Below are 64,528 nucleotides of genomic sequence, written 5' to 3' on the forward strand. Positions count from 1 at the left end.
TATATATATAAGGAAAATCATACTAAATTTATCCTCTCGATTTGACCATTCAACTATTTTATTTTTAATTATTTTTATTTAATATTTAAGAAAATAACTATTAATGTATTGATATATTTTTAAAAAATATTTAAAAAAAAGTAAAAATAAAATATAATTTACACTAGGACACCAAGTAAACAAACTTAAATGGTATAGAAACACTTATATCCATCTATTTTATTTTTAATAATTTTTATTTAATAGATAAAGAAGAGAGTATTAATGTATTGGTATTTTTTATTTCTTAAAAATGTTTAAAAATATTTTTTTAAAGAAAACTTAAATAGCATAGGAGCACTACCCATCTATACCGTAGATGTATGTAAAAAGACGGAAATGACACAAAAAAAAATATATAAAAAAGATGGAAATGAAATGAAAGGAAAGATTAGAAAGCTAAAAGCGAAGTCGTTTGCACAAGAGACAAGCTAGACAGTTAAACAAGTGTTTCCAACGCCAAAGACTGGGCATCGATTTGCAGTCAGTCCCAAGAGCCAAGAGGGATAGGACGCTACTTTCCGAGGACTACTGCTAGGTGTCAATATAACTGCCCTAATTTCCGCAACGTGTCGGACTCCCATGGGTCATCATGTACAGTACCAGGTGACGCGAAGCTACATTGATGGTTAAACCTTATCCCCTTGTCCGTACATTAACAACGGCGTCTAACTGCACGGTGACCTGCCCTAGGCATACAGGTGTCGCGAGAACACGGTGGAAGCACAGGCGCCAGTCGATCTAATTTGCTGGTTGACGTCTGTGTCGGACGCGTGCTGTGACAAAAGCTAAGCAGCTGTAAGCAAGCACTGTGCAATAATTAGGCTGGGAAATTGCTCATTTACTTGTTTACCCTCAGTTGCATATCGTACAACCATCTGATTTTATTACGTTATCAACAATTTTAAAATAAAACTCATTATCTCAATTTTTATTATGTTTTTATTATTTTATAATGTATTATTAGATAATTAAAAATTATTTATTATATTTTATTTATGAATCTATCATATAATATCATATTATAAAATGATGATAAGAAAATAAATGATGAATATATTTTTTCTTTTAAAATAAAATGTTTTCAATTTTCTTCAATTTTTTTTAAATAAGTTTTTTTTATTGTTTGTGAATGTGTCCGATGGTGCCTTTGTATAGTGAGTTAAGATGAGATGATTTGATATGAAAATTGAATAAAATATTACTAAAATATTCTTTTTTAATATTATTATTATTTTAAAATTTGAAAAAGTTGAATTGTTTATTATATTTTATGTAAAAATTTAAAAAAAATTGTAATGATGAGATGAGATCATAAAATACTTATTGTATCCAAACCGGGTCTAGATATTAGCTTTACCTCCTAAAGAATATAAATTAATGATATAATACTCCATTCATCTCGTAATAGAATGTTATATTACAAATCTAATAAAGATAGAACTGTAAGTCTAAGAAGATGAGGAGAAAAAAAATCACAAATTTGAGTTGAGAGAAAAAAAAAAAAACAAAAAAACTAAAGAACAAAATAGAAGAGATAAGAAAGCAGACCCAAAATAAAATGAAATGAAAGAACAAGGTAATACATTTTGAAATTACAAAAATACTATTGAATTAAGAACATTACGAAAATGCCACTTTGTAAATTTTTTAATAGGCTGTGTTTGGGCACTTTATTACTATTTATTATTTTATTATTACTTTTTACTATTTTTTATTATAATCATAAATTACTATTCAATATTTTATTATTATTTTTTCACTACTATTTATAGAATATCTAAGATCACCTCACTATCTAAACACAACCTAAATCGATCAATGTTCTCCCTCTGCCTAGGTCCTACTCCTTTACATTTCGAGCATGCTTGCCTCTTCAGATTGCCGCATCTCTTGCACATATCCAAAAAGCAGAATGTCCAAAGGCTGAATGTGCATTATGCAGCATACACACATCACAAGTGCGTTTTGCACAAACCTAATCATATACAAACGCATACGAGTGGAAAATGTGTTACAACGATAGCATAGTGTCATCAGTTTCTTGATAAAGTTGCAGACTTTGATTAGGAAAGTTGCAATGAAAGATGACCCCTGCTTCTCAAGTCAAAACAATAATGCAGTTCTTGGGTTTACATTGACCCAGCTAGCACTAGTTTCTTGCAATATATTCCCACTTTTTAAGTGGCATATATTTTCTTTGAGAACAATTCTACTTATCATCCCTTACACCATACACTAATATAGGATTTATTATTTTTTCTCTTTTATTTAATATACACATATTTATGTGTAAATATATATGTTTAAATAGAAAAACAAAAATGACAAATCACATATCGGTGTGTGGTGAGGGGATGATAAGTAGAATTTCCCAAACCATGCTCAAGAAGATGATTTGGAAAGTTCCACACTAATTGGAATGCAGAACTTCTAGCCAAACTTTTAGAGTGCAGTAATTCGTAAAATGATTCAGCCATGGTCAATTTACATATCGTTTGGTAAACTAAGAAAATCAAGGATCCAATAAAAAGAAGAAAGAAGAAGTAAGCAGCAAAGCAACATAACCACCAAGTAATTTCCAAGCTTAAGAACAATCATCACTAGACAATTAATTAAAGAGTAACAATCAAAAAAAAAAAAAAAGAGAAACAGAAAAAATAAAATGTATTGGAGATATAAAGGTTGGCCCAAACTGTTAGGGAAATCAACACAGCGGAAGGAATAAAAGTGGTAATAAAATAGCACACTCACGCACTTAGCGACACCAAGAATTTAACGTGGTTCGGCAACTACCTACATCCACAGAAAAGAGCTTCACTAATAAATAGTGGAATACAAGAAAATATTATAGAGGATGAGGATCACACTCCACTCAACTCAACTCTCTTCTTTTCTCTAAGAGCTCTCCAGGCTCTCTCTCTTTTCTCTTATTCCTTGGGTGTATTTGAACCTCTCACATGGAGCTTCAATTTATAGGTGAACATCGCCTCACGTATGAATGCATTAAATTGTTGCATTCAATAGATAGCTGCTTGGCGTTGGGCGCGGAGCGCTAAGCGCTGAAGGTTGACCAACAAGCAGTCATTGTTGACTGCTTGCTTGGGCAGGGACTTCAACAATTCTCCTCCTTCATGCCCATTTACTTAGATGCTACCTATCCTAGCTATGTCTCTGCATAGCTCAAGCTTCTCACTTGTAACCATCTTCATTAGCATGTCCGCTGGATTCTCTTTCGTATGGATCGTTACAAGCTTCAACAATGGTTGTTCCATCGCTTCGCATATCCAATAATAGAGGATGTCAATATGCTTGGTGCGGGAATGATACATTGAATTCTTACTCAAGTCTAGAGCATTTTGACAATCACAATGTACCTTGTAGTCTTCTTGACTAACCCCTAGTTCTTGAAGAAAATGCTTCATCCACAACATCTCTTTCCCAGCTTGCGTTGTAGCAATGTATTCTGCCTCTATTGTAGATAAAAAAACACACTTATGCAATTTAGACTGCCAAGAGACAGCTCCTCCTACAAAGGTGAAGAGAAATCCAAGTAGATTTCCTGCTATCCAGATTTCCTGTCATATCTAAATCTGTATAGCCTTCCAAAACTGGTTTAACTATCCCAATATACAAGCACATCTTCGATGTACCTTTTAGGTACCTCATAATCCACTTGACTGTTTCCCAATGATCATTTCCTGAATTTAAAAGGAATTTGCTCACTATGCCTACAATATGAGCAATATCTTGTTTGGTACAAACCATTGCATACATTAGGCTTCCTACTGCTGAAGAGTAGGGGATTGCTTCCATTTCTTCAATCTCTCTTTTTGAAGAAGGACATGAGCTCTTGCTCAACTTAAAGTGGTTAGCAAGTAGAGTATTGATTGGCTTAGCATCTCCCATGTTGAAACGTCTGATGACCCGTTCAACATATTTTTGTTGTGATAGCCATACCATTTTGGATTTTCTATCACGAACAATCTTCATGGCCAAAATTTGCTGGGTTGGACCTAAGTCCTTCATGTCAAAGGACTTGGATAGTTTTTTCTTTAGTTTGTTAACCGTGGATCTATCCTTACCAACGATTAACATATCATCAACGTAAAGAAGGAGTATGACAAACTTGTCATCCTGGAACCTTCGAATATAGACACACTGATCTGCAACAAGTCTCTTGTAACCATGACTCATCATGAATGAGTCGAACTTCTTGTACCATTGCCTCGGCACTTGCTTGAGACCATAAAGACTCTTCTTTAACTTGCAAACTAAGTGATATTTACTTGGAGCTTCAAACCTTCTGGTTGCTCCATATATATTTTCTCCACCAAATCTTCATGGAGAAAGACTGTCTTCACATCCATCTGTTCGAGTTCCAAATTCAAGCTGGCTACCAATCCAAGTATGACTCGGATTGACATCATTTTCACCACCAGAGAAAATATGTCGTCAAAGTCGATTCCCTTCTTTTGTTGGAATCCTTTGACAACCAATTTGACCTTGTGTTTTATCAGCTTTCCTTGGCCATCTTTCTTCAACTTGAACACACATTTGTTCTTTAAGGCTTTCTTTCCTTCAGAAAGTTTCACCAACTCATAGGTCTGATTTTTCTACAAAGAACTCATCTCTTCTTGCATTGCCTGCATCCATAGGCTTCTATCAGCATGAAGTTGAACTTCCTGGAAGCTCTCTACCTCCCTCTCATCAGTAAGTAGAATATAGTTTGATTCTAAATATCTCCTCGACGAAATCAATAGGCGGCCTCTTGCTGATCTTCTTGGTTGAGCTTTATCAACCAAATGAGGTTCATCACCATCTAACCCTTGTGGTGGTACACCAGCTAGTGGTGGAGAGGGTTCTTACTCCCCATTCTCGACACCATGAGCTTTTTCTTCTGCTTCTGGATCTCGATTCTGTATTTCCTCATTATCTGTGGCAAACTGTAATGGTGCAAGATTTGGAGTATAGGAACTAAGCTCTACTGACGTTGAGGAAGCTTCAGTTCCTATGTTCCTATTTTCATGGAACACAACGTCTCTACTTCTGACAATTCTCTTTGTCATTGGATTCTATAACTTGTATCCAAATTCTTCATCTCCATATCCAATAAAGATACATGGAGTTGACTTGACATAGAACTTTTGTTTCAGCTTCTTGGATACGTGTGCAAAGCCTTTGCACCCAAACACTCTAAAGTGAGAGTAAGAGACATCTTTTTCAGACCAAACCTTCTCAGGAACTTCAAATTTCAGTGGTGCAGAAGGTGATCTATTGATCAGGTAACAGACAACAAGAACAGCTTCACCCTAGAATGGCTTTGGTAACTTGGTCATATTGAGCATACATCTTGTTCTTTCAATGATGGTCCGATTCATTCTTTCGGCTACACCATTGTGCTGAGGGGTATATGAGATCGTCTTCTTATGTTGAATAACGCGATCAACGCAGTATGCAGCGAACCTTTTAGAAATATATTCTCTTCCATTGTCCATTCGTAGGCACTTCAACTTCTTTCTCGTCTCTCTTTCCACTAGGGTGTGGAAATTCTTGAAGTGCTCGAAGACCTGATCATTTGATTTCAAAACATATACACAGACATTTCGTGAAGCATCATCAATGAATGTCACGAAATATATGTTACCTCTCAATGACTCTTCTTCCATGGGACCACATACATCAGAGTGTACCAGATTCAACTACTCTGATTTTCTCTTCGTAGAGGAATTAAACGAGACTCTGCGTTGTTTGCCAAACAAATAGTACTCACGAGGGTTTAACTATGTTCCTTTGGCAACTTTGATGAGTGCCTTCTTCACAAGCTTATCCAACTATTTCTCACCCATGTGTCCAAGTCTCTTGTGCCACAGATTCGGTGATGCCTCATCTTCCACTGCATTGAGGCTATCAGAACTAATCTTCACATGGGTCTTGTACAATGTACCGTAAATATGTCCTCGGGCGACAACCATGGCACCTTGTGACAGCTTCCAAGTGTCATTACTAAAGTAGCTGTCATAGCCTTGTCGATCAAGGGTTGTTCACGAAATCAGGTTGAGCCGAAGGTTAGGATTGTGTCGAACATCCTTCAACACCATAGTGTAACCAATGTTGGTTTTTATCTGCACTTCGCCAACTCCCACGATCTTCGAGGAACTGGCGTTCCTCATCCTTACCGTACCAAAGTCTCCTGCTTTGTACGTAGTGAAAAATTCACTATGGGAAGTGGCATGGTATGATGCTATTGTGTCTACCACCCACTCAAAATCGTGGCTTGCAACGTGCAAACATGTCTCGTCACTGGTGGAGAGTATTGCCACATCTCTCGAAAGAGTGACAAGAGTTTCACCATCTTCTTTCTTCAGCTTACTGCTTTGATCTTGCTCCCTTAAAAACTTGCGGCAGTATTTCCTCTTGTGGCTTTCTTTGCCACAATGGTAACACTTCATGTTACCCGTCTACTGGTTCATGCTACTGTTGGACCTTCCACGTGGCGGAAACTTCCCTCTGTTTCTACCTTCACTTCTCCCTCTATCATTACCTTGAGGCCTTCCTCTACTCTCGGTGACAAGGACATGAGTTTGATTCATACTCGTCTCTTTTTGTTTGGTCTCCTCATTGAACAAGGCATCATTAACCATCGTCATGGTAAGTTTACCATCTGGAGTAGAGTTGCTTAGGAGATCACCAGCGTCTCCCAACTGTCTAGTAATGAACTAAGAAGTAGCAGGGCTTATTCTTCATCACCAAGATTTAATTTAACGGACCCGAACTGGTTAACTAGGTTTTGAAACTCGCTAGTGTGCTCGGCAATAGAGGTGTCGCTCTTTAACTTCAAGTTAACAAGCTGTCTCATCAAGAGGGCATTGTTTCGAGCAGTCTTAGCTTGATACATATCCTCCAACTTTTTTCAGAGATTATATGCATCTGTCTACTAGGCCACATGGTGAAAGACACTATGGTCGATCCATTGCCAGATCTGACCGATAGTCTTTTTGTGCATCTTTTTTCACACTTGATCCGTAACTTCATCTGACTTATTCTCTTCATCTTCCAAGGGGTCAGACAGGTATTTACAGTTCAAGAGATCCTCCATCCAAGGTCTCCAAAGACTGTAGTTTGAGGTAGTCAACTTTATCATGGTGCTTGATGCTGAATCATCCATGGATTTAGACTGATTCTAAATACAAAATGCAAGTACAAGATCTTCGAGGTGGAATATCGGAAAACGACAATACCTTTGTGTTCGGAACGCCTGATTTTGTTGGAAACGAGCCTTGTTTGGTCAAAATCAGACTTAAATAGCCCAATGATTTAGCAAAAGAACCAAAACAGAAATTCTGTCGCGCGTGCATCGTGTGCAACACGAAAAACGCCTAGGCGCGTGTGACTCACACGCCTTCTAAAGTCAGGAACACGTGAGGCGAGTGGACTTCACGCGCAAGGACTTCTCTTTAGCGCTTGCGGCTCGTGGTTCGCATGTGTTTCACGTGCTCTGTCCTCTCCAGGGCGCGTGTCGAGAGTGGGCTTCACTCTCCGACCTTCAGGTGGCGCGTGTGGGTGCGTTTAGCATCCTTTCAGCCTTTAGTTTTCACCGATTTTCTTGTCTCAATGAGACGAACACAATGTTATGCTCAAATCTTTAAATTGATCATTGCACTAAAAACGAGTTTTCTGTAAAAAAAAACTCCTCCCAACAATCGCTCTGATATCACTTGTTGGGAAAATCAACATAGTGGAAGGAATAAAAGCAGTAATAAAAGAGCACACTCACGCACTCAGTGACACCAAGAATTTAACGTAGTTCGGCAACTGCCTTCATCCACATAAAAAAACTTCACTAATAAACAGTGAAACATAAGAAAATATTACAGAGGATGAGGATCACACTCCACTCAAGTCAACTCTCTTCTTTTCTCTCAGAGCCCTCCGGGCTCTCTCTCTTTTCTCTTCTTCCTTGGTGTGTATCTGAAACTCTTGCATGAAGCTTCAATTTATAGGCGAACGCCTTATGTATGAATGCATTAAATTGTTGCATTCAATAGGCAACTGTTGGGCGCTGAGGGTTGAGCATCAATTAATGACTGCTTGGGCAGGGACTTCAACACAAACCACATGGAAACACCCATATTTGCTAGCGTTGGGTGGCGGGCGTAAAACCCTCCCCCTCCCCCCTCCCCCCTCCCCCCTCGCGTCTCAGTCTCTTTCCTCTGTTTTAAAGTCTCATCTGATTGCCATCACAATCTCCCTCTCCCTAGCTCTTGCAATCACCCTAGCCCGGCCAGGTATTTGTCTCTTGTGGTTGGCGGTGGGCCAATTCACCCCTTGGCATCAGTCGTGTATTTCAGATGAAAGTACTAGAAATAGTGTCTATGGAGGCTTGGACACATTTTTTGGGATATGATTTAAATAATTAAATTTTTATTCTTTTCCATCAAGTTAAACTTTTGAGATAAATAGTAATTTAACATGATATTAAAACAGAAGTCCTATGTTTAATCTGACTTTATACTCCATAGGACTCTCGAGGCACAGTTCCATCAAGGCGTCCAAAAGGAGAAAAGGAAGACCGTGAGCTGGCAAAGCAAATAAGCAAAACATATATTGCTTTTGATTTATAAAGAGAATAACATATCTGAGTAGCGACCAAGAACCAAGAATTTATTGAAATTTAGTAATGCAAGTATCATTAGAGTGTGGACGACACTGTCGTTCTAAAATAACTAATTAAAGACAAGATACAAATATGTAAATCATTATAAGGGGTGTAACCGGTCCGGTTTGATTCGGTTTTAGACAAAATTTGGGACCAAATCGGTACACACCGGTTTTGCATTTTCAAGAACCGATTCCGCACCGGTTACTTCCCTAAACCGATACTTCCGGTTTTACCGGTTCCGGTCCAGTTCGGTCCGGTTTTTCGCTTTTAATATACTATATATATTATATATGATATACTATATAATAGTATATAATACTATAGTGATATATTATAATATATAATATAATGATATAATATTAGTATAACTATTAATACAATAGACTATTGTGATATAAGATTTTAAAACTTAATATTATATTAGTTAGTAATTTATAATATAATACAAAACTATTTTATATATAATTATATATTATATATAAAAATTATATATAATATAAAATATTATAATATATAAACCGGTTCAGTTCGGTCCGATCTGATTTTAGAAAAAGAAAAATAGGAACCAGATCGATTTTGACTCTGTTTTAAAAAAAATAAAACCGGTAGGGGTGTAACCGGTCCGGTCCGGTCCGGTTTTGGATAAAATCTAGGACCGAACCGGTATGTACCGGTTTTATATTTTTCAAAACCGATTACGCACCGGTTACCCTCCTAAACCGGTACTTCCGGTTTTACCGGTTTCCGGTCCGGTCCGGTCCGGTTTTCCGGTTTTTTAAAAATATAAATTTCACAATTTGTCATTAAAAATTTGTTTATAAAAAAAAAAAATTTGATTTAAAAAAAACTGTTTTATACTTTTATTAATATATTAGACTATATAATAGTATTAATATTAGACTATTGGTATAGTTATAAGTTATATATTAGTATTAGTTATAAACTTTTAGTGATTTAGTATTAACATTTTATGTAATAATTTATAAATTATAATAAGAAATTATTTCATATATGAATATATATGTTATATATAAAATTTCACATAAAAATTTATAATTATACATTATATATAAAACTTATATATATTAATATTTAATATATATAAAATATTTTGTATAAAACTTATATATAAAAATATTATTTTTTATTTTTTTTAATCAACCGGTCCGGTCCGGTCCGGTCCAAAAAATTCCGGAACCGGAACCGGACCGGAACCGGCCGGTTTTTACGTTTTAAAAACCGGTTCCGGACCGGACCGGTTCAAAACCGGTAAAACCGGTCCGGTTCGGTCCGGTCCGGTCCGGTTTTCCGGTTTGAGTTTACACCCCTAAAAACCGGTACCAAATTGAACCAAACTTGGTATCGATTTGGTCTTGTCCTGTCTAGTTTACCAGTTTTTTTTTACACCCTTGAATACTACCAATATCAAGTCAAAGCATTCCTCCAATCGACAAGCACAATAAGGTTGTGTTTGGATGTTGAAGTGAGTTGAGTTGAGTTGAGTTGAGATGATAAAATATTGGTAGAATATTATTTTTTAATATTATTATTATTTTAAAATTTGAAAAAATTGAATTGTTTATTATATTTTGTATTGAGATTTGAAAAAGTTGTAATGATGAGTTGAGATGAGTTGAGAGTAGTTAAGGAACCAAACGAAGTAAAACAGAAGGGGAAAACGATTTCAATCACAAGTGCTAGATATGAAAAAAAGTTAAAATATTGTTAATTAAATATTGAAATAATAAAATTTAATCTTTTTATTAAAGGAGATAATTGGTGATTTCGTATAATATCAAAATCTATAATATTATGCCGATTCACAATTCATACTCTCTCGTGTTAGTAATCTTGAGGATATAAGGTATGTTACAGCCACAGGGTTTCAAACAAGAACTGAACAGAAAATCAAGGGAAAAATGCCAGAGAATTACCTACGCTGGAAGGCAGAGACAAAGGCAACAACTCTTGAAGCACCAATGGTGACGCATGAGAGCAACACCAAAACCAGCTACTTTGCTCGCCGTTATCAAATAAAATATTAAAGACAAATTTCTCTCGTGGCCTATTAGCTCAGTTGGTTAGAGCGTCGTGCTAATAACGCGAAGGTCGCAGGTTCGAGACCTGCATGGGCCACAGTTTAAGTCTTTTAGTCCTTTTTTTTGTTCTTTCTTTTATTGATGGGTTCACATAAAAGAAGGAAGGCCCTTTGCTTCATTCATCCGTTCATCAATCCTGTTTTCACATGGTATCAACCTTTTCATGTCCTCCTAGATGACAACCATCTTGCATTTATGTGATCTTTATTCCATGAGCATTTTGCAGGAACTGCCTGCTGACGTTCCTGATCATCTACTTCCGAGCGGCCTCCACAAGTACTTCTCTGCTACAGTACTTAAACGCACCACTCCATCAGCAGTAATATTCTGTTCGGCTGTGATCAATGCTGCAGCATATCGTAATTCCGGAACAACTTATGCGAATCCTGATATAATCAGTTGTGTCTTTTAGATTTTTATTTTGAATGAAAGCTCTGTTCTTTAAATTAGATGGTTTTATATATAGCTATGATCTTATAATTTTTACTGTGGAATTACATTTATAATTTTTTTATTTTTATTTTACATTAAATTAGCCCCGGGTTCCGCCTAACTTTTGGCATTTGCCTCTCATGGGACTGTTGAGAGAGAAGTCAATATAGCAAAGGAATTCAGGCCAGGAAGACATTAATGGTAAATCAAGTACTGGAGTATTTTATTGCTCTAGCATGAAGTTAATATAAAACTACACCCACCATGCATACACCAAATCTTCAAATCCAAGTGGGTCAGAGAGAGGATAAATTAAAAACATCACAATGACTCAACTACTGATAGTTCAAATAAACTCTTAATGATAAAATAGTGGCATTCGCTATCAATCAAAATTTTATATTAAGCATTCCCATTGGGTAGTTTAGCTGAATTAGCTCCATCCGGGTTTAGTTCATCCCAAGCTTCAATCCATGTAACCATGGCGTCTGCCAGCTTGTCAAAGTAAGGATCTACCTGACTAAGCTTTTCCTTAACCTGCTTGGACAATTCAAGGTAGCACTTCTGAACAGAGGTGCAGTCTTTTGGGAGAACCGCTGATTGGAAGAATGGGATGATCTCCTCCTGCCAGAATATGCCTTTGTACTCCTTCTTCAGATTCACGAATGGATTGCTGGCTTTGCTGTGCCATATATAAGGCAGACCAGTCTTGACTCCCAATCCCAAATGGTCGCATATCACCTACACAATCATCATTCAGATATCATCCATTAATTTTGAAGGAAGAATAGCTAGATAGTACTGGCCTTTACCAACACTTCACCATTACCCCCTGCTGTGGGGAGAAAAGAAAATGACAAATAGAAGGTAAAACTGCGAGTAATATGGAGAGAACAAAAAAAGAATTATGAGAGCAGACCTTGGTGCACCAGCCTGCCCACATATCATCGTAACGTCCAATAGGCTGACCATCTCCCATGAGACCAAAGTACATTGCAGGGCCGATGAGTTCACGGTCAAATGCTAAATTCATACCACACATGGGGAACAAGGTACCCTTTGGGATTGTCAGAACTGCATCCACATACCTATAAAAACAAAATCAGTTATAATACTTGGGATTTTGCCACAAAGGTGATCAAAAACTGAAAATTTTCAGGTCAATGAATGAACTGCATGCCAACCTAGTGTTCCTCTCAAGAGGCTTCACAAGCTGTGTAGGAGCATCATAATCTGGGATGTTGAGCCAGAGGCCATGAGAAACAGCAGTTTTGACTCCCTCACGGAGACTAAAAGGATATCCACGAACAAAATCTGCACCGTCGCGGTATGGATCATATAGGGTATTGAAAAAATGAGGGGTGGATGGGGAGAGAATGTTCTTGATGTGCTGCTCAAGTGCGTTGATTAGTTTTCCAGATGGATCTTTAGCGACCTACATGTCAGTAAATTTCCACAACATCGCATTTCCTAATAGCCGTTAATATATGGGGCACGGAAGAAACCCAATTAAAAATTAAACAAACAATGAGTTGGGAAAATGCATGCCATAGGTATTAAAACATGTAGGGGTACTGTAAATAATTTGAACTAGAGCACATTGGACATAATAATTTATCAAACAGCAATCCTAGCATTATCAGGAACCAGGTCAAGGACCACAATAGAAAAATTAGTCTAGTTTCAAAATACAGTCATGGAGTCGTCTCTTGATGTTGGAATGCAACAAAAGTCCATGAGATCAGTTTCAAAATAATAGTCAAATGATTAAATCTAAACTAATAGATTTTAAAAAATGTCAAAGAAACTTGAGAAACACAATCATACCATAACAACTTTCCAGGAGTACGCAATAACACAAACAGGTATAATCATTCAAGAAAGATAAAAAGAAAAGAAAAGAAAGAACTGGTAGATCAAAGAAAAAAAAATTTATCATAAAAACACTCATGACAGCTACATCTCACTGATATTCCAAAAGTATTATAATCCACTCCGTTTATGAGATTCTTGACAACTGTCTGATAGTTCAGAGCCAAAACCAAGAGAGATCCATGAACAGAAGTACTTCCCAATCTCACATGGCAGTGATAAAAATACAAGATCTGTCTAATGAGTTTATAGCTTCTTTAATTTAGATTGGTAGAAAACCTTAAATACTTAAGACTAACACGAACCACTAAGGCTCGTTTGAAAAAAGTTTTCATTCTAAAATTCTCATCTCATCTTCTTCTCAAACTTCACTCAAACACAAATACTTTCAAACTAATCATCAACTTTTGCAAACTATTCGTAATATAATTTTCCCAAATTTTCAAAAAAAAAAAAATCAATTTTTTCAAATCTCCAAATAAAAATAATATTAAAAAACTATATTTTAACAATATTTAAATTTTATATATTTTTCTTTTACAATTTTTTCTCTCTCCTTTCCCAAAATCCCATAAAACATTAACTCAAATTATCTCACTATTATTCACAAACTATCTTACTACTATTCACAACATTTTCATCTCATCTAAGTGTCCAAACATGCCTAGTCACATGTATCACTCTCACACTGAGAAGACAAGCAAATCAATTCAAACCGCATAGCATGAAATATCAGGCAGTGGTGCTCAGTCAACACAGAACTAAACTATTTTGAATTCAAATTCTTTCAAAATAAAAGACTTGCATATCACGGTATCAATGTTTTGATGAATTGCACCGCACCACCAAACGTATGTGCGTTTGTATTGTATTTAAAATCTCTTTATGTACAAAGAGATAGCTACAGATTTGCATATTGATATCCTAGATTACAAGAAGGACTATTGTTATGGATCCATATTTATTCAGTTATAAATGCAAATATCCTCTCTTTCCGTCCGTTAGTGAAGCTCAAAACAAAAATTGCAGATCAAAAGCATAAATTTCGAGCTAAATTGATATTAACGCGGATCAGATCCATGCTAACGCTACACAAACAGAATAGTATCACATCAAAATGCGAATGAATAAAAATGCAACAAGCAGATTCAAAAAGTTAACACCACCCAGAAATCAAACCAGACAAATTTTCTACAAAAGCGAAACAAACAACACCGTAAAATCACAACCCAAAACCGTGCAAGATGTGCACCTTCATACCAGAAAACCAAACCCAGTTAATTAGTACCATAAATCAAAGAACTTACAAAGCAGTCGTCGTCAATTGTGAAAATATACTTCTTCTTAGACACCATGTAGCCAAAGCAGCGGCAAGCAGAGTCCTTGAAGGAAATGCAGGAGGCTTTGGGACCCAGAATCCTGTTGATGTCGTTGCGGTTATAGAGCTCGTAATCGAAGCCATCAGGGACGTTGATGGTCTTGGAAGGATCACCATCTTGGACGATGATGAGGTGGTAAGGCTCAAAGAATGGCCTCCACATCTCAAGGAAGTCCAAGTTCCTGATGGTGGGGATCACAATGTCAAGCTCATCTTTCAGCAACGGCGTTGGGGCATGCGAAGAAGCTTCAACGGTAGCCATGGCAGAGAAACAGAGAGCGTGATGGGGTGGGTTTGAAGGTTGAGATCGGAGCGTTTGTGAGGGAATATAAGTTAAGGAGTACGTGGTGGCACGTTCGAGGCCGGCGATATCGGCACGAATGGAGGGTTGGGGGGAGACGTGTCTGGATTTGGAAGGTTTTGGGACTTTTTCAAAGGCTGCCGGTGTCGGTGCAAAGACCCAAAGGCGCCGGAGAGGGACAGGTCCAGAGTTTGTGTCTAACTGAAGTTGATGTTTCCAATCACAACATGTCTTCCATTCATGTATGGATTCTTCAGCTCCATCACTTCATTCCTAATCACTGGGGAAGTCTTGCAAAGAAAGGACTTTATACAAATTATTGACTTATGGGATTGTAACTCATATCTTTCCTTTCATAGTTAAAAGATGAAAAATTTCCCCTTTTTTTCGTGCTTGTAATCGTTACGGGTTACTAACATTTGCCTGCTTGCTCATGAAATGAGATTTTCTCTCTAGTGATCCAAATCCTAATCAGAAGGGCAAAACGTTCAATATTTCTGTCTTTATAATTAAAAAAAGAAATGATATTTACAATGCGTAAGCGCCTCTCAATCATTTTGAAAAAAATAAAAAAAATACGATATCATATAAAAAAATTAATTTTTTAATAATAGATCTTATTGTTTTTAAAAATAATTGTACATTATTTACGCACTCCATTACTAAATGTAGTATTTTTTTATTAAAAAAATAAAAAATAATGAAAGAGGAATAAAAGCGACACATTTTTATATAGTGAAATAATTATAGTGTAAATGTAATTTCTAACATTATTCTTTTATAATTAGATGGTCCAATTCAACTAACTAATTGGACAAGATCACCATCCAATCAAGAAAGATCACCAATTAATAAAAAAGAATAACTCTTAATCCAATAATGTATATGCATGTTAGACTCAAATGCTAAACATATCAATAATTATTAAAGTAAAAAGCTTGGCATTTTCTTATGCAAGATTTGGGTAATAACACACTGCACACAGTCAATTCAAGGTCAAGTTGTACATAGTCAATTTCAAATTCAACATATTTATAGCTCTGCTACTGCTAGCATAATCAATTCAAGTTTCTTTATACACTTATTTCAGGGGTATTTCTTACTCAATTATGCAAAATAGAAACTGAAAATAAAGTCGTAAGATTTCTAAAAAATACATAGGTAAGTTTAATTGGTTTATTCACAAAAGAAATGACATGATACTCTACACAAGGGCTTGTTGCTCCCATGTCAGAGTTGGAACGGGACCTACACAAAAGATCAGTCAAATGGGAATTGAAGCTCAGAGAGAATTGTAGGAAGAAACAAGTTGCTTTCGAATATGCTTTAAATAATTATTAACAAAATAATAATATTACTATGCCGTCTCATTTTATCTTCTCATTTTAACCGTTCATACATTAATTTTTTTTAAATTTTTTTTCTTTTACTTACTGATCAAAGAAGTGTCTATTAATGTATTAGTGTATTTTTTTTATTTTTAAAAAATATTTAAATATGTTAAAAAAATACAAAGAAAAAAAATTTTGTGCTAGTGGGCAAACTTAGCGGTCAAAATTAGGCAGTACACTAGCATTACCCTTAACAAAATGTATTTTTCAATCGTGTAATGCAAAAGGAGAACTGTAGGGTTAAAAGAAACAAAAAATTATATTTGTAATTTTAAAATGTGCAAATCTCGTACATTATTTTTTTTTAAAAAAAAGTAGTTAAATTTAGAATATATATGAAAAAATTATTTTTTTAATAATAGATTTTTTTTTTTTTCAAATAAGGTATCTGTACATTCCAAGATTGTATTTAGAATTACTAAAGGAAAGCACGTCATGTCGGAACTAGAAGGAACAACCCAACCCAACCAATTAAACTTCTTGCATTATGGGTTAGTGGAATTGACAAAAGGGCCAAAACATTTGCAGCCACGATCTTTCATGTATGAGACATCAACATGTGCAACTCTTTGAGAGCATTAGAATTTGACATTTTCCATGACATTTTTCAGTGCGTAATCAAGGGCAAAGCAAATGAATCTCACCAAATACAATCAATTTAGAATCCAAATGAACCTCATTCATGAACTGTAAACTCCATCACATCGTGTATGATTCGTATCATTAACACAAGGCAGACGAGTTGAGTTTATGGCCTGAAACTAGGAGCCTCTCCTCATTCTGCTTTTGGGTTTCCTATCCAGCCCCATCAACCCAGCTTCATATACAGGAATGGAATCCGAAATTCTTAATTGGGGCGTATAATTGACAATCTTATATATTTTCAGTCTAAAAGTAGAAGAATAGGACATAATGGTTTATCTTTTTTAGTAGAAATACTTTATCTTTTAAGAAGAAATTATTATCTAATTTCTCAATTTCCCACAATGTAAATACATTCTTTAACAACTTCTTTTTATCTTTTTGGGAATCCTTGATCCTGCCAATTACCAACGTTGGGGCTTCCTCTTTGGAAGAACCATCGTGCTGCTTTTTTAGCTACTCTGAATGGTCATAGTCGCAGCTTTAAATTACTCAGCACGAATTTGGAAACATGCTAGCTTGTTTATAGGAGCTTGAATATTACAGAACCTTTTTCTCCCTCAATAGCTACACCAGCACACTGCAGAAGTAGCAGGTACGTACCCCAATCTCGATGGGCTCATTCCTCCTAGTTTCACCCCTATACCTTGTGCGTTTTGCTCTTTGGTTAATGAAATTCTCACCTATATATCCTAGAAAGCAAAAAAGACTCATCGATTGACGTGCATTGTTGCCATCCCTTTGTAATTTCTGTTAGCTTAAAACCAGCCTTTTGATTCCAAGTCATAAAAGGGGAATAAAAATCGTAGTTGGGCCAGAACGAAGCGATGCATATAACAAGTTGTTGAGTAAAGATGACTACAGTTATAAAAATAGTTAAAAAGTTCAAATATTTCTTTATGCCAGTTGAAGACTTTGGTTGCTTCAGTTGATGGTAAACATAGAAAAATTTCTCATCATCTACTATTTACCATCACACACCCCAACACTCTATAAAAAATACCCCCATACCCTATGAAAAACACCTCACACTTTATGAAAAAATTTTAAGTGTAGGGTGTGAAAATAAATAATGGCTGATGCATAATAAATCTCATTTATTAATTATAATTTACATATTTGATGGCAATATTAAGTTTTAAATCAGCCAAGAAATGGGGACCCTCAAGTCTTAGTTTCATTTAATTTCTAACCTGTTAGAACATTATTGTACAATCATATCCTTCTATATACTGTCTTCCTTCTGTACATACATATGTGAAGTTAGTAAGATGAGACCCTAATGTGTAGTCCATTGGGTGCTTCCACTCTTGGAAATTTCATTAGTCTATCTCCTCCTATCTCTTCCCATCTGCAAAAAGAAGGGGAAATCTACATTAGGTTAAGTTTTTCACTTTCTTACTGCCGTTTTCATCTGACCAAAATAAGGGAATGACTAAGTTTGTAGGCAACTATTTACCTGTATCTAGTTACCAAGTAGTGTAGGAAAGTTGAAATTTCTGCTATTCCTAGTTCTTTTCCAGGACACTGCCTGCTGCCCCCTCCAAATATAAAAAAGTAGCTTTGAGAATCCAAGCTCTTATCCTGCTTTTTGCAACCATAGGTAGTTTAGTCATTCAGGAATCAGAACATAATTTCCAATCCCTCGTACAATAGCTGCCTTAAACTTCTACATTCATAAGGTAGACAATGAAAAGTGTAAACATTAAACAGTAGCTTACCATCCATCTCCATGGATTAAAGGTGAATGGATCAGGATATAAAAAAGGGTCATAGTTAATTTCTCTTGTATAAACATATATTCTCCATCCTTCTGGAATCACAAACCCTGAATAAACGGAGAGAAAATATGGTATTAGCTCTCTCTTACAGGACACATGCCTTTGTGAAAAAGTGATAAAATACCCTTTTGTGGTTTGAAAAATTGACACTTCACCTATCAATGGTTTACTAAGGTGACACTTTCTCATAGCTATTATTTGTGAATGTTATTTGCATCATGATGCTTAACTGTAGATATGATAGACACTTATAGGTGAATCTGAGATGGATAATCCATCACTTTCTAAATCACATGTTGACTAATCGAACTCACCCCATGCATGCACTTTACATGGTTAAAATTTGTGGTTGAAGGGATCGATCTGGCTAGATTGCCATGTAATGCTATGTTTCAGACTTATTAATTGCTAAAGTACCAATAAAGAGATGGTAGCTGCAAAGAACTGTTTCTTGAGCCCATAAAAAGACCGCAGAAGCTATCACAAAAGGAGATCTTATTAAACTTGCTTTGACTTTGGTTTTTTCAGTTCATTTAAGTTGCTTTTAACTTAATTTCCACTCACCGTTCAGTTCCATATCTTTTGTGGTTTTTCTCAAAACTCCATTAACAATTGTTGCTAATCTTGAGGTCTCATAGATGACCTGCATGAGAAAGAGAAGACCTAATGAAATTTTATTCTTCATATTTTACTCAGAAACCGGATAATGTACTGGAAGCCACGAGTTTTCTTACCGCACGCGTAAACTTCATCGACTTGATGTCATTCCATCCAATTGGATCCTCCGGCCTTTTCCTTGCTCGAATGTCCAAATGTTCTTTCTGCAGATTTTAAAGATTATTTCATCACCACAAGCACGACATCTGTACTAGAATATTAACCTTTGAAAGTAGATGTTATCACTTACTCTGAGTTCTTGAAGAACTCTAGGATGATCATGGAGATACTTGACTGCCATCATGGAAGTAGTTGAAACAGTTTCATAACCGGAATACAGAAGTGTAATTATTTGATCTATTATTTCTTCATCGGTAAGTTGGTATCTGTTTTCATCACTTCTCATGAGGCAACCAAGCATATCTTGGTGGGTTTCCTGTGAAGCTTTTCTTGCGTCTATTAGCTGCCTCAACATGCTTACAATATTCTTCCTCGCCTGAAAAAATTGTGAAGCACGTAAATTATCATTGTACTAGAATTTTCTATGAACGACTATGTAAAGAATATGAAGGAACTATTAAGCAATTAATTACCTGGAAGCCGCGACGATAATTTGTTCCAGGAAGGTCAATAGGCAATGAAAGTGTTCCTAAAACTAGCTTAAAGAACTCAGTCATGAATGGTTGGGATATTGAACTGGATTCAATACCGGCAATCTGCTTAAGGGATGAGAGAAGAGCCATCTGCATTAAATAGTTGAGATAATGTTCATTAAAATGGAAAAAGAACAAGTAACAACTTCATGTCTCAATGAATTAGGAGTGTGGCTGTGATTCGAACCTCTTTGGTCTTTTCTTGGATATTGATGATTTGGTTATCCCAGCTGCTAAGGTGGCTTCTCATGAATTCATCAATTTTTGGCAAAAGCTGGTCTCTGATCATGGTGGGGCTGATGAGGGCAAGCAGTGCACCTCTCATGTACTTGTGGGTGGAGCCATGAACTGCTGCAATGTTGCATTTCCCCAAGATATCCAGCATGGACTGTGGGTAGCCAGGAACAAGGCCTTTTGCCTCATTCATGAGGATGTACCTGTTGATTTCTGGATCCATGGATACAATGGTAGGGCAGCCCAGTATGTGGGACTTGAAAAAACTCCCATACCTGCCATTCAAAAGACCACACATATGATTTACAAGAATAATCAGTGATGAAGTCAACTATCAAAAGACCAGAAAACCCCAGAAAACAAGATATAGGTTGATTTATGTCTTGCAAGCTCTTCAACCCACCATTCAGACAAATGGAAGCATGGGATCTCTAGTCTCTTATAGAGATTCACAAGCCACTTGAAGCTAGAATAACCCGAAAGCTCAATTATACCAATAAATATGGAGGGATTAAGTGGTCCAGATGATAGGCTTTAATCATTAAACCACTTGGGTAAGCACCAGTAACCGGCAAGAGAACCAAGGGTAAAAAGTACTGAAAATTAAGTAAACCAAAAGCTTTCCTGTCCACTAATGCAATATAAAAACAGAGATACCCTGTAAACATCCACCTAAGAAGAAAACCCAAGTGAAGATAAAGAATCACCTTGCTCTCTGGTTTTTCATGAAGTTTGGTCCTTGTTTTAGAAATTCCGTTGTCTCCCCAAATACCGGCCAACCCATTGTACCTGGAGGCAAACCTTTCTTCCTGTACCTCACCTCATTCCACCTCAGCAAAGCAGAGCAGAAACAGAGCACCAAGGCCATCCCAATAACCAACATTAAAACAGCCATTGATGCTCTCAAGAAGCTCCACCGGCACTACACAAAGAACTGCCAATGTTATGGGCTTCTATAGTTTCAGTAAGCCAGAAGTATACATATTTATAATGGGTCTCACTAATGGGGGAGGGGAGGGATAGAGAGAGAGAGGCCACATTCTCCAAATCATGCACCTTACAAGGAGGGACCCTATTCTAAGACCTCAGAGTCAAAGTAATAAAGCACATTCAGAGAATTAAATACAAAATTCCTATGTATTTATATTTCTTTTGGAAGTTTTTAACTAAACATGCAAATAGACTGAGCATGGAGTTGAAATTATTTTCAATCAACCGGCAAACTCCCAAATATATTTGTGGAAAGAGAAGATACAGGGTGTTTCTTTTTGGAAGGATGCTGGTAGCTAAATTTGTGAGATGCTGTAACCTCCAAAATTCTTTATGATGCAGCTGGTGTTTTCAAGAAAATGATTTGGATTTAATATATTTTACTATGGTATGAAAACCTGGAGAAAGGCTCTAAATAATGAGTTGAAGAGCATATATCTATATGTATGTATGTGAGGAGGCACATGCACAACACCCAATTGGACCTAAAAGAAAAGGCAGTCCTAGCCCCAGTGCTGCACATGTCTGTCAACAAGATCTGGCTCATGGAACTTGGAATTACAAAACAACAAGGCTACCATGTGAATAAGTGAAGAGAGAGAGAGAGAGAGAGGTTTCTTGGTTACATTTTAACTGCAAGTTTGAAACTTGGACTGGCCCAGCTTGTAGCAGTTTGATGCTGAGTACAGTGGTTCCTACAAAACCATAAGACTGTGCAATTGACTTTTTGGCAGTTTATGTGCATGGGAGACTTTCAAAGGACATGGAATACCATAAGAGCCTATGTAAAATCTCAATTAAATAGCCCTTGTGCCAATCCACATACGCATGTGTAAAACTTCGTATTAGATGGCAAATTTGACACTGATGTTTTCCTTGACAAGATGGAACAGTATCTAGAGTCTAGACTAAGGGTCCAAGGGACTCATGAAAGGTTTTTCTTCTCTTTAGATTTTACACATGAAGTAATTAGAAGAAACAGTATTTTCTACTTTACTGCCCAAAAGAAAATTCTTTGCATACCATCTAGTTTTTTTTTTTTTGACATCACTACACCATATAGTTTCAATGTTATTAAATAATTCTATAAACTTGTTTCAAAGATCAAGTGTGGTACGAACTTCATTGCCAAAACGAAAGGTAGTTTATTGGTGTTGGTACGCACGGGTCTCAAGTCCTGTTCGTATCGTATCGTATCAAGACATGTATATTATATTTAATAGGTCAATCTAAACATGACCCGTTAAGAATTTCGTGTCAAAATCTCAAATCCTAGCATGACCCATTAAGATAACGGATTAACACGACACGACACGACACGTTTTGACCCGTTACTGAATACGAAATAAATTGACACGATACGACCCGTTTCAACCCGTTTACGTTAATGGATTGAACAGACCTTTTAAATCCATTTGACTTGATTGATTTTATATAAATATTAAAATATGAACAATATTAATACAAAATAAATAAAAAAACTAATTACAAAGCTAAAATTATAATCCAAACAATAAAAATACCGACATTAAAATTTCAACAGTACCAAATATGATAAACACACAATTACACAAATATGATAAACATACATTGTAATAATATTAAAGTTACAATCCCAAATATGATAAACACACATTGTAAAATATTAATGTTATAATCCTAAATATGATATAAAAGTAAATTTAACTTGTTGGGGTATATGTGGAGAATGGTTTTGGACCTGAAAAAGTGTTTGCTAAAGTTGATTCGACTGTTGGTTCAACTGTTGGCTCGAGCCAAGGTTCACTCGACATCGCTCGACAGACCACTTGAGCAAATGCAAGTCAGAGAGAGTTCGCTCGAGTCCCGCTCGACACTCCACTCAAGGTAGATACAAACTCTAGTGTTCGCTCGACACTCCGCTTAAGCCAATGCTCATTTGGTTGTTCGCTCGAGTTGCGCTCGATACTCCGCTCGAGCGAAGTACGCAATTTTTTTCAGATTAGGGTTTCCAGCGCCACTCACTATATATATGTCATATTAGACTTGTGTTAGATGGTCTTAAGCATATTTTTTAGAGAGAATAATTGTCTAGTGAGTGCATATTGTGTGAGAGGGCAAAAAGTCCTAAAGAGTGTGAGTTGAAATTGAGTAATTGTAATCTCTTCTGAATAATAAGATTTATACAGCTCTGTGGACATAGGCAATTTGCCGAACTACGTATATTGTGTGTCGTGTTATTGATTGTGTTGCTTTTACTTTATTTGCCATCATTAGTGTGTGTGCTTTGCATAACGTTTTTTCACAACATAACTTACTTAACGGATCATAACGGATTGACCTATTAATAACTCGTTAAGTAATCATGTCTTAACAGGTCAACCCATTTTGATCCCAACCCGTTTTAACCAAACTCAAATCCACTTTATCGTGTTGTGTTCATATTGGGTTAACGGGTCGTATCACATATTATCATCCCAATGGTACGAAGGATCGTCTTTGCTGGATAAAGTAATATATATTAACATTTGGATAGTGAGATGAGATAGGATGATTTTAGATGAGTTGAATAAAATAGTGTTAGAATATTTTTTTTTGATATTATTATTATTTTGGAATTTGAAAAAGTTGAATTGTTTATTATATTTTGTGTGAAAATTTAGAAAAGTTGTAATGATGCGATGAGATGAAACCATCTCTGTATCCAAACAAGGCCGCATTCCCCAACACAGCTCATTGGCTAGTTCACATTGTCATTAGTATCTTGAGATCAAGAAAAATGTCTCTTTTAAGATTTTGTTTGAATTTGAAAGCTTCACCTAACAGTACTAGCATTGATTTTTCTATATGCATATGCAAAATCATATCGTTTAAAGATTGATTTTGCATATAAAAAAAAGCTCTCACATTGAATTATGCATATTTGAGTCAAATAATACTAAAATATTATTATTATTATTGTTTTCCTAAATTTTATTTTCGGATTTTTTTACATTAGTGTCGAGAGAGAGAGAGCAAGGAAAAATAAATGTTTTGAGAGAGTGCTTGTTTTCGATGGTGTCGAGAGAGAGAGAAAATATGTAGATGCATGCAAAATCACCTCTTTTGAATATCCACTTTGCCATTCAAGCAAAACTCCCACATTGACTTATACATATTTGAGGTGAAATAATAATAAAATATTATTATAAATTTTTTGCCTAATTTTTTTTATAGAGTTTGCAATTAGCACCCAAAGAAATTCCATTAGCACCCCGTACATGTATTAACATCAAAATACATCAAATTTATATACATAAAAAATGAATCTCATGTGCTCATAAACAGCACATATTAACATGTACTCAAAACTTACATGTGACTAATGTCAACTTCATAATTATGTGCTCAAAACAATTTGTAATGTCAACTTAATACAAATTCTATGTATCAAAATCAACTTGATTCAAGTTCTAAAAAGTTGATTTTGATACAAATTCATTACAATACAAATTTTTAGCAACAATATAGAATGTAAACAGTCTAGAATACACCAAAGTAGCAACCAATGACATTTCACTTAAAGATGAGGCCGCCAAGGAGTAAAGCAACAACAATATCCAGCAACCACCAACAAGTCCTCCAGCGGCTCCACCACCAACAAGCAGCAACAAAAACCAGCATTAGCATTAGGTCCTCATGCGGCTCCACCACCAGCAAGCAGCAAGAAAAACCAAACCCCACCAACAACAAAATTCACCCAATCGATTGGTACCCACCCGCCACCAACCACCAACCACCAATAAAATACAGTTTCATATAGAGGTATAAAAAATGATTTCCATTTCATAGCAACCAGCAGTACAACAATACCCAAAACATGTCATCACAGTAAATTTTTTTTTATCAAAAACTGCATAAAACAAAGCATATAACTATATACGAGTGATCTTATTCCTTTGTTTCTCAATTATTTCCATTTGAAGATTATGAAAATACTGTTGTTGCACAGAATTCATGGAACCAATATCCAATTTCATAATTTTCATATCAGTTTTCCTCTTCTTTTGAGCTAATATTATAGATATTTCTTCTTGAGCCTTAATTTCGATTTCAACCTTTATCTTCTTAACAACCAGTAACTCGGAATTGTAATTGTCTAACCTTATTATTGATTTTTTTCTCTCCAACATATGAATCTTCCTATCATGTGTCAGTTTCCTTAAGGCGTCACTAAATTCATTATCTTCTCTTTCCCTACCTTTTCTTTTTTTCTCTCTTTCTTTTTCAGCTTTTTTGCCCAAAGGTCTCTCACACTCCATGGGCACATTTTCTATCTCTTCTCCTAATCGTATTGAGTTTGGAGTACTACCAGAACATGATACATTGTCTCTTTTTCTTATGCTCTCCATGTGTGTTTGTCATTTCAGTTGGTGCCTCAAAAGATTCCAATAACGATCCATGGTGAAGTTGGCTTTTTGGGTCTCTCAGTACAAAAATTTTGCCTTATCAATCTATAAAATAGTGGAACAATCAGTGGGATAAATTATTAGTAATTAGAACAATAGCAATTTTTAAATGTAACAATTTTTTTAAACGATTGTACCTTATCTAGATCGGTTACACCGCTTGGATGCATTCTTTCAACTTGGGCCATTGAAACACAAAATTTATTGACACATTTTTAAATGGTTGACCACTGATTGGTCAAAGAAGGTACATATCATTCTTTACCGTTAGGTTTTTTATAGATGGAGTAGTAATCATAAATTCTACACCACAATTGTGTAGAGGTTTGGTCAGTCCCTCGTTTGGAATCCATGCTAACGTTAAGCCAAGCTGCAATGAGGAGAGTATCTTCCTCAACAGTAAATAACACACCCCACTGAAATTTTTGTTTAGATACGGCCTTTTCTCCCGTTGGGTTGTGTCGCTTGAACATCAACGAAAGCAGCATTCATAACTGGGTTGTTAATACCACCTTCACCAATTTCCAATAGTGTGGTAAAGAATGGATCCTCATCAATTAAGCATTCACCATTCAACAAAATATTGAAGGACAAAATGTTACTAAAACAATACATATTAAGCAAAATAGGGCCAACATGTTTACAAAAATTATTAAACTCATATATATAAATGTTTTGAGGTAAAGCAAAGCCAACATGTAATTAAAATCTTGGGACTCATACATGTTTTGAGTCAAAACAAGGCCATATACATGATATTATGCAAAACATGACCAATGCAAAACAGCCCATAAAATCTTGTTTACAAAATTCAGATTAAGCAAGGGAATTGCTCATGGATCAAGGACACTTAGCCGCAAATTTCCTGGCAAGTATTACAAAAACCATTACAGGTCATCTAGGAAAAATCAACTACATCACAAAAGAACGATCCAAAAAATATTCAAAACAGTAATATTATGAGATCATACAACAAAAAATTAAACACGTGCCTTCTTGATTCAAAACCCTAACTGTTAAAGAATTCAAAAGAGAAGGACGAGGAGACAACCTAGAAGTTTAGAAAAACATGAAAAAGCACCAAATCAAAACGTAAATAGAAATGAAAACAAAAATTTTAAACAAAAAAATGAAACATACCTCTCATCTCTCATTTCTTCGCTCAACTCAATGAGGAGTGTCTGCAACAACCAAATATTTGGATTTAAAAGACATTGGGGGTTATATATAGCATGTGACTATAAGATCTTTACAAGAGTTAGGGAATCAAAGGGTGGATGGGGACGTAAGAGTTAGGGTTTTTGCGACTGGAATGGACGGGGGAAACATAGGGAGAAAATCATACCTAATTTCATTGTGAGCCCTTGATTTCATTGTGAGAGAGAGGTGCACGGGTTTGATTCCGATGGGGTTGTTCGAGTCGAGAGAGGGATGGGGAAGAGAAATCCGTGTGGGGGAGAAGTGTATACATTCGAGATGAAAATAATCCCATTGGGGGCTAGAGAGAGAGAGAGAGAGAGAGAATTAGTAAAATATGTTTTATGGAATGAACAGTAGATCTCCAAATTTGTATAGTTATTGTTCATAACTACGCAAATATTTGGAGATGCATAATCCAATGTAGAGAAATTTAAGTTTATATTATGCAAATATGAATTTACATATGCAGATGCATAAACTAATGTGAATGTTCTAAAAGAAACTTACTAAATATATTTTACTGCATTTATAATTATTAATTTAATGATGTTTAAAATGTCTATTTTTCTACCATTTAAAAGTAGTACCCTCCATTTGAATAAAATTAAACTTAGGAACAAATCTTTTTTCGTATGATCTTAAGAAATCCTAGCCTAGCGCTAGGTGCCAAGATATCAATATATAGCAATCGCCCCAGACTATAAAAACACATGGAAGAGGTTATATGCATGCCAATCATGCCAGGGAAAGGCAATTGAACATTTAGCTTGCAGCAACGATAAACTTCAAAGAAGAAATATATTCTCAAATTGATGTATAGAATATATAAAGTGTTCTATACACTGACTTGAAAATAACTTAACTTCAAAATCAAATCTTGAAAATCAAAGATCTTTAGCTTTTTTTTTTAAAATAGTGTAATGAATAATTATGCATTAACGCAAGTTGAGTCTATTTAAATTATTCAATCATTATAAATATAAAAAATTATATAAAAGTAAATTTATAAATTGATTTAATTTTTTTTTAATTCGTTAGATTTTTTTTATAATAAAGATAATTTTATAATATATGTACCACATTATGTCAAATTAATTTATAAATTTATTTTTTTTTGTAATTTTATGAAATATTTTTCATATTTTATTACTGAATTATATTTGGACTTCCGGGATTGTCACTATGTACATATGGGGTTATTGCGAACATACACCATGCAAATCTATGGGTGGCTCCGTACGTACAGTAGGGTGTACGTGTTCATCAGTCTAATCAATTGTGCTAAATATTATTGTATAATAAGGCAGCGTTTGTCCTTTAATTTCTGTTTATCTCTTCTACTCTTATTTTGTTTCTTGACTTTTGCACGAGGCTGATGGCTTGTCTCGGGGTGCAATAGAAGATGGATTGGATAGCGACTTGAAGGAAGGCTTCGATCCACGAGGAGATATCCTTAGAAAGCGATTTGACTCAAAAGATATAGCAGTTCCACTTTCGAATATAATTAGAACTAATTACCATCATTTTTTTTTTGCGATTTTCTTCATATGATGAAGCCTGTAATTAAATAAATACTCTATATGCAACGATTTTGTTATATTCTTTGCATATTTTATTAATGTGATTAATTATGTCACTTTTTTAATATAAAATAATTATTTTAACTAATTACATCAATAAAATATACAGAAGTGATTACTTTATATATGTAGTATAAAGTTTTTAGCTAATTAAAGTATGGTGAGAAGCTTCCCTTGCTTAATTAATACTCTTGATGCAGTTCACTGTATTTTCAGTTCTCTATTTTCAAAGGAAAAGAAGCAAGTCATGATTTGTATAATGATGCAATTGGTGAGATGTTGGGAAAGAAAAAAGAAAATAAAAGCAGAAAAATAATTTATACACATTTTCTATGAAGTGAAAAATGGAGTAACAGGAACATCCCTTTAATACTAAGGTACTAGAAGCACGTAATTATAATATAATTAGGTTTTGCCGACATAGTGAGACGACCTGTGATTAGGATGATCAAGAAACTCCAAAAAAAAGGAAAACCGAGTGACAGATCATATATGAACATTAAGAGAGAGAAGAAAATGAGAAAGGCAAAGAGAACAAGAGATAGGGATGTGTGAATGATAGGACTTAGGTGGACATTAAAGGAGGTGCACGGAACTACAGAGATAGATAGTAGATAGCTAGGATATATGCATACGCCTGCAGGCCAGGTGTGTGTGTATATATATATATAAGTGGAGAGAGAGAGAGAGAAAGAGAGAGAGAGAGAGAGAGAGAGTTTTAGAGGGGGGATTGGAAGAGAAAAATGCACGGGGGGGGGGGTGCAGTGCAGAAGAGATTGAGGAGGACTAGCTGGAGGAATGTCTACCCACACGCACACTGCTTGCAGCTAGCGACCTCATGCCCTTTTGCTTTTTTGGCCTGATTATCAACACAATAATGATAAAAAATAAAAGTTGTGATGTACATTGAATTGAAACATCTAGTAGTTGCACGAGGGCCTCTTTTTTGTTCTCTTGTGCTTTTTTCTGGGTACCCCTTCCTTCCACCCAGCATTATTTCCTACCTCTTAATCATTGATCCTCTCTCTCTCTCTCTCTCTCTCTCTCTCTCTATATATATATAGTCATATCCATTATACGTGTTTGTTTATTAGTGACACATAATTTACAAAAAAGTTGAAAATGCAAAAACAGATTAAACTCTGTTTAAATAGTAAAAATATTTTATTTTATTTTATTATTATTTTAAATTTTTATATAAAATATAATAAATAATTTAATTTTTTTAAATTTTTAAATAATAATAATATTTAAAAAATAATATTTTATTTAATTTTTAATTTTTAATTTTTATTACAATTTATTATCCAAACCTATGTTGTAAAAACAAATTAGACCAAGCCCTTGTTATCTGTGCAAAATAGCCATTTTTTTAACTGTAGCAAGCGAGTTGGGCCTCGGTCTTTTATAAGACGAAAATATTTTGTGACAATAATTTGAATTTCCTTGACGATTTATTTTGCTTAAGTTTGTAACTTTGTTGCACGAGAAATGACTATATATACATATATTAGGGAACGTTTTCAGGTGCGTTAGTCTCAGATTGCACCTAATATAATGATTTAAATAAATAAAAATAAAAAGATCAATAGCTTATTTATCTGAGAAAAGAAAATATAAAGTTAAAGAAAGATAAAATATAAGATTAAAAAAAATCTAAACTTCAACAAAGTATCTAATTACGGGATTATTAAGAGTTTTTTTTATAAAATATGATCATTCATTAAATTCTACAAGGAAGTTACACGTCAAATGATTAAGAGTCTTAAGGACTTTTTGTTAAAACAAGATTCTTCATTAAATTCTATAAGTGAATTACATGTCAAATAATTCAGGATTTTAAAGGTCTTTTAATAAAACAGGATTTAACGAATTTAACGAAAAAATAAAAAAAGTTAACAGAAAAATAATAAAAATTATTATTTATAATTAAATAATCACTTAAATAATAGAAATTGACTGCCAAACTTCTATGTAAAAAAAGAAAAAGAAAAATAAACTTGATAAGCCCAGTAGTGGAAAGATTGATTTTTCTGTTTTCTGAGCGTATTCTTATTCTTCAATTCGTTGTGATGTTGTTTGAGCCAAATTCACTCTCGAGTAATTTTGTTGGGCTTGGTGGATATATTAGCTGCGGTTTGGATAGGGAGATAAAATAACGTAGTTTTAGTTTAAAATTAAAAATTAAATAAAATATTATTAGAATATTATTTTTTAATATTATTATTATTTAAAAAATTTAAAAAGTTGAATTATTTATTATATTTTATATTAGAATTTAAAAAAATTGTACTGATGATGATATGATATAAAACACTTTCATTAGTCAATTGATTTTGTGTTATTTTGATCTCAATCAAACATACAATTAAGACTTAATTATTATGTGTCGAAAAATACTTTAATCATAAATGAGATTACGTGAAAGTTAACATATAAAGTGACGTGGCTTTATGTAAATTGTTAAATTTATTTTATTATTAAAATAACTTTATAATCTGACATACCGTATCAATTTACATTATTTTATAAATTTATTTTTATTTAATCTCTTTGTAGCTAAGGTATATATATTATATGTCAAATTTATTTTTTCCATTAAATAGCTAATTGATTTTTCCATTACGCCCAGGCGTGCAATCCGTTCAATTCAGTCTAGTTTTGGACATATTTTAGAACCGATTCGATATATACCGATTTTGAGAATTGGAGGACCGATTCATCATGAAACCAAAACTTCCAGTTTTATTGGTTTCGGTCCAGTTTTATCCAATTTTTCTAAGTTTTCCGATCTTTGTTTGCTTTTATCCATAAGTTTTTTTTTTTAATTTATGATTTTTATAATTTTTTTTAACACTAATTTTAATTGTTAGAATTTAGTATTTATTATTAATAATTATTAATTCATAATTGTCTAATTATACTAATATCTAACTTATTAGTTATTAGTGAGATTAACTTAGTATAGTATAATTAGTGAGATAAACTTATTATACTATACTTATTTTTATACTAAACTACTAGCCAATAAGTAGTGTAGTGGTGTTTAATTTATTTTCATATTTTAGTATCTAATTCCATGTTATTATATTAGTGTCTAATTTGTTTATATATTTGATTATATATGTTAGTAATAATATGATAGTTACATGTACTAAAATTATCAGTTTATTTATATTATAATATATGTACATTATTTTATAATAATTAATACATACTAGTATAGTATTGAATTTAACTATACTATTATAGTACTCTATATAACTTAGACTATACACTTTTATATAAATATATATGATAAAATGTGTAAAAATATATTTATCAAGAAGAATATATATTATAATTTTTTATGTTATAAAATGTATTTATTCTTAATATATATATATTTAAGCTTAATACGTTGTCTGTCAAAATTCAAAGGGTGTTGAATTTATGGAGATGGCGGTTGAGTTTGGATGTTGAGTTGAGTTGAGATGATAAAATATTATTAGAATATTATTTTTTAATATTATTATTATTTTATAATTTAAAAAAATTAAATTATTTATTATATTTTATATTAAAATTTAAAAAAATTATAATAATAAATTAATATGAGTTAAAATAGATTGATCATCGAAACGAAACCTCCAATCAGCATTCTTGAGACCAACAATCTCAGTTGCCAACTTCAAAAAGAATACATAAAATAATATCTGCACAGCTCTGCACAAGAAGACGACCGTTCCCATAAAACATGTCTTTTTCATTGTTTTTTAGTTCTCCACGTCTTCGCTAAGGTAAAAAAAAAAAAATAAAGTAAAAAAACCAATATATAATTAAATATAAATAAATAGTGCTGAGAGAAAAAAAAATATAAATAAATAGTGCTTATCAGAGGGAGAGGAAACGGGTATCCACATGATGATTGAGCGCACGTGTGGTAGGTCATCCACGTGCACCTGTTTCTATTCACAGAAATTGATTGATTTGTCTCCGTCTCTGTCTCTGTCCTTCTCTCGCTGCGATATTTCTTCTGCCCCTGTCTCTGCTAAAGACTCGCCTCACCTCCTTCCCTTTCACTTCACAGTTCTTACTAATCGTAAATAGTCATGGCCTTGTAATTGTTACCCGGGTAAACTACAGAGTGGTCAAATGCAAGATCCAGAAACCATGCATCCATCAGCAGTACCGCTCATGCACATTAACTGCAATCCTAACCTTGCATGCATTAACCGTGTCATTTCGTTGTCTTTCCCTTTCAATTTGGAGGACTGAGCGAGCGACGTGGTGAGCATGGCCCCCCTTTGCATGCATTAACCGTGTCATTTCAATGTCTTCCTTCTACTTTCACTTTGTATGATGTTTTTTTTCCTCTTTTACTTTTGTTTTCTTGATGGCTTTTGGTACAGGGATCCAGTACGGAATAGACTCAACACACAGGGCTCCATTTTGATCTGTTCCTAACCTTGCATGCATGCATTAATCACGCCATTTCAATTTTTCATGGACTTTTACTTTCACTTTGGAGGAGTGACACGGTCTACTTACAAATGTTTTGATTACAAAAAAAATTTATAAAAATAAATTTATAAATTAATATTATAATTCATCAGATTGAAAAATTATTATTATTATAAAATAAATCTAACGTATCATATGAAATTATATTAATTTATGAATTTATATTGTAAAATCTCTTTATAATAACTATAACACTTCTCTTATAATTACACACATACATATATATCAAACTAGGGCATGACAAGTTCTTTTGCATGCGGGTCCTTCTCATACACCCACAAGCTTGGAAAGTTGGATACCCATTTCGTTTTTGGAGCAAGCTGGACGTGCATATGTTATAATATGATGTCCGGCATATAGTTAGTTTGAGAAATTTAAAAATTAATCTTCGGATTTATATATTTTTATATTATTTATAAATAATAATAAAATAGCTTTCAAAACCGGAAAGTTGATTTTATAAAACAGATAATCAAAACACAAAGAACCCGAAATTATTTGAAAACGTAACATAAAAATATATTAGAAGATATGTATTAAAAGAATTTTAAAACTATATCAAGACATAAAAATAAATACAAATTGTAAATTTAAATTTATAAATATGACTATAATTTAAAAACTATGTAGTTTTAAAATTTGGTGGTGCATATTTTATTTAAGTTGTAGTGTAATACAAGAATATCACATTGTTTAAGTGTGAGACTTGTATTGTCAAGACAATCTATAAAAGGATCACTTTACTACACTATAACTTACACAACGTATTAAGTAAAAATTATACTTAATATATATTAATATATTTATATATAGTAAAAATAATAAATATTTATATATAAAAAATATTTGGGTGCAGGGCAAGGGACGGGGTGGGGCTCCGTTGGGGCCATACCGCCCCCCGCCCCCCGCCCCCGCTAGTGTCTTGCCCTGCGGGGAGGGACGAACGGGGTCGGGGAAGCGGGATGTGGGGCCTTGTTGCCTACCCTAATTTTGAGACATATTAGGCTCATTTATACAAAGCATGCACCCACCACATTGAATGTTGGGAAAATCAATGTTTTAAATATCGTACCGGATGCTGTACCAGTCAAGGTACTATAACGAAATATTTCGATACCGGTACCGTTTCGGGATAATCGATATATAAATAAATTATATATATAAATTATATTCTAAAATAATAGTCTATATATGAATAAATTATATATAAATATATATATATAAATTATAAATAGCCTAGTTTGAATTGTGGGTAAAAAAATAAGCTTGTAGTTTGAAAAAAATGAAAAAAAAAATACAGTTTAAAATATAAGCCGGTACAGCCGGTATTTCGACCGATACGAAATACATATAGTACCTATACCGGCCCAATGACCGGTACGACAAATACCAATCGTACCGACTAGTACGGTACGATATTAACAACACTGGAGGGAAATACTTCCATACTATATAGAAAATTTTTATTAGGTATCTTGAAGTATAGATCGATGATGTGACACTCCTTTTTATTAGTAAATACTTTGTAATTTCATACAAGTATCTATTTTAATTGACATGACATTTTATGGTTGATCGAAAAACCACGTGTGCGTATTGCAGAAATACTTTATTATTACTCCGTATTATATATCAAATTTCATAAAGATGGGTTAGCTAGTTTTAAAGTAACCAAAAAAATTTTGAGCACTAAAGTACCCCAACCTCAACTTTTTTTGAGAGAGAGAAGCTGTTTGATTCATTCTCTTTTAACTTTCCCCACGTCTTCCAACCCGTAGCTTGTTAGCCTTAATTAATCCACACTAATACACTCTCATAATTCGCAAGAAGCTCCGTTTGCTGAATTTCTCGAGGCCGCTGGAGTACTATATATTCTCTCTGGCCTCTTCCATCTTCTATTTTCTTTTACCACATCATGATAAGTTTCAGATTTTTGTTTTCTCATTTTCTCTTCATATTTCCCCACCTGCGTACGTACGTACCTTCATTTTCTTTTACATTTCATTATACTTACCTCCACTCCTCTCTCTCACTCCTACCTACCCTCGCCTCCTCCTCCTACCCTTCTTCATCTTCTTCTTCTTCTTCTTTAATTCTTATTAATCTATTGCCACCACACTACAGCTTGTTACTACTATCAGTATTAGCCTTCAGATATATTACTTAATTCCAAGGCTCCCAAATCGATTTTGTTAGAAGTAATTTTTTACATGACCAGAGTGCTTGGTAAAGTGCTCATTTTGCAAAATTATAATAAAACAATCGTCAAAATTCTTTTGGTCCTAGAACAACAGCTAGGTATACTTTAATAGACGGCCACGGGAAGAGCAAGTTAGTTACTCTTATTAATGAAATAATTCAATAAATATAGAGAGTTTTGGAGTGATTTAGTACCTTCATAGTTTTAGGATTTCACAATTAAGAGTCTGATCTAAAACATGATCTATGGATCATGCTTGACACCTAGCAAACTTAGGCCTCATTTGGATGTTGAGATGTGATGGGATGAGAACTTTGTGTATAGTAGTAAAACTGTAAAATGATTGAGTTTATAAGATGTTTTATGTGGTTTTAAACAATGAAAGAGAAAAAGTTAAAAATAAAAATATTATAAAGTTAAAATATTATTAGAATATAATTTTTTACTATTATTTTTGTTTTGAAATTTGAAAAAATTGAATTTTTTTTTTAAAAATTTAGAAAATTTGTAATGATTAGGTAATGATTAGATGAAAAAGTTAAATATTTGAATTGAAAAGTATTTGTATTTGTGGTGTTTGGATGTTGAGATGATATGAGATAAAATGAGATGAGATGAGACCATCTTGCAATCCAAACAGGGCCTTAAAGCCTTATGCTTATTGGGTAGCTAGCTAATACCCATGTAGTGAGGCTATTTGAGTGAAGATAACTAAGCAATATTTTTGTTCATCATCAATGGATTTAAGGCTACGATTGGATGTTAAGATCATAAGTTGAGTTGAGTTGTGAATAATAGTATTTGTGGGTCTCATTGAAATGAATTTAACTTTTTTAGGTTGAGATCAATTTAACTTTTTAGGTTGAAATGTATGAAGTAGGTTTTGATGAATTTAATTTTTTTATGGGAAGTTGAAAAGGTATTGAATCTCATCAATGATTGGTTTGAGATGAGTTGAGCTTGATTCATGAACAACCAAACACAACCTTTGGTCTTATGATGACCCAAACCACCTCTCCAGGTTGGGTTCTTCAAGATCAATCTATTCCATTTTCCAACTATTGCCAGTCCTTAATTAATAAAGTGAGATAACATCTACTACTTATGATCGATCAATTCTTTCAACTTGGTTCGAGATCAGTGTACGTACGTAGTGGCCATTATAAGCATCTACGTAGGAATTAGTCGATCGATCGGCTAAGATTGCTTGTCAACACGACTCTCACCCATAAGTGGAAAAACTTTCACCATGCATGCACATGGTGGTACTATATATGCGTAGCCAAAACATGATATCTCTCTCAGTTCAAGCCTTATATATATGTCAATCAGTTCCAATTATGACTTTACTCGCCAATTAGTTGCAAAACACCCAAAAACCTTATGGATTTTCGATCATATATACAATGGCACAGACGCGTTCTGACTTTCTAACCAAGCCGTACTGATGATCTTATTGAAATCATTAATTAAAGATTATTATTTTTTATTTATTTGTTTACAATTGGTTCCTTTCTTCGTAGCTCCATCCTTTTTGCAATCAATAAAGATAGAAAACTATACAGCATTTGCGTCTTAATTCGGACTCATGTATCATTATCACACCTTAAAGTGTAATGCTAGTAGTGGAAAGTACTGATGATTGATATTGTTTTATTTTTAAATTGAAGAAAAGTCAAAAAAAGAAACGAAAAGAAAGTTTTAACACATTTTAAGATTAAAAATATGTCAGCTGAACATACAAGGGTTTGCCCCAATTCATGTGTGCGCTTCCAACCAACATCCGCAAAAGATTCTCAGCTTTTGGTTGGATCCAGAATTTCACAATTAGCTGATCAGGATGAACCCCGGCCACCCCCATGTGTTAAAGGTCCCCATTGCATTTTGTTTGATGCTCGAGTTCTTGTCTTTGCTTTTGTTTCTTTCGTTCCTACTTTGTATTTTTTAATCCTTCCTTCTCTTCCAATTCCGCCCACATTAGGTAACATTATGTTGTAAAGGCCAGGGCGGGGTACCAAAACCCATGTGACGATCTTGTGCTTTTTCAGCCACAATGAGGGTGAAACTTAAGTCTCTGCATGGTGGGGCTCTGGTCTCGTGCTATATACAAAGAACTATAGAAACTGATCTGCCCAATTTCACGTTACCCCTCGTGGGTATATCGTAATCATCCTTGGGACGATAGTGAACAATCGACAAGTACCAGACATTTAATTTAGTGAGTAATTTTGGTACAAGCGAATACTAGTACACGAGTACAGCTTTATGCTGATCAAGAAACTCATGCATGGGGACCAAATTCAAACCTAATACAAAAGTTCAAGTCTCTTGCGTACGCGAAAAGTTCATTAGAAGAAACAATATATATCGATTAAGCCTAATGCACGAGGCCGGAGGAACATATATAATTTTGATCTAGCTGTATTATATCAAGAAAATATCGATTCCACAACTAAGTCCGGAGAGAAAAATATTGTCCCAAAAATCCAAATAATCATCTATATATAAAATAGTAATATATGTATTTATAGTTTTACTTACAACACTAACTTTGTTAATTTTTTTTTGAAATTCAAACTTTAAATTTTAAATTTTATAATTTTTAACGTCTCAATAACTTATACGTGAAGAATTAAATTTTTTTTTAAATACATTTACAATTTTCATAATAAATTTATATATAGATGGTTATAGCGACCTTGCCTACTCCATGAAAACCTAATTCATTTCCTAATTATCCATCCAGTCAAACGTATTTAATCGAGGACAAAAGTCCATGCATTACCATGCTGTGCTGGTCAACTAATAAGGAAATATAGCTGAAGTAGTACTATCCATTAATATTATATGTAAAAATGATTAAAAATAACATCTCTTTGTCTCTCGCTCTTCTCTCCCACAAAGACATGGTCACATACACACATTTTAAATAATATTTCAAACACCAACAACATGAAGCCCATTATTCCCGCATAAAAGCAACATCAAGGGCATGTTGGTAGTGGAAGTACTAGCTATTATATTAATCACGTAGATCTGATATTCTATCATACACAAGTAATCTAATGGATATCATGCGTACTATATATAATATATCTAAATAGAATTTAATTAACACTTTGATTGGCAATATATATCAGAAGATTGCCAGCATGTGTTAGATACCCACTTAGTCCACCCACTCACATGCTTCACCAACAGGATCATATGGGAATATAGGTCACTTAGCACTACTACTTACTACTGGGGTAGTACTTGTGTCAGTCATTGATCACAGTCAAGTCTCAATCCAAGGGAGCTAATTATTTTTGACTAAGTTGAAGCCTGAGCTTTTTGACTGCACCTAAGCTTCGTCTTTCTCAATTTCAGATCGGGGCCGGGACTCATGATCAATGTTTTTAATTCATCTAGTCGGTGAAGACGGTGATATTTTTTATATGATTGGGCTTGAAAGAACTACTTTTATGCACATGAATGCTTACTTTTCTTAGTTTCTGATCTCATCAGTTATCCATATATATTGCAACTTTGAATCCTAATTATGATCAGTACGTACGTACTTCACAACCACTAGAAATCTTTTAGGCCACCTCGATTGGATCATAATGCGGCTTGCTTTTGGTGCAGCATTGTGGAAATACTGCTCTAGCTAGACCGCGTTGAATAGATTCTATAGCATGCGCGCTTATCGTTAGCAGCAATCAATGAAGCTGCAGTATTAACTTTGTTGTTCATCGTGTACATGATACTCGGTCGGTCCAGGCCGTATCCATCAAAGATATATAAGATCACATAACATAAAGCAAAGTCCGACTAACATGACCAAATTCCTTTCCACCCAAAAGATTGTAAATATGTATAGAAAAAGATCGGAGTTATTATTGTACGTATAAAGAAAAGAAAAAAGAAAGAATTATTACAATCAGAGATGAACTGTAATATCGTATTTGGATAATGATACTCGATCACGATCAGCTCAATTATTGAAGCTGCAAACATGCATGGACCCAACTCATCATTCATACCCTACTAATCAGGCACAATTGTTTCAGGCCTGTCATGGCTAGCTAGTCATTGTTGCGGCTAGCTGCGAGCGGCGCTGCCACTCTATATTTTTATATTTCATAGGCTGCTAGTTGCATGGCCGGTGCCATTAATGCCACCATTCGGCTAGAATATTCAAGGAAGGAAGTACACAAACACCCTAAATTTGCATCCCATTCTTCGTACAAAACAACAAGCTAAGGAATTAGGAAGTACACAGCATTTTCTTCTTTTTGTTTTTTTTTCTTAATTGTTTTTTTAAGCCATGAAAGTACATAACAAAAACAAATTTAGCCGCTTGTTTTGCTTTCACATTCTTTGAAACTCGATGATATTGTTTTTATATGTGCTTTCACATGATATCGTTATAATTATTATGTAGCTTGATCATAGCATATATAATTAATTGTCTGTAAGACCGTGCAGATAGGTCGTTTTTCTTAATCAGTATTGACATACGTACACAAAAAATTATAATAGTACGATAAATAATTAGCACTGCTATAGAATTTACGGAGTATTCTCATTTTAATTTAGATCAATGCTGCGAGCATCGTGCATTCCCGCCCAACTATGAACTCCTATGGGCCAGAATCTCTTCTATTCTGACCCAAAACCTAAAATTATTAAGATTCTGTTTAGTTTCGAAAAGTATTTTATCTTATTTTATAATTAAAATTTTTATATAAGATATAATAAATAATTTAATTTTTTTAAATCTCAAAATAATAATAATATTAAAAAATAATATTTTAATAATAATTTTTTTTTTACTTCTATCTTTCATATAAAATCATCTCATTTCATCGCTGAATCCAAACCAATCCTAAGAATTACAAAAAGAGAAAGTTAATATATATAATATTCACAACAAAATAAATTTAGAAAAAATAAATCCGAGAAATTTCCAAGCATTATATTGTGACCCCAGAAGCTGATGTTGCAGAGAAATTATTATTATTGTAATTATTATTATATATTATAATTTTGTACAACATGTACTATTTGTTTGCAGGCAGAAATAGCTTATTTTCAAAAGCTCATAATTAAAGTAGATTTGGCATTTCATTGATGCTTTCCTTGAATGATTAATTGAATGGGGTAGCAGAATTCGAGGCTCTGCTCTTATTATTGTGGTCTACATGATCTCACGCAGAGCAAGCAGGTGAAGTTGATCCAGGCTGCAAAATAAAGGTAACATAATTTGTAAGAATTTCCCATATAAATACCACGAATTTACAATCCAACCGTACGTTAACTTTCAAATGGAATATATATATATATATATAGTTTTCAAATATTTCATGTCACGTTAAGAAATTATTATATGATGATAATTAAAAAATTGTACGAATTGAATATATTTCTCATCTCAAAGCCGACGAAATTACCGGACTTAAGGAAAAGATAATTTCATGGGCCAATCATGGCTGGCTTTTAGGACAGCCCGGCCTTTGATATAAGTAGCTATGTCTGGGCTTAAAGTTTCATTAAGGAACTTTAGAAAAACCACAACGAATAATTATTTTAAAATATTTCCGAGTAAAGCTCTTTCTGATCAGCCTCTTACCACACATGCGCGGACATCGTTACACCCACACAGCAGCTCCCCATTCAGAGTGTCCACAGCTTGAAATGGTCCTCCTCCCTCACTTCTCTGCATAAAATCTAAAATTAAATTACCAACATGAAAATGTAGTGGAATAATTTCACACTGCTTGGAACAAGGTCTTGAATATATTTATAAGAAATGAATAATTTATTCTTGTAAAACCAATTTTATGTAATGAGTTAGGCTCATGAATTTTTTCATAGTATCAAAGTTTGCCATAAGACGAATAAGGGCTCACACTATTTATCATGTGACAAGGATTAGGAAAAATATTGACCTGCAACGTGAGGTAGGGTATTGAGGAATAATCATACATTGCCTATGAAAAATGTCTTGAGCATATTTATACGGAATGAACAATTCTTTTATACAAAACCGATTTTATGAGATAAGTTAATCCCATGAATTTCTTAGAAAAATCCAGAACTTTATCAATTCTTTTGGTGTATATATTCAAGCATTTACTGTTCGGCATTTTTAGGATTTGGTCGGTGATACAAACAACTTAAGAAACAATCAAGGATTAAAGGAAATCAGAGATACCCTGTAAAAATCAACGGCAACAAAGTTAGCCCAACGGTTGCCGGCGGAAGCAAAACAAGTATGGAGCATGTTAATGAGATCCACCGAGTTCTGTCCGCATGCAGCTAGATCAACGGGAATACTTGGAAAATAATTCACCAATACCAAAGACTTAGTGTTGTCATCAAGCGGTGATGATTCTGCCCTATTGGCACAATTTCCTGCGTGCATTCCACCATCTCCATCTGCAAAATTTTAGGTTTGCAGGAAAAGAAAAAGATCAAGATCAAATATACATACGGGAAAAATACTTAACGAACGGACGCTTCTTACACTGATTTTCAACCATGTAATTCCACTGGTAAGCAATGCCTTCACTTTGTTCCTTTGACCTAACTGAAGTGAATACAAGGAGCCTTTGGTTTTTAGCAACCATGTCACTGACTAGGGGCCAATCTCCTCCATTTTTTGGCATATTTGTCACTGGAAACCAATATTTCATCAATCCGGCATCGGTGAAAACCTTTGTCAGTCCATTCGGGGTTTGAACATAGTCTTCTAAGATCAATGTCACAATTTCTGCTGGGTTTGCTGATAAAAAAGCTTCAATTTCCTTCAATGTAAGTATAGCGGGTTCCTATGCATATTCATACATAATTTTTTTAAAAAAAGAATATTTAGAGCAGCAAAAGAATAATAATAATTATTTTACAAACAGCCGTACGTAGCTCGATTAGTACATCAAAGAACGAAGGTATAATTCAACGTCGTAAGTTCTTCATAAGGGATAAGAGTGGGCATACAAATGCAGTAAACTCATGGCATTTTCCCCCAAAAGAATGGCACAACCATACATCTCCTTCAAAATCGTATGTATCTAGCATTAAGCCGCGAACTCCATCCTACAAACGAAGAACATTAAGTTGGCAGTTCGAATGGTAACCAACAAGTAATAATAATAATAATAATAATAATGAAGGGCGCCAAGCGTTGCGAAAAATGTATACGTTAAAAAAATGCTGGGGTTTGCATAAAGATCATACATTTAGCTGTTGAGTGACATTGTCTTCTTGATTTGTAATGAAGGGAATCCGAGGAACTCCTGTGTGAGATGGCTCTCCCTCGATAGCAAAGGCATTATGGGTTGTCAAGAACGCATATTTATTAAGAGGAAGAGAGTTGTTCTGTTCAGGAGAAAATGAATTAAAAAAAACAAAAAAGAGAGTTAATGAATGCACGATCATGTTGTGGATCAGTGTGAAACCATTGATCAGAAGTTGATAGGTTTTGTGTTGGGATCATTAAGAAAGTTAATGGACAAAAATCTTTATTAATTCTGGTGTGGTTTATATAAAGTTTTGTGAAAGGTTTTTAAAATTTTCTATAAGAAAAATCCATTAACCGTAGAGGAATTTAATAAAATCAAATTTATAAATTGACAAGTAATTTCATGTAATACTTTAAGTTTAATTTATAATTTAAGTAACTTTATGATCTAATGTGTCATATAAAGTATCATCAATTTATAAGTTTATTTTTATAAAATTTCTTTATGGCTATATGTAGTATTTATCTTTATATAAAAATCAATGTAAAGAATTAAATGAAAAAAAAAAAAAAATCGGAGACTTTTTTTTTAAAGAATTTCGCAAGATTTTTTTATCCTAAAGGAGAATAATATTTGGGAAACAAATTGTAAAACCCATTAATAAAAAAGCGTAATTAGCATGAAAAGAAAGTAAAATCTAAATAGCAAAAAAACAAAAAAAAACAATAGTAACGGCTAAATGATGAACTAGCAAATGAACCGTTTCATATGAGCCAAAATTCTCTCTCCCTTCACCACAGGCCAGAAGCTCAGTGATTCCGGCTTCTCTCCTGGAAAGACATGCAAAGTTTAAATGCTGAAATCGGGAAGAATAAGTATTTTAATTTCTTTAATGAGCAGAGAAGGATAAGGAATCGAGATCGAGCTTTTTACATCAAACATTAGCAGCCTGAAAAACGTCTAAAAATAATCCGATATCATGTGATGTTTGTGTGTGTGAGAGAGAATGAGATTACGAGGAGCTTGAATTGGTTTGTAGTGGTTGATCTAACGCATCTAGAGCCTGAAAATCCTTGGGGGCAAGAGAAACAATACAGTCCTGCTTCGCAATCTCCATCGGATGTGCATGGGTCCAGCAGCTGCACAATATGGAGGAGCTTCACCATTAACGCTAAAAAAACATGATTTTTGGAGTAATTATAGCATAAAAATTAAGGGAAACGCGAACCCTGCATTCTCCATTGGAGCAAGCTGTGGCGGCACTGAAAAAGAATGAAGCTGCTGCGATCAAAAGCAAGTTTGGCCAAAGACCCATTTTGGGAAAAGTCGAAGAATAGTACACAGAGAATCCACAAAGGGGTGTGTCAGTGCGTGTATGGGTGTTCCTTGCCAAAAACGAAAAACAAAAACAGTATAGGTTTCCTCAGTTTTGGCGGATAAATCAAAGGAGATTCGAAATAATAACTTTCACGAGTAACAAAAAGAAAGGTATTTAATTTATAGATAATGCTGATCAGAAGAAACAAGATGGGAACATTGGGTTGGCTATGCAATCGAGACACTTTTGGGTAAATGTCTGGTTAAAACCAAGTTTGGGAATGAGTAGTGAGTAGGGCTTCAGGTTTGGGCAAGTTGATCAGTTTTGGTACTGTCGGTTGGCATCAATTCGTGATCATCATGCGCCATGAATGCTGGCTTCAATGTGTTCACATGCCTGCTGGACCTTGAGCATAGCTTGGAGTTGTGTTAACTTTATCTTGAATTAATTTTGCATATGTTGATGTTAATTATGTCTCTTCAAAAGTTGCTTCTCGGGAAAATTGATGGAGGATATAAATATAATTACTCTGATGATGGGTTGATGATCATATGAAATTTTAAAGAATTTAAAACGTGAAGGAAATTGATTCAGGGAAAGAGAAAAATGAGAATAGAGCAATGAATTGTACTCTAAACGACCCAGGAAATAGAAAAATAACTCTGAAATATTGTCTATTAATAAAGTTCAAAGTTATCAAATTTAGCCCGTCCGTGTACAACCTGAACAATAAACTAACTAATAGCTAAAGAAAAAGCGTCATTATGGATATTTTTTTCAGAAAAGGCAAATTCTCAATTATGACATATAATTAAAATACATAGTTAAATAAAATCCTGCTACAAATCTTGCCCGATGAAAAAATAAAATAACTACCAAAATGAGAAACATAAGTATTTTTTTAAAAGGGCTAATATCTTAAATGGGTGATTTAGAGGGGGAAATGGTACATGATTTAGGAGTTGAAATGCTGATCATCAGGTACCATATGCATGCCCAAAAAAAAAAAAACTGTTCTGAATTGGGGTGTGTGTGATTATTGTACCTGTAACCAATGGTATATGCAATATACTTATATATATATATATATATATATATATATATTTATATATATATAAGCCACGTTAGTTTTTGTGATGTGGCGGGTCTCTAATTTTCTCTCTACGATTGGGGACGAAGTTAGGGTTTTGTTTGTGCGATTGGTAGTATGGCGACCGTCGGGGATCCTCTTGGGTCCTCAGTGACGGCGGGCACGGCGGGCAAGTTTCGGACGTGGGTAGATCTTGTTGCTCAAACTCCTCAGGCCATTCCTGAAGTGATAGTTCCGTTTAGGTAGCCTAGAGTCCTGGAGGGGGAAATTTGTGTTCAATTTTTCAAGGAATAAGTGGAGAGGTCTGCTGCCCCTTTTCAGTATGCAGTTGTGTTGTAGTTTCTAAGGCAAAGGCCATCGTTGGACAAGATCAGAGGATTTATTCAGGGGCGATGGGGATTAATAACTCAGCCTGTGGTGTCGGCGATGTTGAGGCCTAGGAACGTGTTCATTCGGTTATCGAATGAGGAGGATTTCCTGAAGGCCATGAGTAGAGAGAGATGTGACGTTGATGGTGTGAGTTACAGAATATTTCAGTGGACTATGGATTTTTCAGAGGAACATGAAACAATTATGGCCCTAGTTTGGATTACACTCCCAGGTCTTCCACCGAATTACTATCATGAAGCATTCTTGAAGAGTATCATAGCCCCTATTGGAACGTACTTGAAAAGGGATAATGCAACGAGATGTGCGACAAGAACAGATGGTATGAGGGTCTGCATTTTGATGAGTATCTTTGTTCATTTGATTCAGTCCTTCTGGATTGGCATGCTGAAAAATTCATTGAGTTTTCGACAACAGGTCGTATATGAGACTTTGCCCACATTTTGTTCGAAATGCAATGTGCAAGGTCAAAATCAAGGTACTTGTAAACAACATGCAGAGCGAGTTGAGAAGGCGAAACGTAATGGAAAGGTGGGTCGTGTTTGGGCGTTATAAAATAATGAGGGTCAAGATAAGCAGGATTTTGCCCTAGAGGATACAAAGGAAGGGGAATTGGAGGTTTTGGCTGCAAAGCTCACGTCTGCTAGAGGAGTTGGATAAGAGGTCGTAGTTGGTGTGGAGAGAGGACTCCCGGACCCTGTTTAGGTGTGTGAATCGGCACAAGAGGTTTCTGGTCCAGATTCTGTTGTGGAGATTTTGCCAAATAGAGAAGAACTAAAGTCTGACGTGCATGATGTCCAGGTAAATTTCTCATTGATTAAGGGAAAGGTGTGTAGTTTGGTGCATGGGGAAACTAGTGGGTTCCAAGTGGAAGAGGTCTTAGTTGTTGAAAAGTTGGGTACTGGGCCTGGGGATACAGAAAATGCAGAGTTGGATTTAGTACATGTTTCGTAGGTGGAAGCTATAGTCTCAGGTAATGTGCCATTGGTGGAAAGTTTATTTGGTCCTGCGCAGAATCTACAACTTGTTGTGTTTTCGGAGGATGGGGAGAAAGATGGCTATCTCTGAAGGTGAAGGTTTGCTTTCACATTTAGGCAAAGAGAGGGATGAAGTTTCTGATTCGGAACTGGTCAAGAAGGATGCAGCCCCAGGTCGTTTGTTACGTAGTTCATCAAGGCCCTCTAGCAGGCCTTCTAGACTGAATTTATGATTGATAAAATAATGTTTTGGAATGTTAGAGGCTTGGGGACCTCACAGAGTAGACTTAGATCAATACTGAAGTAGTAGAAACCAAAAGTTTTAATTGTGGCGGAGCATTTCAGAGAGGATAGTAAACTTTTACGATGGCAACACATTTTAAGTTTTGATGAGAGCTTTAGCTTTTCGAATGGTGTTAAAGATGGGAAGTTGTGGATTTTCTAGGTAAAAGAAGTGAAGGTTAGTGTTCTTGGGTTTTCTAATCAACAGGTTTCTTTGCTGATTGATTCGTTTATAGTGGTTACAACAGTTTATGCCAAGTGTTTGTATTTGGATAGACGGAGTCTTTGGTCCGAGATTTTGTCTTTTGGCACTATTCAATTACCATGGGTTACTCTTGGTGACTTTAACATTATTCATGACGATAGGGAGAGGAGGGGGGGCAATCTGAGGCTGCCTTGTGCAATGGAGGAGTTCTGTAATTTTATTGATGCTGGGAGTCTCATTGATCTTCCTTTTCGAGGCACTAAGTTTTCTTGGTGTAACGGACAAGGGGGTTTAGCACGTAGTTGTGCTCGTCTAGATTAAGGTTTTTGTAATGCTAAATGTTTGGAAATTTATCCCTCTTGTGCAGTCACATATATAGGATGGAGAACCTCGGATCAAGCTCCAATGATTCTTGGGCTATCTAATATAGCACAAAAATATGGGCTGAGTTCCTTCAAATTCCAGCAAATGTGAACATCTCATGCAGATTTTTGGGGGTGTGTCTCTAGGAACTAGCAGGAAGTTACTAGTGGTTTGAGTCTTTTAAAACTTGCCTTTAAATTAAAAAGACTCTGAGTGGTGCTTAGAAACTGGAATAAGGAGGTATTTGGGTGGACTGGGGAACATATTAAAAGGTTGGAAGCGAGAGTAGAGGAAAGTGATACACGACTTCTTGAAGGTTTTTCGAAGGAGGTGGAAAATCAGGTTTTGGCGGATAAGCTTGAGCTCTCAGCTTGGTTAAAAAGGGAGGAGACCCGAATTGCTCAGCATATCAAGCTATCTTGGGTTGATCATGGTGAAATTAATTCTTATTTTTTTCAGCTTTGTAGGCTAGGAGGCATAAGGCAGTAACTGAAATGAGACTGAGTGGTGGTTGAGTTCTTTCTTCTCCGGAAGCTATACATGAGGCAGCAGTTGATTATTTTGATGATTTTCTCCAAGCTAGGCCGCAAGATAATATTCCTGATCTATTTGGTTTAGTGCATGCGGAGGTTCGGCAGGCTGAGAATATTGATCTTTGTCGAAGTCCTTCTGAACAGGAGATAAGGGATGCCTTATTCTCTATTCCGGTGGACAGCAACCCAGGCCCGGATTGCTTTGGATCTGGTTTTTTTCGCCATTGTTGGGAGTTGGTTAAAAGCGATCTAGGAGAAGCTGTTTGTGAGTTCTTTCTGGGAGTGCCACTTCCAAGGTTTTATACATCCTCTTTCATTGTTTTAATTCCCAAAGTGTTGAGTCCATCATCTTTTGATAAATTCAGGCCAATAAGTCTTTGTTCTGTGGTCTATAAAATATGCTCTAAGATTTTGGTGGGTCGTTTAACATCGGTTTTGAATCGGATTGTTTCTTTGGAGCAAGGGGCTTTCCTTCCTGGAAGGAGTATTTTTGACAACATTAGCCTTACTCAGGAGTTAATTCATGACATTAATAAGCCAGTTAGAGGTGAGAATATTATGATAAAAATAGATATGGCAAAGGCCTATGATACCATTGATTGAGATTTTTTAATGCATGTCCTTCAGGCTTTTGGTTTCTCCCCTGAGGCATGTAATCTCATTTATGAATGTGTGACTACGCTGTGGTACTCGGTTGTTATGAATGGGACGGCTAGAGGTTTTTTTAAAGGTGGAAGGGGTCTTCGACAAGGAGATCCACTTTCACCTTATTTATTTATTCTAGTGGATGAGGTTTTCACTTGTCTTCTAAAGAAAAAGTTTGAGGTGTGAGAGGTTGGGGCTTTTTCTCAGTCGAGAGGAGGCCCTTTGGTTTCGCATCTTTTTTATGTAGATGATATGATCATTTTTGCAAATGGAGGGCGAAGGTCGGTTAAGGCATCAAAGATACCCTTTCTTTATCATCATTTTTGGGACGGATTGTAAATGAGGATAAATCGTCCATTTTTTTCTCTTCTAAAATTTCAATTTCTAGAAGAAGATTGCTTCTTCGGCTGACAGGTTTTGCAGAAGGGAAATTTCCGGTAAAATATCTGGGACTTCCGATTATTTCTGGCCAGATGAAGGGTGTGTATTTGGAAGATTTGGTGCAGAGAATTAGACAAAAAATAGAAGGTTGGAAAATGAAGTTCTTGTCCTCGGGGGCAAGGTTGATTTTGTTACAACATGTACTGTCCAGCATGCCTATACACTTGTTAGCAGTTATAAATGTCCCAAAATTTGTATTAAGCACGATAAGTAAGTTGTTTAGTGATTTTTTCTGGGGCTTTTATGAAGGCAAGCCTAAGCGCAGTTGGGTGGCTTGGGATCTGATTTGTAGGCCAACGAATGAGGGAGGGGTTGGTCTCAGGAATTTGTTTGATGTCCAAAGATCTATGCATATTAAATTTTCCTGGAAACTTTTGACTGGTAACTCATTGTGGTCAAATTTTTTCAGAGCAAAATATGTGAGAGATCAGCACATTTTACTTGTGAATCCAAAGAAAGGAACCAGGTTTTGGAAGATGGTAATGGATTCAATTCCATTTGTTCTCAATAATTCCAAGTGGCTTGTCAAGGAGGGGAGTATATCTTTCTGGAGGGATAAGTGGATGGATTCAGGTCCTCTTTGTAATTAGCACGAAAATTTTGTTCAGCAAAATTTGAGTATTAGGCAATGTATGGTGGAGGATAGTTGGGATAATGACTTATTGGTTGAGCTGGTTGGTCGTGAGTTAGCTGATCAAGTTTTGTCAAAGGTTGGAGGAACAAAAGAGGGTTTGGATATTTTGATCTGGTTAAAAAATTATGATGGCAAGTTTTCAGCTCATAGTGCCTGGGATTTGGTGCTAGTGGTAGCTCCAAAAAGACAATGGGCAGAGTGGGTTTGGCATGCTGCATTGCCAAGAAAGTTTTAAGTTACTATGTGGCGAGCTTTATCTCAATGTCTGGGTGTAGATGATCGCATTAGACGCATTGGCATTCCTTTGGTGTCGAAGTGTGAGTGTTGTGAAAAAGGTAACATTGAAGACTTAAGTCATGTGCTATATGGAGGAAGGGTAGCTGCGGCTATATGAAGGTTGGCTTCTAATGTTTTGGGCTTAAGTTATGATGCTCATAGGACATGGAGGGAGGTCGTTGAGACGTGCAAAAAGCTCTTCACAGATGGAAATTTTAATTGGTTTAATACCAGTAATTATTATGTGGAAGCTATGATGTTGGAGATGTGCATCAAGAATGGAAGGGAAAAGGGAGTCTGTTGCTAGTTTATGGAGGTCGATGAAATATTGGATAAGTTGGGTGGGGATTAAGCTTAAGGCTGCATCTAAACTATTGAAAAGAGATTAATTTATCTTGAACTTGCTATAGGTACCAACTATGAGGCCCAAGCCGAGACGAGTCATTGTAGTCTCATGGAAGAAGCCATGTGTTGGATGGTTAAAATTAAATGTTGATGGTAGTAGTAAGGGGAACCCAGGAGAATCGGGTGTAGGTAGAGTATTGAGAAATGAGGATGGAATGCTGAAATATGCTTTTGCAAATAATACCAGTATCGGCACTAATAATAGGGCTGAATTGTTGGCTTTGTTGATTGGGCTTCGGAAATGTAAGGAGCTGGGTTGTGGTAATATAATTGTTGAGATAGATTTAGTCTTGTGATTAAGTGGCTGAGAGAAGAAAGATGTAATTTATGGTATATGGAGGATTTTTGGGAGGAAATAATGTGTCTTTTGCAGGGTGTAACCTTTCAGTTTCAGCATGTATTCAGGGAGGCAAACGCTGCAGTGGATTTCTTGGCTCGTTTAGGAGGAAATGGAAGAAATAATGAATGGTTTTCAGCTGAACAAATGCCTTTATAGCTCAAAGGTATTCTTAGAACAGATAAATTAAGTCTGCCTTACTTAAGGATTATCTGAAGTATAGCTCTGAAGTGGACTGGATTTTATTACTCTGTACATAAAGTTTTTTTTACTCGATTTGAGTATTGTTTTTACTGGTTTTGCTGTTATGTCATAGGCATGTTTAGATGAGGATTGGGAATTGGATTTATTGGTTTTAATAAGTTGGTTCGCATTGTAGCCAAGAATTTCCTCCGCCAAAAGTGAGGTTTATTTAATAAAGTGCCGGAGGTGTCGTTCTCTTTTTGAAAAAAATAAAAATAAAACAATATATTTATATATATAATATTATATATATTATAAGAAAAATTATTCTCATTAGTCACTATTCACTATTCATAAAATAGAACTGATACGTACAACCGCAGTTTCCAACTGCGGTATAAGCAGCTAACGTCAGATGATTTAAAAAAAAAAGATGAGCCCAAGCTATGCAGACTGTGAGGTTGTAGGAGAAAGTGTTATTGGTGAGTTGCCCACGGCCAAACCAGTTGGTAATTTTCTCTTCAACAATTTATCAAATACTTTGCATGCATTCTTAAGCCCCATCGCAACAGCTCTTATGCATTTATACCATTTCTTTATACAACCAAACCAACAACAAGTTTCTAAACTCCAAATGCAAGAAAGTTAGTGAACTGAAACTGGTTTTTGTAGTTTCTCTGATATATTCAATTCCCATACTTTTTGTCCATTTTTATTAAATTTCTACTACTTTTTCAGATTTTTATCTCCATCTCTACGCTCTGCAGGTAGTCCCTGCGCTGGAACCCAATGTCAAATTATCTATAACTCTCCAGCCCACACTCTAATACTTTTTTTTTTCCTTTGTTGTGTGAATTGCGAGTTTTTAACACGATGAAGGAGAAGCAGGTTGAGGAGTACCAAGAAGCTCCTAATCCTCACGCCTGCGAAAAACAAAAATGAGAGGAAAAACAGTAAGCTAACTAAATCAATTCGTTTTGTTTTATCTAACTCTAGAAATAGAAAGATAGTTAGTGGACGCAATGTAATATGGAACATACACATACAAAGTAATTAATTATAAGGTGCTCATGATGATGCATGTGAGTTGGTTTTTGCATACTCGTAATGGGTAGGAGAAACCTTGAGGAAGAAGCCCTTGGTTTTGGAAGCCTGAACGTTAAGGTTGATCCATCGAGCCTAGGTTGTGAGGCTTTTATAATATGCAATCATGCAGTTCATATCTTTGTACAATTTATTCCCCTCTTGCATATAATCCCTCGTGTTGCTGAAAGCAAAGCCAAAGAGCAGAGTAAAAGGAGCACAACAATAATTGAAGCCAAACGACCAAGGCAGCCGTACTACCCCATCATACGTAGCTGAACCTTCGTCCCGAGCTGGAACCCAAACTCAAATTCTCCAGAACTCTCCAACCCACACTCTGATACTTCACTCAAGTTTTTCCAAACTTCCTCAGACATCTCTCTCTAGACGACACTATAAATCTGCAGTTTCTCTATTTCTCCAAAAAACTTTCTCAGCAACCAAATAATGGGCAACCCCAAAACTTTAGATTAAAAAAATAAAAAATAACAAACCCCGTGAAGCGGCCGAGTTCCTTGGCGAACTTAAGGGTCTGGAGTGATTTCAGAACATGGGGCCATGGTATTTGAGCATGCGGCAGAGGCAGAGGCCAGGGGCCATGGTATTTGTGCTTTCGTGGAGAAGGGAGGGAGAACCAAAGGTAAAGCTGTCATGAAAAGGAGGGAAAGCTTTGAGGGAGGAACGTGGGAAGAAGAAGAACTACGTGCAGTCAGGACATGCGAAGAAGAAGACTTTGGTTCGAGGCAGAGGAATGGACGTCCGTTTACTTTGGAAGGTTCCGTTCGTGCAAAAGACTCATCTACAAAGTTTGGTAAAGGAATGATTAAAGTCTTTGAGGGAGAGGGAGAGGTCTGACGGTGATGGAGATGGAGGGAGGGAGGGAGGGAGAGGGAGGGGAAATGAAATTTCGAGGGAGAGAGATGGGGAACAAAATGGAGAGGGAGAGGAAAAGGAAGAGGGAAACAAAACGGGTGACTTGGACACGCCAGTTGCACCCGGTGGTTGCATCTATGATTTTTCTTCATAGAATTCCTAGTTTTCATTAGGAGGATGTAAAGCATTAATGTAAGAATCAAAATTTTGTGAAAGATTTAATATCTTCATGCTAACTTGACTTGAGTTTACAATACAGAAAGGGATTTGTGTGCTCGTTGGCAAAAATTAGATACCACAAGTAATACCTTAGATCAAGCTAGGGCCACCACGACCTCGGCCCTAGCTTCAGTCGATGCTAAGCCGGGCAACGCATCAACCTAAATACCAGCAGCCCATGACACTGCTCTCGTCGATTCCATCCCAAACACAACTTCATCTTCTCCACCCCCCTCAGAAGCGGCCCCGGTTGAGATAACCACGACTTCGGGAAAATAGGCAATGGGAGACACCGAGATTGAAACCCTGTCAAAAGAGCCCTCGCCCTCAGCCGAGCACTCCTCAGTTTCTGACAAGGGAACCATCTCAATATTTATTTCATAAGACGAGACCACTATTTAGGACTCCCAGGTAGGAGGGTCCAGAAGGACTCCATAAAACAGCAAAGAAAGCAACTCTTCCCCAGGGTAAGGGTCTCGACGCCCTCTCCGAAAGAACTAGAAGGGATCCCTCAGGCCGAGGAGCATCAGCCATCTAAAGATTGGCCCGGGCCTGTTGAGGAGCCTCGACTCTGCTTGCCTTACACAATGAAGAATAGGAAAACATAGCTTTGGAAGTCAAGGAAGGCTTCCTACCCCTCTTGAGGATGACTTTGGCCTCCGGACAACCATAGGAACATAAGACTGCCTGGAGGAGGCATCGGTGTCGAGTCAGAGCAGCTGCGAGCGGAAGCATCCCTCTTGGGCTTCTTCCTTTTCCCCTGCGTCGGCGAGCTAGGGGAACACCTATGAACCTAGGGAGCGACCGCTTGCATGGGTATGCAACGATCGGCAAAACACATATTGATCGGGGGAGCCAGGTATTGTAGAGGCTACTCTCATCCAACAAGGCCTCGGAGTAAGCATCATCCGAGTGCGCTTTCACCCAGACCTTGAGAATCTCTATCTGACTTGCCTCTTCAAGGGTTGCTAACTGCCAAAAGCTTTTGTCCTTGCGAAAAACTCCCCAGATGGCGTGAACAGGGTAGTCGCTCTGATTGACCTGGCCAACCGGAAACTCCGATCCTTTGCCTGATAGGAAAAAGAAGCGTCGATTCCACCCCTTCACCTGATTATACTACGACTCCAGGTGGGCCAAAGCATGAATTGACCGGAAGCTACACGTGTTGCCATTTTGCTTCAGGAGGTTGTGGGTGAGAAGGAACTCGAGAATGGTGAGGTCAGGGTGTTCTGAACCCACCTCCTCCAACGCTCATCGCCAGATGATGCAGCCGGACACCAAAATCCTTCGTGCATTTGGATGGTCTTGTGTTGGTGCCCAATGGAGGAAGTCTAGCACTTTGTGAATCGGACGGCAAAAGGGTAGCCGAAGGCCACTAGAGAACATGCAAGGGTACAAGGCTACTTTTGTGGCGTAGTCTTTAGAGTCCACCGCTCCTTCTTAGGGTGCCGGCACCACGAACTCTATAATGCTAGGTACCTTAAAGGTTGATTTCAGAGACTCTAACTCACCTGGAGTCACCACCAATCGCCAAAAGAGCTCATCGAACTGTTGAGACTTGGTACAATCCTCAGGAGGGTCTAAATCCCCAGGAGGCCATGAGGAACCATAGGGATTGACGTAGTTAGAGCTCTTGGGAGCAGCACGAGAAAGGTTCTTGGAAGCCACGGAAATATGAAGATAGAGGAAGAGAAGGCAAAAAACACAAGCAGAAGAAGGGAAGAAAAGAAAGCACAGAAATGCAAGGGATTCAAGGAATACAAGTAGGCATGAAATGACGAAGGGTTGGGGTATAAAGAGACCCCTGCGACGATTAGGATCCCAGATCGTGGGAATGCACGGGCCCCACGAGGCTAGCAAGGCGGGCACGAATCCCACAGTGCATACTAAACAATGCGACATGGAAGAGGAAGAGACGCCCGACACCATCAATACCAAGGAAATGAAACAGACGCAATCAAGTGTCAAATCTAATTGTCAAAGAATGTGCCAATAAAGCAGGAAAAGGAACAGCCGCCTGACGCCATTAATAATAGAGAAACTGAACGGATACAGTTAAATGCCAGATCCAACTATCAGGGAACGTGCCACCAAAGCCGGGAAGAGTAATAACCGCCCATTTCAAAGGACAGGAAGTTCAACAGGCACAAAGGAAAGAACAAGAAGAAAAGGGTAACAATAAAATTTCTACTGGACTAGTTCGATAGGAATTGACAAGATAACTTTAAGACAATTTTCTCTCCCTCAGGCCCATGAGGGGCTAGGAGGGACCCAACCCGACCCAATGATCATTCTCTAAAGGAATCATTGCATCCTTTTGGGGTACCCGACCCATAAGCTAAACCAACTAGTGAAGCAACCTTCCACGCGGGAATGACGAATGATAGAGACAGATGAGACTCGTCACCCTAACACCTCACCCACAGGCTAGAGCCCCACCTGGGGAGCCACACCACATTAATGGCGCTACTCCCCGAACTCCACGTCGCATTAAAGGATTCTGACCAAACAATAGTCAAAGTGACAAGAGCCCCCTAAGGCAAGGTGCGAGATTTTCCCCTCAGGAACCTTGTATAAAAGCTAACCCCTAGGTACTAAGAAGTCTCTCTAAGCTCTCAGACTCAAGCACAAACTTTTAAGAAGATTTACTGACTTAAGCATTAGAGGCTCCCCGGCCACCATCAAACCCCCATTCCTTTGTTTTCTTGAGTGTGTAGGTATAAAAGACCAAATCCGAGTGTCTGTAACTCGACCAAAAAGTGTATGTGTTAATATGTATCATAGGTTGATTTACTTATAATATATTTTACCTTCAATTTTTTATTACATAGTTTCGTGTTTTGTGCGGCTTCTTAACGTGTTTTATTTACTTAAGATTGGATACTTCATGTATATTGTCTTTGTATAAAATGTTTTAGGTTTTGGTTTTGGTTTTTTCTTTTTTCTTTTTTCTTTTTTTTTTCTTTTTTCCTTTTTTTTTTTTAGTTTTGATTTTGGGCCATATGAGTTCCATATCTATTTTTTTTTCTAACATGATAGGTAATTTATACAAAATGTTTTTGCACAAATTTCTACTCTAAAAATATATATTTTTTAAAAAATATACAAATCCAACTATTTCACAATTCTTTACATAATTCTATTTTAAGCAAGAGATATTTTTATACAATAACTTATAAAAATCATATTATTTTATAGAAATATTCTTAATTTAAAATATGATTATATAAAAAATTATAAAAATTAATGTTGCATATGTATCATTAGTACTTAGTTTATACATACGAGAAATTTGATGCTGGATAAATTTGACCATTGGTTAATAGAAAACTCGAACATCATTGGAAGCTTGTTATATTATTTTGTAACAAAAAAACTCAAAGATTACCCTCCCTGTTGCACAGGTGCTTTAAATGGGTTATTGGTGGCTGTCATGTCAAAAATTCACGACGTAAGTCAAAGGGTGTTTTGTTCAGGAGAAAATTTGTTTATTTTTACTCAAGAAGACAGAATGATGTGCTGAACGGGAAATGATATTTATAGTCGTGAATTTGTAAGTATTGTATAATTATTTTTAAAAAAATAAATAAATATAGAATTTATATAAAAATAAATTAATTTTTTAATAATAAATTTTATTTTTTTAAAAATAATTATATGACATTTATACAATTATATATAACATTATTATGAGCAATTATGGCATTACCCTTTGCTCAGAGTGGTAAAAGTCCAGAAAGACTCCTTACGCAGAGCTACGTAACCATAGCGTCGTTAATCATTTATGTTTGGTTTTGGAGGTAGATATCATCTACTATTTTATTATTATTTATTATTATTAATAAATTATTTACTATATATTTTTTATTACTATTATAAATAATATGATATCACTTCAACATCAAAATGTAATGGATTGTATTTAATTATTAAAATGAGTTTAACTTATTTCAAACTAATTATTAAAATGATTAATTACTTTTTTAAATTTATATAAAAAGTTAAACTCATCTAAATCTAGATCATATATTTAAATACATATCTCAACTTATTTACATTTAAATATATATAAATAAAATCTACAAAATATTATTATTTATAAATCAATTCACCACCTAGTCATAAAAGATTTAGGTATCGTTTGTTTTCATAACTCATCTTAGCTCATTTCATTATTATAATTTTTTTAAATTTTAAAATAAAAATTATATTAAAAAAATAATATTTTAATAATATTTTATTTTATTTTTTAATTTTAATCTAGAATCATTTTATAAAGAGCACGCTCATAGTAGCCTGCTAATTTTGATCGTTAGGTCATTTTAACTTTTTTTTTATTCAAATTTTTTATTATTTAAAAATATTTTAAAAAATATCAATATATTAACAGTCACTTTTTTAATTATCAAGTAAAAAAATTAAAATATATGAGATCATGTGAAAATGAGTGAGAAATTGAACGAATAAGGTAACATTTGTCTTTGGAAAATACTAGATGCTCCGCTAGGAGCTCTCACTGGGTTCTAGTATTTTTTTTACATGTATTTTTTTTTTAGTTTTTTTTATATAGATATTTTTAATAATTTTTAATATTTTAAAAAAATAAAATAAAAAATAAAATATTATTAAAAAATACTTTCTTAATCACGAAGTAGAATAAAAAATAATTTTTATTCTACTTCGTGATTAAGGAAGTATTTTTTTAATAATTTTTTTTATTTTCTGATTAAGGAAGTGTTTTTTAATGATATTTTAAATTTATTTTATTTTTTAAAAATATTTAATAATTTTTTTATTTTACTTCGTGATTAAGAAAGTATTTTTTAATATTTATTTTTTTTACTTTCAGATTAAGAAGGTATTTTCTTAATGATGTTTTAAATTTATTTTATTTTTTAAAATATTAAAATATATATATATAAAATAACTTAAAACAAAACACATGTAAAATAATAATACACCCTCAGCAGGAGCTCCCCATGGGGAGCCCCCAGCGGGGCTGTAGCCTGACCCTTTTTCTTTTGGGTGATGCTACAGCTCCCGCAGGGGGCTCCCTTTGGGGTGTAGTATTATTTTACATGTATTTTGTTTAAGTAATTTTTTATATAGATCTTTTAATATTTTAAAATGTTTTTAAAAAATAAAATAAATTTAAAACATCATTAAGAAAATATTTTCTTAATCAAAAAGTAAAAAATATATATATATTAAAAAATATTTTCTTAATCACGAAGTAAAATAAAAAATTATAAAAAATATTTTTTATAATTTTTTATTTTTTTCATAATTTAGAAAATATTTTTTAATAATATTATGATTTTTTTTTTAAAATAATATTTAAAATGGTCATGCTACAGCCCTCACTGGGAACTCTCATTGGGCTTAGCATGTACTTTTCTATGTATATTTTTTTTAATTTATTTTTTATATAAATTTTTTTTACATTTTTAAATATTTTTAAAAAATAAAATAAATTAAAAATATAATTAAAAAATACTTCCTTAATTAGAAAATAAAAACAAAATCATTAAAAAATACTTCCTTAATCACGAAGTAAAATAAATATTATTTTTTATTCTATTTCGTAATTAAAAAAAATATTTTTTAATATTATTATAATTTTTATTTTATTTTTTTTAAAAATATTAAAAATTATTAAAAATATCTATATAAAAGAAATTAAAAAAAATACATATAAAAAAATACTAAAACTCAGAAAAGCTCCCAACGGAATATCTAGCATTTTCCTTTTCTTTTATAAATGGTCGAGAGGTGGGGTTGGGAGTTGGGCACTAGAAACTGTGGATGGGACTGCGGTGCTGACAGCATTCATCCATCATCATGAGATGGCCACTCGCGGTAGACTTTGATCGACATAGCACGATTACCTACCGCAGCTTGCCATGTCTACTCTGCTCCGACTGTAAGTACTACTACATCCATTAGAGAGGCCGTAATATTTATATAAAGGCTCACACGGTATCGAGTTCCGTACATGAGAAAACGAGATAGAAAAAAATAAAATTATAGCATATATGGAAGTTGAGGTAAAGAGCGTTATCTCGCTAGCTTTCATGGTACTGCTCATGGCTGTGCCTTCGCCGCCCGCATGGCCTACTTGTGGTGCTATGGCTTCTAGTCTACTGATCAACTACGACAACAGCACGGCCATGATCCCATCAGCTTGCAATGGCCTTGTAGAAGAGTGCCTTGCAGCGCATCATGACTATGTAGGCTTGGAGTTTACGATGGGTTCGGAAATAACTAGAATGCTCGCTACCAGTGACGGCCGGTATAAGACTCAACGTTCCAACGATAAAACCAGCGTAGATTGTGACCGATCAGCAGGTGGTAAACCGTATAAACCGTGCTTCCCGCCGCGAAGACCTATAACAAAACCAGACTGCCCTCAAGGAGCAATATATAATCGTAATTGCCCTGCAAAATGAGGCGCATCTTGGAGGAGGTCGATCAACAATACAATAATATTTGGGGTCTCGTGGTAACTAATGATCATCAATTTGATGTCTTGTTTGTTTGCTTTGAAAATGATCAACACAATGTGATGACCCACTTTTTAATTACTTGATACTCAATGCTATTTCCCAATAAGCTACTGCTAGTATTTGGTTGCGACTTACACGAATATTGTATCTTGAATCACCACCAGAATGTTTGAAAATACATGAATTTCAACATGATTGATGAATGAAAGGTTAATTAATATATGTTATATATGAGTATAAATCTATATATTTACAAGCTTATATAATCTCGGTAGTCAAAATACATAAATCGTATTAACACTTGTTGTTAAGACCTGAATTCTAGGAACATGAAAGTCATTTCCAGCCCACAGTGATGTTTCAGTCCTTAGTTGGTGTCAGATAGTGGTTCGGAGCGATAGTACTGTCACTGTACGTATACCCATTTTAGTAAATAGAAAATAAATATAAGTAAACGTAAATAGAAAATGAAATACACAGATTTATATAGTTTAGTATAAGACCTACATCTATAAATTGTTTGACAGGTAAATTTATTACAAATGGTATATTTTATAATCTCTCATAACTCACTATGCTAAACGGGATCAGTGACCCTGTTGCCTAAAATTAAATAAAGTTGAAACTTTCATTTAGATGTTGAAGAAGCTCCCGCGTTCAGCTGCTCAGAAGCTCCCGCGTTCAGCTGCTCAGAAGCTCCTACATTGGTTCCTTCTCTGTGTTAGGGGAGAAAGTCCATTTCATGTCACTTCATCCTTTTTTCGCTTGTCTTGCCTTTTCTACGCGTTTGACCCTTTCCTCTCCTTTTGGTCACCTTGGCCTCTTTCCCTCTTACACTCGTTTTTTGTTTTCCCCTCCTTACCTTCCCCTCCTTACTCTTATGATAATGGCCATTTGATAGGGTGGTCTTGAAGAGGTTGGGTTAGGGACATTTTAACCCTTCCAAGGTGATCTTTCACATAACTAATTTTAGGTTGTATTTAGATGTTTAAGTGATCTTAGATGATTTGAGTTAATTTTTAAATAGTAATATTTTATGAATTCTATTGAGATATATTTAAATATAAATAAGTTAATATGTGTATTTGAATATATGAAGGGAGTTGAGATTAGTTTAATCTTTTTATGAAAAATTAAAAAAAATAGTGAATGGTCTCATCAATAATTAGTTTGAGACGAATTAAATTGATTTCAATAACCAAATACACCCTTAAACTCCGTTTGGATAGTAAGATGAGATGAAATATTTTTATATAAAAATTAAAAATTGAATAAAATATTTTTAAAATATATATTTTTAATATTATTATTATTATAAAATTTGAAAAAGTTAAATTATTTATTATATTTTATATAAAAAATTTAAAAAAATTATAATAATAAAATAAAATGAAATAAAACTATTTCTATATCAAAATCAGGCCTTAATCACTCGTGCATATATGAGCCGACCACGTCTTTTTCTTTTTTTTTTTCTGTTCTTTTTCTTTTTTTTCTTTTTTTTAAAGACCCACAACGTGTTCTACTCTTCGGGGTAGAGGGGGCTTTGAGTTTGAAGGCGAGTTCTTTGGTCAAACAATAAGCAGTCTTGATGAAGAGGTCTCCTCTTTCGTTGGGGCCCATTTCAGTTCGTCCTAACTGGCTACTTGAGCAATTGAAGCTAGAGTATTGTGTCTGCCGATTCATTTTCCCAAGTATGTCAGCTCTTCGGCTCGTTCCATCTCCTCGGATGGAACAGAATGTATAGGACAGATTTAGAAAGTAAGATAAGAATTTTGTGTTTTATTTTAGTGTTTAAAATATTATATTTTAATATAATTATTATATTGAGATTTAAAAAAATTAAATTAAGATTTAAAAAAATTAAATTATTTATTATATTTTATATGAAGATTTAAAAAAAATGTAATGATAAGATGAGATAAAATAAAAATTTTATATCTTATCTCACTCCTCAAACCTCCCCTAAGTCATCTACTTTTCCCTTTTGATCCAGCACAATTTGATTCCTGCTCTCCCCATTAGAGCAAGCTGTGGGACATTGAAAAAGAATGAAGGTGCATCAAAAGTAAGTTTCCCCAAAGATCTATTTAGAAAAGTAATTACACAGAAAATCCCACCCCGGGAGGAAAAAATAATAACAAAGAGTTTTTCTATTAAGTAGTTTTAGACCACATATATGTTGATGTAAATATTTATTTTTAATTTTTTTTTTCAAAATAGATATGTGGTATAAGACTGTTCGATAGAATTTTTCAACAACAAAATAATATGGCGTGGATTTCCTCAATGTTGGTAAATAAATAAATAAATGGAAATTTGAAATAACAACTTTAACGAGGAACAAAAAAGAAAGGTATTTAATTTATGCACTAAAAATAAAATAAAAACACAAGCGGTCAAAGAGGGTAAAAAAATGAAAAATTCTACTCATCATAATTTTTACATTATCCTATGATGTGGCATCAAATAATAAATTTACAAATAAAACATAATAAATAGTCTCTAATCATCTAATGCCACATCATAAAATGATGAGAGAATGGTAAGAAAATAAATTATAAGTAACATTGTTAAAAAAAAATAGCTAACTTAATTTTAGAAAAAAGGTAGCAGCTCGGCTGAGTGTTACCGCTCGGCGTGCCCAATTGACATGGCATGCACATCATATTTATTATTTAAAAAAAAATGGAAAATGAATCAAAATTAAAACACTTGCATTTGTTGAGACGTTTCCCTCGCCTCCCTCCCTCTCTCCCATTACCAAACTCATTTTTTGCAAAAATCTAAAACGAGTATAGCATGTGCATATCTCCCTCTCTTTTTTCCAATTGAGCTTATGAAAAAATACAGAAAAAAAGTGAAAATAATCAATCAGAAACCATAAAAATGAAAGGGACTAGTATGGTTGATGAGATCTCCTTGTTGGGTGTGTGGAGCCTATTTGTTGGTGAGTCGGCCCAACTTGTTGACCCGATCCAACAAGGATGCATTATGACTTCTTGGCGGATTTTCAATGAGGCTTGGATCATGTTCACTTCAACTTGGGCCTGTGAGGGGGGGGGGGGGGAGGGTTTTCAGACGGGCGCAGGTCCAAAGCAATCAAGCCGCTGCGACCCTAGATGGAAGCTTAAAGTATACCATAGACCCGAGCTAGGAAGTCGCCTTTCCAACCCATGGTTATGGGCCCGTCCAAGAGGACACGAGTATAGGGCTCTATCATGCAAGGGAGTCTACTAGGCGAATGTGATCGATAGGAAATGAGGAGGCTCGGTGAACTATGAGATCCTACCACGAGGTATGTCGCATATTGTAAACTGATCAGAGTAGAACAGTAGGGCATGTTCGATTGTGGCCACGACAAGCTTGGGGCGCATCGCATTTAATGCATGTCAAGAGACGCGGCACACAACGATGTGCAGATTTAGGATGGCTCGGCCATAGCCTAACACCCTACCACGACAAGAGAGTGGCAACAGGCTTGGCTCAAGCGCCACCTAACACGCTGCCAGGATGAGGAGGAAGTGGTAGGTCTGATCCATGCACGACCTAACACCCCACGATCTTTCTCGACAGTTGAGTCCATACCTAGTATAAATAGTAACCATCCTGTCCACAGGGAGTCTCTCTAACTTTTGATTATTTCTCATCTTACACAACCTTCTTCTTCATTCTTCACTGAATTAGACATCGGAGCGACCCCAAACGTCATCGGAGCCAACTCTTTCTCTTAGTTACAAGTCACTTGTGGTTTGGTTGTTGTGATGTAGCTCGAGCAGCCAAACAGGACATCAATAAGGCCGATAATTCTTGGCACTGTTTTGCTATTATGGAAGTGCCAAGCATAAAGTTCGCTCGAGTATTGCTCGAGCGAATGTTGGATAAAGAATTAATTCGAATGAATAATGCATAAAAGTATAAATTGGAGATTTTGCAATGAATTTCATAGTTCTAAGGGTTCGAAACAATGAATTTCACCCAAAAGCGTATTTTACAATTCTTCAGTACAATAAAATCCTCTTCAACTCTGTAGATATAAACACGTTGCCAAATCACGTTAATTTCGTATCGTATGATTGATTTGCTTGTGTTTACATTTGCTTATCTGGAATGGTTTCAGTTTTCACAACACTCATTGTGCTCATGATCGGTCGGATGTATCCTGGGAGGGGCACTCAACGAGTCTCTCTCTCACGTATTTATCTCTCCTTTCAAATTGCAAAAAATGGTATGAATTAATCTAAAAGTTATAGAGGGACATAGAGGCAAAGGCATTTTTTTTTTAAGTCGCAGAAAGATAGACCTGAAGACTTCCCGTAGCTAGCGTCGACATCATCTTCTTCTAAGAGCATCCTCATTAACTTAGCCAAATGAGGAGATTAGTTAAAATTTAGATAATTTGTACAAAAAAGACTCTATATTAGATTGGCTATCTCCAAAATAATTTAAATTTCTACTACAGTGATTGGCCAAATATAGAGAACCACAATTGGTTCACCAAACATTAAAATAATAATTTCTCACTCTAATTAAGTTTAATCTCAATTTTATTTTATTAGCATTAAATGACATTTGAAAATATAATTTTTTAATATTAATATAATTATTATTAATATTAAATTGGTATAATTATAAAATGTGATACAAATAAATTAAATAAAAAAAATATTAATTTAATAATATTTTATTATTATATAAAGAGTGAATGGCTATTCCAATGTGGACATTGAATTTAAATGGAATAGGCAGATATAAAAAAGTGTGATATTGACTAAATTTTAAAGATGAATTTGATCAATCTAATGAAAATACTATAACAGGATTTGAATAGTGAGATAAGATAAGATTATTTTAGATAAAAATTTAAAATTAAATAAATATTATTAAAATATATTTTTTAGTATTATTATTATTTTAAAATTTGAAAATGTTAAATTATTTATTATATTTTATATAAAAATTTATAAAAATTATAATGATAAAATAAAATAAATTGAGATGATTTTAATATTCAAATCCAATATTAAGCATTCTTTAATTTTAAATGTAACACGTGGCATGCTACGTAGCAACCACATCAAGTGAACACTCCGAGCAATAAAGATCAGGCGACCCGGTAGCATGACTTTTTATAAAATAGAAGGATAATACTCGTCATCCTATATCACATATTTTATATATTAAAAAATTATTTTTTATTTTATTATTTTATTTTATTTTTATTAAAATAATTAAATTATTTTACTTATTATCTATATATCACATATTTATTATAAAAAAATAAAAAAAATAATTAAAATAAATGTGATATATACAGTATAATCTATGAATAAAACTATTTGCTCTCTTATTTTGACCACTCTATTTGACTGCTAGTCAAAAAATTTTTATTTTATTTTTTACTTAATGATTAAAGAAGTGATTTTAAGTGTATTGATATATTTTTTTTATTTTTTAAAAATATTAAAATGTATTAAAAAATGTGACAAAAAAAAGAAAAAAAA

At 34.8% G+C, this 64,528-nt stretch overlaps 3 protein-coding genes and 1 non-coding gene across 4 annotated transcripts; 1 reads left to right on the plus strand and 3 right to left on the minus strand.

Annotated features, from left to right (window-relative positions):
• Nucleotides 1–10,763: 10,763 nt before the first annotated feature.
• On the plus strand, nucleotides 10,764–10,837 carry TRNAI-AAU. Its single transcript has one exon. It is a non-coding gene; the product is annotated as a tRNA-Ile (tRNA).
• Nucleotides 10,838–11,427: 590 nt separating this feature from the next.
• On the minus strand, nucleotides 11,428–15,194 carry LOC108989488 (probable UDP-arabinopyranose mutase 2). The gene is made up of 4 exons (XM_018963114.2): nucleotides 14,412–15,194; nucleotides 12,417–12,667; nucleotides 12,152–12,320; nucleotides 11,428–11,973 (listed from the first exon to the last, which is right to left on the minus strand). Exons 1-4 carry the CDS (start codon nucleotides 14,742–14,744, stop codon nucleotides 11,635–11,637), a joined length of 1,092 nt encoding a protein of 363 aa, XP_018818659.1. The 5' UTR covers nucleotides 14,745–15,194; the 3' UTR covers nucleotides 11,428–11,634.
• A 2,699-nt stretch (nucleotides 15,195–17,893) lies between these two features.
• LOC108989489 (cytochrome P450 85A) lies at nucleotides 17,894–21,099 on the minus strand. The gene is made up of 9 exons (XM_018963115.2): nucleotides 20,849–21,099; nucleotides 20,095–20,416; nucleotides 19,848–19,997; nucleotides 19,505–19,750; nucleotides 19,332–19,418; nucleotides 19,162–19,240; nucleotides 18,538–18,644; nucleotides 18,276–18,400; nucleotides 17,894–18,167 (listed from the first exon to the last, which is right to left on the minus strand). Exons 1-9 carry the CDS (start codon nucleotides 21,034–21,036, stop codon nucleotides 18,080–18,082), a joined length of 1,392 nt encoding a protein of 463 aa, XP_018818660.1. The 5' UTR covers nucleotides 21,037–21,099; the 3' UTR covers nucleotides 17,894–18,079.
• A 19,134-nt stretch (nucleotides 21,100–40,233) lies between these two features.
• Nucleotides 40,234–43,582, minus strand: LOC108989454 (PI-PLC X domain-containing protein At5g67130-like). Its single transcript, XM_018963057.2, has 8 exons — nucleotides 43,496–43,582; nucleotides 43,284–43,406; nucleotides 42,263–42,403; nucleotides 42,023–42,121; nucleotides 41,553–41,856; nucleotides 41,241–41,464; nucleotides 40,656–40,742; nucleotides 40,234–40,266 (listed from the first exon to the last, which is right to left on the minus strand). The coding sequence occupies exons 1-8, from the start codon at nucleotides 43,580–43,582 to the stop codon at nucleotides 40,234–40,236; spliced, it is 1,098 nt and encodes a 365-aa protein (XP_018818602.2).
• Nucleotides 43,583–64,528: the final 20,946 nt, after the last annotated feature.

Source organism: Juglans regia, chromosome 10, assembly GCF_001411555.2.
Source record: "Juglans regia cultivar Chandler chromosome 10, Walnut 2.0, whole genome shotgun sequence".
In the NCBI taxonomy this organism is placed as follows: domain Eukaryota; kingdom Viridiplantae; phylum Streptophyta; class Magnoliopsida; order Fagales; family Juglandaceae; genus Juglans; species Juglans regia.

Bases quoted from the DNA above. Each gene is read 5' to 3' on its own strand.
- LOC108989488 (XM_018963114.2), bottom strand. From the start codon at position 14,744: ATGGCTACCGTTGAAGCTTCTTCGCATGCCCCAACGCCGTTGCTGAAA. The intron at 12,668-14,411 runs GTAAGTTCTTTG...ACTGACATGTAG, and splicing joins CAATTGACGACGACTGCTTT to GTCGCTAAAGATCCATCTGG. The intron at 11,974-12,151 runs GTCTGCTCTCAT...ATGATTGTGTAG, and splicing joins GGGCAGGCTGGTGCACCAAG to GTGATATGCGACCATTTGGG.
- LOC108989489 (XM_018963115.2), bottom strand. From the start codon at position 21,036: ATGGCTGTTTTAATGTTGGTTATTGGGATGGCCTTGGTGCTCTGTTTC. The intron at 18,645-19,161 runs GTGAGTGGAAAT...CCGTTTATTCAG, and splicing joins AAAAGATATGGAACTGAACG to GGTTTGTGATTCCAGAAGGA. The intron at 18,168-18,275 runs GTAAATAGTTGC...TTCTTTTTGCAG, and splicing joins TACTTGGTAACTAGATACAG to ATGGGAAGAGATAGGAGGAG.
- LOC108989454 (XM_018963057.2), bottom strand. From the start codon at position 43,582: ATGGGTCTTTGGCCAAACTTGCTTTTGATCGCAGCAGCTTCATTCTTT. The intron at 40,743-41,240 runs GTATCTCTGATT...GATTTTATGCAG, and splicing joins TTGCCGTTGATTTTTACAGG to AGAAGTGAGGGAGGAGGACC. The intron at 40,267-40,655 runs GTAAGAGGCTGA...TTTATTTTGCAG, and splicing joins ACGATGTCCGCGCATGTGTG to CCTGGATCAACTTCACCTGC.